The sequence below is a fragment of the Aplidium turbinatum genome, chromosome 4, assembly GCF_918807975.1.
Source record: "Aplidium turbinatum chromosome 4, kaAplTurb1.1, whole genome shotgun sequence".
Classification (NCBI taxonomy): domain Eukaryota; kingdom Metazoa; phylum Chordata; class Ascidiacea; order Aplousobranchia; family Polyclinidae; genus Aplidium; species Aplidium turbinatum.
The window spans coordinates 41,654,022-41,722,188 of NC_137475.1; the positions used below are offsets into that span (position 1 = coordinate 41,654,022).

Sequence of the window (68,167 nt, forward strand, 5' to 3'; positions counted from 1 at the left end):
CCAGCAGTCTTGAGTCAAATTTGAATCTTGTACGTTGTCTTGGCCTGTGTGTATATAGGAGGCTTTGAACTAACTATACCGACCCAGGCTCTATCACCGAGTAACGGAGAGAACTTTTTGTGTTGAAGTGATGGCGACCTTGAATTGTTCTATCCACTAGTTGCCGTTCAATGGAAAGCAGTTTTCATGACGTGTTACACAAGCGCACACCTTGATAACCGAACCAGTTTGATCTGGCAGTTTCTGTGTTTACAAATTTGAAAATTTAACTAACTTATCTATTGGGGAGGAAAGTATTTGAGGGTAGCATTACCGTACTGAGTGAGAAACCATGGGTGTAGGCTTCATTATATCTGTGATTTAATTTTAAGTTTATGATATAAGTATATCTACATTTTACACCATTACTTTGATAAGTTATTTTTGTACCCATACTTACCCCTGACTGATGAGTGGACAATTGACCACTGCAGGTTAACTCATACAGATTTTGCAAATTTTAGTGGAGACTATATTTGAAACTTTGGCTGATTTTTTAAGTGCGTGCTAAAAAATACCTTTTGGTCTGGAAATTTACAGAAAATCTGGCAACACTTCTGCAAAAAGCACCCTACTCAGTGACTCACAGAACCAAGATGGGTTGAGCTGCGCTTCCCAGTGCAATCTTGATTTTTTTTCTTGATACTACCACTCGGGACGAGGTCAAATCTTTACGATTGGCGACTTTACCAATCCTAACAGTTCATTTCCTAACACGTTGCATTTCATTGTTTCAATCATTGCCGCAGTGCAAGATTTCTTGTTTTTTACACCACAAGGTGAAAATTCTGTCTAATTATTTTGTATTTTGTCGAGTACAATCACGAGATAAAGCGTTGATAATACAGCAATATACAGCGTTCATTTTACAATATGCAACAATCAGATAAATATATTTACGTGGTTCAGGTCATAAAAAAGTAAATATGATGCGTATTACATTTGCGCAAAGATACCTTTGCTGGGAATCTAATTTATTATAAATACAACCTTTCGACAAGAGATGGTATCAAAGATTCAAAACTTACAACAATGACATGAGAATGCTTTCAAAAGCGATTATTAGTAAACAATATTCTGCATAATCACTATGTAGGCTATACACCATACAGTATATAACGTGATGGTATCGTGGTCCAGTAGAATGTGGGCAGAATTGATGTAAATGGAAAACAAACTTCAAAAAGAGATTGAAATCAAACGTTTTTTTAGATTTAAGTGTTCTCTTGCCATGTACTCAATCAAGATTGAGCTTCTTGTGTTTACTTGGTAACTTTACTTCGATGCTTGGGAACTTTACCTCGATACTTAGGAGCTTTACCTGGTTATCTGGGAACTTCTGAAACAAAAAATGCATAGGCTAAATGTAGGTTATAATTCATAATGGTTGTAATTCATAACCAGTTCATCTGTCTGAGAGTGAAAGCGAGAGAAAGAGAGAACAAATTTTTCCTTTATTTGTAAATAATTGATTGTAAGCATTTTCATCTTGAGACTGAGAAAGGCTTTTAAAAAACTTGATCCGGGCACCTTTGGATACTTATAAAAGCTTTTAACAACTGACACAGACCAAGTCAATCACAATCTCTTTGAAGTTGAAACGAAAAGCGAAACAGAAAAATATATTTTATCATATCGAGTAGGCATCACAAAGATGTGTTTGTTATTGAGTGAGCTTTTTTCTGCATTGTTATGAAGTAACTGTCCATCATAGGCAAAAGACCATCGTTTCCAAGTTTACATTAGTGGCATGGAGTTGCAGACATATTTTTTATAATGTTTGTTGTGAAGACTCATTAACTTTCAAGCATGCTAACCTCACGACACAAGATAACATCACCAGCCATACAATACCTGGGCATTCTCTTGGCGCACATATATTTGCCCCCAGTGCAGTCGCCAAACTTTCGCCTAGTCCTTCAAAACCTTGATTTAAGATGATAAGTTGGTCTTGAGAACCAGCGATTGCGTTAAGTTGGTCGATATCCAAAGCGTTATCCACAGCATTGATTCCAACTGCGTAAGTCTGTAAAAGCATCATGGCATATCAATGAAGACTTTTAATATCTCAGTTAAAATAAAGAAAATTAAATATCAAGAGATTTTAGACATCTAAATCAAGTTTTGCATATAAATTTGATAACCGCATGGTTTTTAAGGTGCCTAACAAAAATAATATGATATACTTTCTAAAATTGTAACTTGAAATGAATGTGGACCCTTCCGTAATAAACTTTATTGATTGCAGCGTTTGTTTTAGGAATTGTTGTAAACAAACTTCACTCGTTTCCCCTGGCGCTACTCTTGTTTGACAGCCACAGTTTTGAAATGAAAATATTGGCATGCTTCCTTGATCAAAATGAAACAACTATTATGATATGGCAGAACCACACTCTTTGTCGGCTAATCTTTGTTGGCTAATCTCACTACATAAATTGTAACTTTTATTGAAATACTGTTGTGCGTGTTAGCCTAACCAAATGTTTTGAAGGTTTAGACTGTAGAGAAAAAAAACTATTAATTTATTTTCTATTAAAAAAAATCATTAAAGAAAAATAACTATAATATCTTACAAGAACCCCTTTCTTTCTTAAAGCTTCAGATTCTGAGATCACACGTGGACCATCTTGAGCTCGTCCATCAGTGATGACAATAATAGTATTATTCGCATTTGGGCGGTCTCCGTTTGCTTCGTTGAACATAATAGTTCGGGCGTATCTTAGAGCATTACCGGTCCGAGTTCCTATAAAATAACATATGATAAAGCTTATGTAGAGGATAAAAACATAAAAAGATAAGATTTCCACCACACTAAGCTTTCGGCACTAACGAGAATATGGTGGCCAGCTACTTTCATTGGGTCATCTTTCCTTCAACAAACATTCCCAGTCAATTTATTGCACCTTGTGGATTGTAGTTACATGTGTATATCAACAACAAGCTTAACCCTTTGAAGGTTGGGGGGGGGGCTGTCAATTCAACTTTTTTGTATCAACAGTTGTATCTCTAAAACCACTGAGGCTGCGACTACGAGATTTCTTGACTTTTCCTAACTTTTATTCACCTCTATTGAGCTGAAATATTGAGCGAATAAAGGTTATAAATTGAGAGATATAAGGCATTTCTCAGCACATCCTCTGAAATATTTCATATTCTATTGTTCAAAATTTTCCCACCAGCTGGATAAAAGCAATTAATTTGGCCCATGTCTCGTTAATCAAATGATTTAAATTGAGATTATGTAAAAAAATTTAATCACAACATTGCAATGCATGTTTTTCATTACTCTATCAAAAAATACCAAATAATTCAAACGTCATAAGTCACATCAACGTTTCAACGTATATAAGCAGTTCTAAAATTTACATAGTTTTAATTTTCGGATATGCTCTGCGTGAATAGTTTTACAAAGTGAATCCCAAATTTTGAAACCGTGCCTTAAAAAATAACAGAGATATCACTCCTAAAGCATAAGAAGAATCGACAGCCCCCCCCCAAACTCAGCAAGACTCCATTAGCCCAACCGCCTAAGGGTTAAGCCGAGCATCAAAACAAGTTTGCATTATTGGAGAGCGAGAGCTTATTGGCTGCGGCATCCCGCCAAAGTACGATGATTATTTTCGTAGTTAATCACTGGAAAAAATATATATCAAAATAAAGTTTTGGATTTGTTGCATTTTTTTTTCAGTGAATCCAAGTTTTTTTTTCAAAAATGTTAAATATTCTTTTCGTCTTACACTTCATTATTTCCAGCGTGACATTTTGTCAACATGCATTCACAAGGTAATTAAATCTTTGTAAAAGCAATATATAATATAAGCCTTATTACTCAACGCAACAAACATTTTACCAGCCTCATTTTTAAATCATAAATCGATTTCGCTATCACAGCATCCTCAGTTGGATCATGTCAAGAGCAAAACTAATAATAAAATTTTTTAAAGGTTACAAGTTTACGTGTTGTGGAGTAGTATAATTATGTAGGTATTAAGGTTGATTCACGAAAAACAGAAAGGTTTTATTAATAACAATAAAGGTCTGAAGCAATAACATAACCAATGAATAAAGAAACAGTACACTACCTACACCGTTGTAGGGAATTCTCCCTACAGCATTTATCAAACTAGCCCTGTCATTTGTATATTTATTGAGAAATATTCTCGATTCCTCATCGATGCGGTTGTTGTAGCGAAACACACCGATGTTTGCAGCATCTGGGCGAATGTTTAAATTGCTGAAAAACAGAAAAAAAAGCGAAGATGAAAAGTTAAAGGCGATTGATTAGAAACTGAAGCTGCTTTACTTGCGATACAAACAACGCTAACATTACAATAGTGGTTATATGACGTTTTGGATAGTTTATCGGCTCGATAGCTTAGTGGTTAGTGTGTCCGCCTGCGGAAAGCATTGTTCGATGCTCTGTCGGGTCATACCAAAAACATTTTTAAAAGTGGTACTGAATCCCGTTTCTGCCTGGCACTTAACAAAAGAAATAGATCTTCCATAATAATGCTTTCGTCTGTATTTCTACACGGCTGCACCACCACTGTCTGCTTTGTACAGCGCTGAAGAGCAACGCGTAACTGCGATAGACATAGCGCTATGTCAAAACACACAGTCTTATTATTATTAGTGTTAACAGGTATATACAATTTAATACATTACTAACAATAAAGTAGAATAAATTAAGGATCTATGGTTGTCAACGAATGCAAATTAACTGAAAGACAGTAGACATTTTATCCAAAGGTAAGGCTACAACTTAATACAACTGTATAGATGTACTTAAATTTGGAATTGATGGAACAAAGTAGGAAGTTAAACACGCTTTCTCACCTGATGAAGGTAGCTGTGAACTGCAGCATTACATTCCAATTGGGTCGAGTAATAGAAGATGAGGAGTCAAGAACAATGACCAAATCCACCAGAGCATCAGGTGAACAGTTCTCTATGACAAAACAATTATAGATGTGAACCATATAGACACTGGTTGTGAATGATTGTTCTTAGTGTATCAGTAGTTTCTTTTGCAAGAAAACCATTAGCTTGTCTTTGCAAGCCAATATTTACATTTTTTTGTTTAAATACAATTACCATCCTGGTGGAGTGGTTGAAAGAAAAAAGTTGCATTAACAAAAATGCAGAAAGGTTTGATTTAAATGTTTGTGTAAATTGATACGATCTTTGACATCAAATTGATTCAATTGATATCCTATTTGAGGAGAGGTAGACTACACTTACCCAAGCAGCAAGGATTCGGATAACTCCATGTGGAGTCGCTCAAACATTCTGTTTCAGTTACATGGGGAGGGAAAAGGCTGTATTTTTCATTGCAAGAAAATTCACAGATCGCTCCTATTTTATTGCCATCAGGGCAAGAAACTTCTCCATTTTCAATGTCATCCAGTTGTACACAAGGTGGAGCTGAAGCATGAACACGTTAGAAAAATGTCCGAAATTGACAAAAAAAATCAATTTTTATTAATGTTTTGTGGAATTGTTACGGAAAATGTCACCAGATGACAAAAATATTTACAGTACAGTAGGCCATCAAGTATGAATAATTTACAACTACTAACTACCTCTGCAGATTGGAGGTCTTGGATCAAACATTGGTTCTTCTGGACCCTCACCAACGTTCCTGCAAATCGTTTTTTGTGGTCCATCTACAAGGTAACCTAAAAATACATTAAATCAGCTGCATGAATACACGCAAGTCAAAACCTATAGTGCTAAAGATTTATACACGGATTGGCTATATAGTAAATCAAAAGCAAACTTTTGTAAATGATGAAGGGTGGTGCTATGCAAAGTAGTTTCACTAGATTTTCCAAAGCTTGGTTACAAATAACCTCTTCAAAAATAACCTCAATATGGCCAAGTCTTTGGAGGGGCTCAATAATGTGGGTGATTCAAAAGACTGAAAATGCTGTAAAAACACAAGGTAATAAACGATACAAACTACAGTTAGGCCTTATATTCACTTCCTTTCTGTATTTTTGAACTTAAAATAAAATAGATCAAAACAAAATATAATAAACGATTGCTATCTCATACCTTCGTCACAAAAATATGTGCACTGAGATCCCAAAAGATATTCTCCTTCAAAGTTTGCATCTTCGCGACAGCTCACACCTCCATTCTCTGGCTCGCTTGGAGGCGGGCAAGTGGGTGTGACTTTACATAATTACAAATATTACCAATAGCAACATAAACTAAGCAGTATTATTGGTTTCCATTAGCTACTCGCTAGTCGAATGCTCTGTCCAAAAAGCAAGATGCTCTGCACAGGAAGTAGCCGAGTTCAACAATAGAGCTTGCGTGATACTCTGGGCAACGGCCGTGTGACATACGACGACAACGAAGAAGTTTGGCGTATATTTATATGATTTCTCGTACCATTTGTGTTAAAATATTAGAATTTAGTGGCATGGTTTTTTGTACAGCCAGAATTTCCCAGAAATGCTGTCTTTTGGCAAACACATAGGCTACAGTATGCCTACACGTATGAATAATTACTTGTGCAAATTGGCGGTTCTGGCTCAAAAAATGCTTCTCTGGTACCATCATCAGATTCTCTGCAAATCGTTCCAGCTGGTCCTTCTCTAATGTACCCTAAAGAAAACGTTAATTTAATAAATGTTTACAGATCAAAAACGTGAGTATTGTTCATATATAGTTAACGATAGGCTTTATTGTTACTCAAAAGCTTTGTGAATGATGAAAAATGCGGATTCAAACTTTTGTGAATGATGAAGGATGCAGCTATGCAAAGTATCTTCATCACATTTTCCATTGTTTGCAAATAACCACTCCAACGAGGAACTAATCTAGCCAAAATTCAGTGTAAACTGGTTCAGACCTTTGTTGGGTCTAGAACGTATGTTTTTTATGAAATTTTTACTATCTTCATCTTAAAATTACTAAGTTCCTCCTATTCACGAGACCACTACAATGAAATCCAAAATATTGCATATGACCTTCAGAAGATAACGAAACTGACGAAAATATACAATTTTAACTTGGAAATGTGTTTTTGTTTACATTTTGATATACAGTATAACTGGTAAATGAAGTGCTCTTCTCTTAGATTGCTGATACAAATTCAATGAAAATTCATGCTAACAAGCATTAGATTTATATCCTGAATAGCAACTGCATTAAACTAGCTTATTTGTACTGCAGCGCATTTATTGAAATAGCATCATCAAGCCAGATATCGATGTGTTGTAAGAAATAATCTTTAGTGAAGGTGGAGGCATGACCACCTAAAGATACGGCCTGATTTGTCACATTTTGCAGAAATTTCCAGGTTTTTCTAACTTTGGGCAAACGTTTAAATAAATTTTTCTAAAAATTAGATCTTTACGCTTTCTTTATTCTTTTCCCCAGATGACACAATAGGTTTTAACATTCTCACATGTTGAAAAACAAAGAAAATTCGATTTCGAAGATTTTAGTCAGACTGTTAATTTTCAATAACCAGTCTGATTTAGCGTTTTTCAACTTACTTTTTCTCATTTGCTACTGCTTCCCCAAGGCAACAAAAAAGTTTTATGTCATTAGGAAACCGCAAAAAGTAAAAACATCTAATAAAATGTCAGTCAAGCACTAGCAGTAGCTGTAATCAAAATCTGCAAAATGTGACAAATCAGGCCGCATCTCCAGGTGGCCATGGTGGAGGTATATATCTTATATATATCAATACGCGATTAAATCAAATATAATTATTACTATCTGAATCCTTAACAGCCTGTTTCACCTTTAACGGATCATCAGAAGGTCTTATTCAAATAGAATCTTATTTTTATTGTATAATCTTATTATAACTTATTCAATACGCGATTAGATGTAGAATAAGTTGTGATGAAAAAAAAAAATGTGATCAATTGAAATAAGTTCAATTAACCTGAGGTAGATCTATAGATTATTGTTACCAGGTGAACATTTATGACGATGTAATTTTTGTTTTCTTTTCCTACTTCATTTCCCTACTATTTAAATAAGCTAAATAGGATATTTTTAGATATTATATATTAAATACTCGTTATTTTTATATTAGAATATGATATTGTGTCACAATCAATATGCGTAGTTCGGGCGGCAAGTTACGTTTTTGTTCTAGATTAGGTGAATTATTTTATTGCGTGGTTCTGTTATTGTGTTTCGACGATCACTGACCGATGGTAACCTTTAGTTCCGTAATCTGTTGGTGTGAAATCGGCTTCGAAAAAGTTTCTGTGTGCGTGACATTCTGGAACCTTTTTTGACTTGTTGACTAGAAGAATGAATTCTTTTGATGCAATATTACCTAGTCTTTGAAAACTTCTGGTCCAAGAAAACCTGTCATAAACAGTCACCTAATTTGATTGTTTTTATTATCAGAGTTGTGTATTATGAGGATTAGAAGTTGTAATGAAAAGTGTATTGAAAACGATTGTAGAGTTCCAGTCGACATTGAATAGAGTGTAAAAGTGGAAATTATTGCCAATTGTAAAGTAGCTGTTGCAAGTAGCATTGTATACTTATTTTGAAATCGACGAAGACGTTTGCTGTGCAGAATTTGATTTCTTTATGTGCTGGAAGTGGTGAATCATTCGTCACTAACGTCAGTTTATGAACTTTTACCTATCTCACAAGTAGAACTATTTGACCATTTATTTGACTGTTTAATAGGGTGGAGTGAAAATAACTTTTTCGCGAAATTCAAAAACATAGCCATTCAAAATGAGTTCTTGTGATGTAATATAACCTTAGTTTCAAGAAGCTTCCGATCAAGCAAACCTGTTATAAATAGCCGGGTGGTTTGAATATGATCATTAGAGTTGTGTTTAGAGTTGTGCATTATGGAGATTAGAAGTTGTAACGAAAGTTTGTTGAAGGCGATTTTAGAGTTCTAGCCGGTATGGAATAGCTTGTGAAAGTGCAAGTTATTGCAAATTGTAAAGTAGCTGTTGCAAGTAGCAGTGCATATTTACTTTGAAATCGATGAAGACGTTTGCTGTTTAGAATTTAATTTGTTTACGTGCTGGATGTAGGCAACCATTTCTTTAGTTCTGTCTGTGGGGTTGTACAATGTAGGCCTACATGTCACAAGTCCTTCAAGGATTTCACCTATCATCTCACAAGTAGAACTATTCGACCAATTATCTGACTGTTTAACGTTTGATACCCAAATAAACAACGTCATCAATCTTTCGAAAGTCTCTTTACGTGTAAGAGATAGAAACAATAATGAGAACATAGTTTTCCTTTCTTTACTTTTTAACTTAAAATAAAATAGATGAAACACACATATAAGACAATTACACTTATCTCTTACCATTATTACAATAATATATGCACCGAGATTCCAAAGAATAACGTCCATCAGGGGATACTTCATCATCACAGAGTACAGCTCCATTCACAGGCTTGTTTGGAGGTGGGCAAGTAGGAGGAGCTTTTCATAAATACAAATATTACTATGGCACATATTAATATTACATATACAAATATGACTATGGCAGATAAATTTTTGACACTGTATGCCTTCCCAATCGTTTGAGTTTTATGGTATGGTTTTTTGTAACTTAAAGTAAATATTCCACCAAAATTGCTATCTGATCTAATAGCAAAGCAATAGGCTACAATAGGTCTGCACATATGAGTTCTTACGTGTACAGATTGGTGGTTCTGGGTCAAAAATTGATTGTCCAGTACCCTTAAAGTTTTCAGTGCAAGTGGTAACCTCAGGTCCATCTACCGCGTACCCTGGAATATACATTAGTCGGATAAATATACACAAGTCAAAAGGGAGAATATTTAAGATTTATTCAAAAATAGGCTTCATTGCTACTTGAAAACAATCCAATATAACAACAATATAACTTGATCTAAGCAATTGAAAAACTGCTTAACTTGTTGGCATTATTTTACTTTTGTTTGTTATAATACTGTATGAATTATTGTAATGTCACTCTTTTGCTTATGATTAAAAAAAATCTCTACCCAATTTATTATCTGAGATTGCGAGTGTATATTAAACAACAAATCTTACAAACAGACATTATATTTATATTTTAGATTGCAACTGCATGAAGGAGCTCTTTGCACTTCAACATATTTTTGAGCAAGAAGTTATCAAGTCAGACATCGTTTTGCTGTAAACGATTTGTCAAAGTGAAGCAGTGAAAGTGAATATATTGGCTACCCTATTTCTTACAAACACCAATATGATTAGGTGAAGAATAAATTGCGAAAGTTAATAAACAAGAAATTAAGCTATCGAAATTGCTATTAGTTGAATTTTTATGAGTTGAACTATTAGTAGACCTTTTACTTTTCCTCCCATTTCCATTGGCTCTTATAAGCTGAATACGATATTATGACATCAAAATCGACGTATAATAACCTGGCTTATTCAAAAGATTTCAATTACCGGTACTGTTAAAAGACAAAATATGAAACGAAGTACAGCTAGGCCTGTTATCTTGTCTTCAGCTTTCATCTTGACATAAAATAAAGGAAAAATATATATAAGAAACTATGCTTTAGTCATACCTTCGTTGCAAACATATATGCACTGAGATCCCACAGGATAACCTCCATTAGGGGATACTTCTTCACGACAGTCTACATCTCCATTCTCAGGTGTGTTTGGAGGAGGGCAAGTGGGAGCTGTTTTAAATAATTAAAAATATTTCCATTAACAACATAAACTGAACAGTAGTATTTGTTGTTATTGGCGGATATTTACATGAAATTTCATATTTTTAATATTATTTTATATTATTTATTATTATATTTATTATATTATATTTATATTATTATTTTATATTTTATCTAATATTATTGATATTATTTTAAAACCACTATAAGAGTTTAGAAGCAAGGTTCTTGCGTGGGAGAATTGATTGGAGAATGCTATCTGATGGCAAAAAAATATTGATTACATACTACAGTAGGCCTACACGTAGGAATAATTACCTGAGCAGATTGGCGGTTTTGGGCTGAAAATTGGCTCTCCCGCATTCTCACCAAAGTTCCCACAAATTGTTCTTTCTGGTCCCGTCAGAAGGTAGCCTAAAATACAAGCACGTCACACAAGTCAAACCGATGGTTTTTAAGATTTATGCAACGATGAGCTTCACTAAATAAAGTGACTTGCGTTCTTTTGGTGACTATATGCTACTAGATTACCTCCTGATGAAGAAGAACGCAAGTCACTTTATTTATCAAATGCCTGGTGAACACTTTCACAATGAGCTTTACTGTTACTCAAAAGCAAACTTTTATCAATGATGAACGATGCATCTATATGCAAACTACAGTAGCTTCACAATATTGCCCAATGTTTGATTACAAATAACCCCTACAAGAAGGAATCAATCTGACTAAAATCCCGTTTCAATTGAGCCGGTCTTTTTAATGGGTCTAGCAGGCAGGATGCCTACGAATGTTCACGTCTTTCTTCATCTAAAACAAGTTTCTCCTATTTTAAAGACCACTGTTATGAAATCAAAAATATGGTACATGAGCTTCATAATATTATAAAACAATATAGATTAATAAAATATTGTTCTGACACTCTGTGGTGTTTCGTTGGCACGATGATATACTGTACATGTACAATAGGTGAACGAAGTTGTCCTTTCCGAAGTTGTAAGTGCAAATAAAACAACATTTTTGCAAACAAGCATTAAATTTAAGTCCAGGATGGCAACTGCAAAGAGCTTATTTGTGCTTCAACACATATTTCAAACAATCATTATCAAGCTAGATATCGATTTACTGTAAAAGACCATCTTCAGTGAAGGTGGAGGTATCATAGAAATATCAATACGTGACTGGCTGTTGAAGAAACCGTGAAAGAACCTGAGATAGAACTACCGATTCTATTGTTGTGACATGGACTTTGGAAGAATTTATTTTTGCTTTCCTATTCTACGTCATTTTCATCAGCTTGAATAAGCTGAATATGATATTGGACAAATAAAACCTAACCACTAGAAATCTTTTTTTTCCTAGGCGATTAGGTGTCATGTGATTTTGCCTCTTCTCTTCCTTGCCGTTTCTTTATTATGCGTTTCTATTTTTAAATTTTGTGTATGTAGATCAATTCTGTAATATAAATTTATGAAGAACATCAGTCAGTTGGTTACTTGAAAGTAACATGAGTATGGCAGAAAACGTTTGTAATTTTTAGTTTATTTTCATGTTATTATGTTAAATGCCGTCTGGTTGTTAGGTTTTATTTGTCTATGGCTAAAAAATCAACTTTCTACCAAAACTGTATATAATATAGGTTCAATAAAATCGACAATTAAATAATCTGGCTGATTCAAAAGATTTCAATTGTTGTAAAATACACAATTATAATACCTATGCAAATTACAGCTAGGCCTATTCAATATTCATTCTCGTTTCTCTTAAACTTAAAATAAAATAAATGAAACAAAAAAGATAATACACGATAACTATCTTGTACCTTGATTGCAAAAATATGTGCACTGAGATCCCAAAAGATATTCTCCTTCAAAGTTTGCATCTTCGCGACAGCTCACACCTCCATTCTCTGGCTCGCTTGGAGGCGGGCAAGTGGGCGTGACTTTACATAATTACAAATATTACCATTAGCAACATAATCTAAGCATCGAAAGTTTTAGCCATTGGCGTATATTTATATGAGTCCTCATAATATTTTTGTTTAGTTTTGCAGTTTAGTAACATGGTTTCTTGTGCAGGGAAAGTTTCAGAGATAATTTCTAAAATTCCTACCTGTTAGCACATACATAGGCTACAGTAGGTCTACACGTATGAATAGTTACTTGTGCAAATTGGCGGTTCTGGTTGGAAAAATGCTTTTCCGGTACCATCCATAGATTCTCTGCAAATCGTTCCAGCTGGTCCTTCTCTAATGTATCCTAAAGGAAATGTTAATTTTATAAATACTTATAACACAAAAGTGTAAGTGTTTGACGTTTACTGAACAACAGATTTGTTGTTGCAAACTTTTGTGAATGATGAAGAATGCAGCTATGCAAAGTGTCTTCACAAGATTGCCCAATGTTTGATTAAATAAACGCTACAAGAAGGAATCAATTTGATTAAAATCTATTTTTAACTATGCCAGGCCTTTGGTGGGTGTGGAACGCATGTTTCATATAAAGTGTTTACTATTTTTATTCATTTGGAAATTACCAAGTTGCCTCTATTCACGAGACTACTGCTATGAAATCAAAAATTCACAAGACCTTCAGATGATAATGAAACAAAACTGCCTAAACATTATTTGTTTTTGATTTGTTTATTGTTAACACACAATTGGTGAATGATATTCTCTCCTCTGAAATTGTAAATGCAAATTGAACGTACTGTAAATTCATACAAACAAGCAATGCATTTATATTTTGGACATCTATAGCATTGCACTAGCTTACTTGTACTTTTACACATTTATTGAGGCGAATAATCAAGAGGTTTATACTTTATATCATACAATTATCAGCACACTCGGGTGTAAAGTAAATTGTAAAGTTCAGTAAACCTGAGATAGATCTATTCATTAATGTTATAAGTTGAACTTTTATGAGAATGTATTTGCTGCTTTCCTTCTCTACTTCATTTCCCTTCCATTTGAAGAAACTGAATATAATTTTGGTACAGCAAAACCGACACTTAATAATCCGACTGATTGAAAAGATTTAAATTGCTGTTAAACACAAAATCATGAGCAACACAGCCTAAGGCTCCTGTTTTCATTCTCTACTTCATTTTCCTTCCATTTGAATAAAGTGAATATTATTTTGCTACAGCAAAATCGTACAGCAAAATATACACTACAGCAAATGGTACAGCAAAATTAAATTGCTGTAAAACACAAAATTGTGAGCAACACAGCCTACGGCTTCTGTTTTCATTCTCTTCATTTTCCTACCATTTGAATAAAGTGAATATTATTTTGGTACAGCAAAATCTACAGTACAGCAAATGGTACAGCAAAGTTAAATTGCTGTAAAATACAAAACCATGAGCAACACAGCCTACTGCTAGGATTACACTCTTTTCTTCTATTTACTTTTAAACTTAAAACAAAATGGATGAAAGACAAATATAAGACAATTAGCCTACACTTATCTCTTACCGTCATTACAAAAATATACGCATCGAGATTCCAAAGAATAACGTCCATCAGGGGATACTTCATCATCACAGAGTACAGCTCCATTCACAGGCTTGTTTGGAGGTGGGCAAGTAGGAGGAGCTTCACATAATTACAAATATTATCATTAGCAACATCTACTGAAGCAACATTTGTTTCTATTGGCAGATATTTACAGTATATGACATCTCATCGTGTTTGTAGGGCATTGTAAAAGTTTAGTAGCATGATTTTTTGTGTCGGTGGAATTTCGGGAAGATGTTATCTGATGGCAAAAAGTATAGGTTATAGTAGGCCAATACGTATGAATAATTACGTGAGCAGGTTAGCGGTTCTGGGTCGAAAAATGCTTCTGTACCATCATCAGATTCTCTACAAACCGTTCCTGCTTCTCCTTCTGCAATATACCCTAAAGAAAACATTAATTTTATAAATATTTATGATCCAAAAGTGTGAATATTTGAGTCAAATGTCACGATGGGCTTGTTTGTTACTCAGATGCAAAATTTTGTGAATGATGAACGATGCAGCTATGCAAAGTAGCTTCATGAAATTACCCCAGGTTTGATTACAAATAACCACTGCAAGAATGAATTACTTTGGTTGAAATCCATTCTTAACCGGTAGGATCTGGAACACATGATTCACACGAAGTGTTTACTATTTTTAGTCATGTGGATTAGATTTTTAATCATGAAGTCGGCTGGATAGTCGAATGGGGAAAGCCCTGCAACGGCAATTGAAAGGGCCCCAGTTCGACACCGCTCAAGAGCATATCTGCTTGTGTCTTTGGCAGGACACTTAAAGGCATGCTTGAAGGTGGACACTAGGGTGGCTCGTTTTTGAACTTTTTTGTTTAATTGTCTCGGGGTAGTGGGGAAATGGTGCCAATGAGTGAGAAAACGCTCATGACAAAATTTGAGGTTCGTAAAAAATTGTCTTCAGCCTCCTCATGGGGCCCAAAAATCGAAAAATGGGGTCAAAAACGCATTTTTTTTCAAAAATATTTTTAGTTTGGGTAGATACAATATTGTTTAGATATATCTAATTAGCCTAAGAAAAAAAATTGGAGTCATTTGAACTATTCCTTCAGCTTCCTCACAGCTTCTGAAAATTTCCATTTTGCTGAAAATTTCGCATTTTTGTGGGTGGTTACATGATACATAATTGCGTTAGACATTTTGCCAGCTATAAAACGTCATTGCATTTCTCTTTATAGACCTGCCCTGAGCTGTTGCGTCATTTTTTAATGAAATTGGGTTAATTTGGTAGGAAAAAGTGACGTCTTTTATTTGAATTTACGTCACTGACGAAGTTTGTAGTTATGTAACCACAAATAAAAATGCGAAATTTTCAGCAAAATGAAAATTTTCAAAAGCTGTGAAGAAGCTGAAGGAATAGTTCAAATGACTTCAATTTTTTTTTTTAGGTTATTTAGATATATCTAAACAATAATGTAACTACCAAACTAAAAATATTTTTGAAAAAAAGTGCAATTCTGACCCCATTTTTCGATTTTTGGGCCCCATGAGGAGGCTGAAGACAATTTGTTACGAATCTCAAATTTTGTCATGATTGTTTTCTCACTCATTGGCACAATTTCCCCACTACCCCGAGAGAATTTTAAAAAAAAGTTCAAAAACGAGCCACCCTAGTGGACACGTAAATTGGCTTCCTTTCCTTTCCGTCCACTTAATTTACATCTTCCACCACCAGGCGTGAGCCTGGTTATGATAAACAAACAAAAACAGTCATTTAGAAATTACCAAATTCATGCTGTTCAGGAGACCGCTACTATGAAATCAGAAGTATTGCACACGACCTTCAAGAAGATAATGAAACCAAATGGACCAAAAACATCATTTTGATGTGTTTTGTTGTTGTTAACACGTTGATATATAATTTGTGACTAAAGTTATCTTTTCTGAGGTTGTGGATGAAGATTAAATGAAAATTGTTGCAAACAAGCATTTGATTTATTTTACACGCCCCGCTCAAGCTCAAGCGCCGCTGGTTCGACTCTCGAGTGTGCGCTTGAGCAACGCATTTCAAGACTGGTGTCCATTCAGCGGCACCTAGTGAATGGAATATTTCCCCGGCAATAACACTTCAACAATTGGAAAACTTCACTCTGACAATCTTGATAACCGGCCCTGCGTCAAGAGCCTCTATAAGTATGCGAAACTACCAGGAATAACCTATCAAGGATTTTTCAGTCCGAGGATAAAGATTCAAAACTAAAACCAAAACCATTATATCCTGAATAGTAACTGCATTGAACTAGCTTGTTTGTACTGTAGCTAATTTATTGAGGCGAATTATCAAGCCAGATACTGATATAGGCTTATTGTAAGAAAATTATTTTCAGTAAAGATGGAGGTTTATATCATACAAATATCAATACACTCGGTGTAGAGCAAATTGTAAAGTTGAATAAACTTGACAAAGAATTATCGATTATTGTTATGAGTTGAACTTTTATGACGATGTTTGTTTTTCGTTCCTTTTCTACTTCATTTCACTTCCATTTAAATAAGCTGAATACAATATTGTTACATCAAACTCGACATTTAATAATCTGACTGATTCAAAAGATTTGAATTGCTGTAAAAATACAAAATTATAACCAATACAACCTACAGCTAGGATTACAATCTTTATTTGGTTTACCTTTAAACCTAAAATAAAATAGATGAAGGAAAATATAATAAACTATAGTTATCTCTTACCTTCGTTGCAATAATATATACACTGAGCACCCACAGAATAACGTCCATTAAGGGGTGCGATTCCGGGGCAGATTACAACTCCGTTCACTGGTTCGTTTGGAAGAGCACAGGTGGGGGGAGCTTTACATAAGTACAAATATTACCATTAGCAATATAAACTAAGCAGCAATACTTGTGGTTATTTGCGTAGGTTAATATTACACGTTACACCTTCCTCAAGTAATTGTTAGATTTTCCTGGCACAAATTTTCGTGGCGTAAAGTAGACTTTCGGTTAAAATACTTTTTGTTGGCAAAAATATGTGCAGTAGGCCTACACGTATGAATGCTCACGTGTGCAGATTGGAGGTTGTGGCTGGAAAGATGCTTCACCGGTACCCTCAGTATCTGGCCTGCAAACCGTTGTTTCTGGTCCATCCAGAGTGTGCCCTAAAGAATAAATTAATTGCTTGAATATACACTAGCCAAAATCATTAGTGCTTAAGATTTATACAGTACAACGAAAGACTTTTGCAAAAAGTTGTTACATTTAAATCCTGGGTAGCAACTGCAATGAACTCATTTGTGCTTCAACAGATTTATCGAAAAGACATTATCTAGCCAGACATTGATGTGCAGTAAAAAATCGTATTTAGTAAAAGCATAGGTATCTTACAAATATCTATACGTGACTGGATGTAGAATAAATTATGATAGTTAAATGCGCCTAAGATAAAATTATCAATTACACTGGTCAACACAAGTTTTCGTGCATGGACTTTTTCAATGGATTTAGAATAATTTGGGGGCGTGGAGTCCAAATCTGATGTTAGTTTTTGCTCATCACATCACGTTTTTGAGATCTGAAAACTTTTTTATAGTTGATATTTTTTACCGATTCAAGTTATAAATTTTATGTTGCTTTTAAGCACCCATACATCGAATAGTGTTTGCAGTGAGAGGAAGCTATTCCCTTAAGAATGCCTTTCCAAAACTACTTTTGTGATTGCATCTTTTTCGGTCATTATTGACTGCAGTATGCAAACACTAAATAAATGAAATATATTTGACAAAGTACAATTGGAGGATTGTGCTCATCATTGGTAAGGCAGCACTGAAAAGCTGATTTTTTTTAGTTATGTGTCTTTCTGACAGAATTGAATTTGCAGATTTAAACTAAACATATGCAAGAAAAAGTAAAACTCTCACTTAAAAACGGTTTGTATAGTGCTGTAAAAACCAAAGCATATCTTGGTACAAACACACGCAGCCATGTTAAGATACCAAATATTTCCTTTTTGAAGCTGACCTCTTATGAACTGCATAAGGGACATCTATCATCGAACCCCAGCATTAATTCGCCATCATGTTGGAATTTCATCGACGTTCGCAACATTTTTCCATCACTTTGATGCCCTGATGGAAACGCTTGCCCTGCTTCTCATTTACGTCGCCAAGGTTCTCTGGAAACTCACTCAAGCAACTGCGCGAGTAATGAACTTTAATGCTCATGCCACTCCCAAGTTCGTGCAGGTTGGTGAGAAGCTCCTGAACCATCTCTATGTAATTGTCAGTTTTTTTTTATTCCAAGGAAGTTATAAACCACATCAGCAAATGCATTTCAAGGTCGAGCCTCGGTGGTGGCTATGGTAGTCACGAAGTGTTGGTCTTTAAGTAACGTTCTTATTTGAAGCCCATCAAATATCTCTGCTTTTTTCTTCTGATAGGTAAGGCCAAGAAATTTTCAGCATGTAGTCTAAACAGTCCACAGAACGATCAAGCGCTTTGACAGACTGCTTTATTAGTCCAAGTTTGATGTGCAATGGTGGTAGTAATCTTTTTCCAATCAACCAGAGGATTGTTTATGATATTCTAATCTTGAGATTTCATCTTATTTCTTAGTTGCCATTATTTTCTGTCCAATGTTCTTCGTTGGCTCTATTATCCCACTAGCATAAAAGGCAAGAATACTTAATGTGACCTCCTTGTTGTCACAATAGAAAATTCACCATTTTAAGCTCCACTGAGATCAACTAATAGTTATTGCAGTTTGTTAATCTTTCTAGCAAAACTTTGATGTTTGTATAATTCTCTTTCAGGAAGACAGAGTGTCCTATAGGCTAAGTATGGATCCAAAAATTTTCCCATAATGGAGAAAGACACATTTTAGGCTTCTTTTTAAGCTATGAATAACAAGTTTCCAGTCCCTTGAATGATATGCAGCATGCAGGTTAACCTATAGAAAAAAGAAGCCCCTCAACATCTGTGCAGTAAACAATTTGGCCGTCCGAGTGGAAGCACTCTCTCAATTTGGCCTCTCTGTCCCAATAAAATGAAGCGCTTGTACCGGTTTTGAGAAGATGCTTCTCCTCTAGCCTGGAAAGCTTTGAAGCTGCTTTTGTGCGTGATTGTGTGGTGTCAAACTCGTGAGTGAATGAGCAGTTTTTATGTGATTCGTCATTATAGAACATGCATAATTGCATATAGTAAAAAAACGTGATGTAATAGAGGAAATCTGAGCCCAGATTCAGTTTCAGCACTCCAAGAATTACCCTAAATCAGTTCTCAAAGTCCATGCAAGAAAAAAAAGTTTTTTGTGCTGTTAACCAGTGGTATTGTAATGAGTCGGACTTTTATGAAAACACATGTTTTTTTTTTTCTTTTCCTTCTTCATTCCCAGCCATTTAATGCGCTGAAATAGCCAATAGGCTTAAAATGATATTGTTACAACAAAGTTACATTTGATACTTTGGCTAATTCAAATAATTTGAAATGTTGTAAAAATACAAATTTATTACCAACACAACCTACAGATAGACCTACTCTCTTTCTTTCCCTTATGTTTAAAGTTCAAATAGTTGAAAGAAAAATATCATCGGTTATATTTCCTTTCACTTACCTTCGTTGCAGGTATATTCGCACACAGAACCCAAAGGATAACCTTCGTTAGCGGGTACTGAGTTGAGACAGCTCACTTCTCCATTCTCAGGCTGGTTTGGAGGCGCGCAGGTAGGTGGTGCTTCACATAATTACAAATATTACCATTAACAACATAAACCAAGCAGCGATATTTTTGCTTATGGCGAATATTTATATGATCACAAAATCTTTCTTCAAGCATTTGTCAGAGTTCAGTGGCATAGTTTCTTGAACTTTAAGCAAATATTTAGAGAACGTGTGTTCTGATAGCAAAACATATAGGCTATGGTAAGCCTACAAGTATGAATAATTACGTGTGCAGATCGGAGGTTCTGGTTCGAAAAATGCTTCTCTTTTACCATCAACAGATTCAGTGCAAGTCGTAGTGTCTGGTCCATCCAGAGTGTATGCTAAAGAATACATTAAATACATTACAATACATTAATATTCTAAGTGGAAAGCGATAATGCGGTATTTTAGACTTATTCAATGACAAAGGATGCGGCTGTGCAAAGTAGCTTCACAAGATTGCCCAATGTTTGGCAATGAATATCAGTGTAAGAAGGAATCAATTTGGCTAAAATTTATTCTTAACTAAGTCAGACGATTGATTGGACCGAAACGAGTGATTGGACCTATAATTTTTTTTCCATTTTTCTTCATCTAAAACATTACCGAGTTCCTATTATTCACGAGATCACTAGTATGAAATCAAAAACTACTTGATCTTCACAATTTAAAATGCCGCAAAAATAGCACAATTTTAAACAACACAACCTACTGCTAGGAATGCTCTCTTTTTTTATTTTTGAACTTATCATAAAATAAAATAAAATTAATCATCAGCTATAGTTCCATTCTCTTACCTCCAAAGCAGGAATATTCGCAAACAGACCCCAAAGGATAACCTTCATTCGGGAGTAGTTCATTAGCACAGATCACATCTCCATTTTCAGGCTTGTTTGGAGCTGGGCAAGTGGGAGGTACCTCACCACCTAATTAAAAATGTTCATCGTAAGCAGCATGAACGGGGTAGCAGCATTTGTACAAACAAATATAGAAACAGAAAAGGCGTGGAGATAGTTAGTAGAAAAAAAGACGAATGTAAACCTGCAAAAAGATTTACGTTTGGCTTAGCATGGCTTCAAGATGATTTGTGAGTGACATACAGATCTCGGTTACATACCTGGATAAATATAAAAGAGGTGAACTCCACCAGGAAAATAGGGTTATAGGCAAATTGTTCGTAAGCAATTGTTCGTAAAGCAATTGTTCGTAAGCAATTGTTCGAAAAACAATTGTTCGTAAACTGTTTTTCGTAAAATAAATCCCGTAAAACAATTTTTCGTAAAGCATTTCTTCGTATACATCAAATTTCAACTGCATGCACGAAAAAATTCTTTAGGAAGAGTTATTTACGAAGAATTAATTTTACGAACAATTGCTTTACGAACAATTGCTTACGAAGAATTGCTTGACGAACAATTGCTTACGAACAATTTGTCGGACACAGGAAAATAGTTTTTCGGCAGTCGTATGTAGTAAGGCTTGACAGCGATAGACACGTTTTGCGCTCATTAGACTAGGAAAATCAGTATCTCATCACTAATTCATGCTTACTGACAGCACAGATCTACAATCCCAAAGTCATGCCACAAAGTTATCGAACATTACTTGTGCCAGTCAATCGCTGTTTTATGTATAGTAAGTTGTAGTCAACCTTGTGCTGACACCAGGAAAATTGCTTCTTCTAAACAAAAAGCTCAGTGTTGTGCGTTAGATTAATATTGTTACCTACCTGGGCATTTTCTTGGCTCGCAAATATTTGAACCCAATGTACCAGCTAAAGATTCGCTCAGTTCTTGAAAACCTCTTTCGAGGATTATAAGTTGGTCTGGTGAACCGGCAATCGCGTTAAGTTGTGGGATGTCCAAAGCGTTATTTACTGCTTGAATTCCAATTGCATAAGTCTGAAAATTTGTAATAAAAATATATCATTTTTATAGTCTTCATAGTACTGTAATGTTGGATTTTCAAATGAACATTCCAAGCACAGTTCAATGACAAATCCGATACTTTAAACTTTTGTTTCTACCGGCCGAATTGAACAATATTTTATGTTGCAAAAACCATTAAATTGAAAAAGAAAATAAATCAAAAGTTCTTTTAAAGCCAAATCTACCCTCATTATGTTCATAAACAATAATTTGAAGAATTAGCATCAATCATCACCAATGAAACTATCTCTAAAATAGCTAAAAAAAAATCACTTACCAGGATTCCATCATCTCTTAAACCTTGAGACTGTTGGACTACAAGTCTTCCATCCTGAGCCCTTCCGTCGGTGATAACTAAAATCACATTTGAAGCCTTTGGGCGATCTCCGTTTTGGGCTCTAAACATAACATTCCTGGCGTATCGAAGAGCATTGCCAGTCTTGGTACCTATAATGTAACAATAGAGAAATAAAACAGAATAACCTTAGCGGGTTTAACATACATTTTTACACACAAAAATATAACATAAATAAAATGAACTCAAACGTTTTCGACACGTACGTGTAACGTGTAATGTAACATTAATGTAACAATAGCAGGTCTTTCCAAAGCATCTAGAAATTATACACTGGCTTTGCTTCATGTCATGTTAACCTGTCGCATCTGCTATTGCAGATTAATCTTTTTAGTTTTAAACTCATCATCAAAGCTTAACTTTAGTCTATTATTGTTACAAAACGTATCATAAAATTTTGGTGGGTTATCTTTTTGAAATTTCAACTGTTACAAATTCAAAAAATTTTTTATTGCATATTTTATTTGAATAAGCCTACATGCGTCTACATGCAAACGATCTTTTATTCTATCAGGTCGAAATCGTGGTTTAGCTTTGCAGGATTAATTTACTTGAATGAAAATGAATTTATTTCCAATACAATTTATCAAATAATCAATAATACATTACCTACACCGTTGTAGGGAATTTGTTCTACAGCATTTATCAAACCATCCCTGTCATTGGCATAATCTTTGAGAAAAATTCTCGAGTTCTCATCGACAACTTCATTGTAGCGGAACACACCGATGTTGGCAGCATCCGGACGAATATTTAACTTGCTGCAGAAAACATAAGAAGGTTGGAATGTAAATATGGAGCTGCAGAAATCATTTCGAGGTAATAATTTGTTTAATTCCGATGAAACTTAATTCGTAAGGAAACAAAACGAAAACTAAATAAATAATTTTACATCCATTATACATTGAAAAGACAAATATGGAAAAACGCTAAATAAAGTATTTTGATACCAAATAGTATACTGTACTGTAAAATTAATGCACAGCTAGAGCTTCCGATTTTGTGGCTTCATCACTTTTGTCTGACTTTGATGATATTCTGGTTTTCTACATAAACATAGCGGTGGGATGGCGCAACGGATAAGGCGCTCGCTTTCCAATCATGCAATCCTGCTTCGACTCCCGGCTTAAGCTGGTTGTTGAAAAACACCGCTCACCTCTACCAAGGGTGTAATAAATTGGGTGAGCGTAGTTGCTGAAGGAAAGGCGGCCGAGAGGAAGGAACTTGCCACCCTACTCGCGTTAGTGCAGAAGGCTTAGTATAATGATAACCTTATCTTCTCATCCCCCGATGCTTGGATCAAGTAAGGGACTCACCTTTACATAGACTAGTCACTATACAATTACAAAAATCATTTTTTGTTAAGATCAATTTGACGCCTGTAGACGTAGAATCAGTGTATAGAATAACTGTTCTGCTGACTGAGTATTGACGGGAAATCTTTACGACTATCTTTAGGTAGAATTACTCTTTGCTGAAGTAAGAAGTAAACAGTAGCCACATTGACCTGATGAAGGTGGTGGTGAACTGAATCATTACTTCCCAATTTGGTGTTGAAATTGAGGAGGAAGAGTCAAGAACAATAACCAAATCAATCAAAGCATCAGGAGAACAACTCTCTGCAAAAAAAATGGTTCAAGAGACGAGACTAAAACAAGGCAGCATCGCTTACAGTCTACTTATGAAAATCTCTTGAACTTTGTCAACACAGTTTCCAAGCAAACTTATTGTTGACACCTAATGGTTTAATTGGATTATTTTTGTGATTGCAAGCATGGCTGCATATTTGGAGTTGGAGATATTTTGGCTTGTTCAGAATCGGAGTTTCTCAATTATAAAACCACAGTCGAAGTCGGCCAATTTAAAACCGAGGAGTGAAGTCATAGTCTATATTTTTGCCCGACTCCACAGCCCTGGTTGTTAAAAGTGAAGTTCCCTTTGTAGAAACATACAACAAGATTTTATGTAACATTTTAGGTAAAAATAACAGAATACTAAACTGAAAAAAAAGAAATTTAATACAGAGGTAAGATGTTCTCACCAACACAGCAAGGATTTTCATTTGTCCATGTTTTGTTGGTTAAACATTCCGTTTCCGTTATATGAGGAGGATGAAGGCTGTATCCTTCATCACAGGCAAACTCGCAGATAGATCCAACGTATTCGCCTTTTGAACATGTAATTTTCCCATTCTCGATGTCGTCCAATGGCTCGCATGGTTCGGCTAAAACATCATTTATACTTTAGCCGAAGTAGAAATCAAATTAAAACTAACACATGTGAAAATCGTGTTATCAGATGCAGTTGTGTCGCTGTGTATTCGCACATACTCAGGGCTGTCGCATGCATCAGCCGAACTCCGCAGCCACCTAGCGGGCAGCCTTCATGAGGGCGCAGAACGTTCTTCTTTCTTGCAGTGCAACATATTTGAAGTTTTGCTTTTGTATAAAGATGATGTTGTATATGGAATATTGTCTAAAGAAGTGTAGGCCTATACTTGGACGAAACAAGACAAGGTGTGTTTTTCAACCATTGCAATAACGTGTGCACTCTCAAATTGCTATAGCGTATGACACTTAGATGAATATCTTCGAAAATGCAAGTTTGGTAGGCTCATCTGGACACAGTAGCGATGACAATGTGGTTCAGGGGTACTTTTGTACAACAGGCCCAGTATGATTTCAGAGGCCCATAACATTTCCAAAGGACCAAAAGCTTAAAGAAACTAACTTGTATTTTGGGATTTAATTATTTGTCGTAGAAGTGTTTTGACTTTGGCTCGAGGATCTCATTGTTCATGGCCATCATCATCGTCATCATCGTCATAATCATTTTCAACTTGTGAAAACCCATTGTTGAGCAAAGTTCTTCCTCTTTTCTTACCAATCCAGTCGATCGTGTGTTTTTATGTACCAGTTTGTTGTTCCACATTCTTTGTCAATCTCGTTTCACCATCTCATTTTTAGCTTTCCTCGTTTACGTTTGTTTTCCTAGGTTGTCCAATCTGTTAATTTGTTAGTCCATTGTTGTCCTGATGTCTTTCTATATCACCTGCCTATGACCATTTGCTACCGGCCTCAAATTATCTTCTCAGTGGCCCTGTCTGGACATAAGGTTTGCATTTGCAATCATCAAATTCAAATTTGTGGTGCGTTTGCTTATTGGTATGTTGTTATTTTTGAAGTAGACTTCGCAAGTAAAAAAGGTTGATGCTTATGGTAGCTACGATGAGGACTACTGAAAGAACAGGTCTGGCCAAGTGCCAAGGCATAATTCCGGCAAACTTTAAAAAAAGTAAAGCAACTAAAAAAAGTTTTTAGAAGAAAATTAAGTGTTTGTTTTATAAGGAAACATACTTCAGCTTTTCAAGTCCAACAATAAGATATTTATAAAATTATCTGGTGTCTTTCAAAAAGTATCTAGATACTTATCTAAAACGATCCTGGTCCAAACGTAGCCTAGGCTACTCATTGGACCACCCATATCAACGATAGTGGCTACGGTATCCATCTAGCCTGATTATGCTTCTGCGTTCAACATGGCACATTGGCAACAAAATTTGCAAGTAAAAAAGTAAGCTAAAATGAAATTTTGGCATAAGCTGAGCTGTAACCTATCTAGCATTGTGCAAATTTGGACGAGTAGTTTATTTGTAGTTTAAATCGACTGCAAAGTAATTTAATCAACAGGAATTTGAGTTCCAGAAAACGGAATAATTTATAACTTTTGCTGTTCACTTAGTGTACTAAAGAAACATGTTGAGCAATGTGGCACAGTAATGAAGCTTGTCGATGATACCAAAGGCCTTGCACCCACCAGCCCTGCACACAATTATATACTTCATTGCATTACTTCGTTGGATATTTGTGCGAGCTGGTTTCTATGACTTTTTACAGATGAAATTGTGCAAAATGACTAACGGGTGAACAATGGAAACTTATTTTCTTGGTCTTTATAAAAGATGTTTGAGTGTGTATTCGATAGAGAAAAAGTATTAGAATAGATGAATCAATAACAGAGCCAGCGTGGAAAAAGAGGAAAACAAGAAGGCTCAGCTGAATATGTGGATTGTTTTGCCAATCTCTTATGCCTTGAGTCTCTCAGGTATTAAAGAAAAAACTATATAAAGACAAACTTAACAAAAACAATCCAATGGAAAAGTAGAAATGCTTATCTCCTAACCATACAAAAGTAAAATGTGAAACAGATATTCGTATGGAACCGTTGCTACTTGATTCATGACAAACAAGTATTTTGCAATGAACCAATACACTGACAAGACATTTGCAGCAGAAAAAGCACCTTTGGTGAGTTAGGTAGGCTACTATATCCAGCCACAGATATTTTAGCAATGTGTTGCGTGTTCATGCTGCTAATGTTGCCAGAAATTATTTGTCTGCATAGCCGAGTGGTGAGAGCCCTGGTAAGGCATTCAAAAATGGATCTGGATGCAAAAATAAAAGTATAAAATGCTTTAGTGAATTCAGTTTATTCTAATGTTATTTAAAAACTTTTCGTAACCAGCTTTTCAATTGACGAAGAAAGCAATGGGTCTATCAGGTATTGAAGAAAGTTAAGCAATTAGTAACAATTATCGAACCAATACTCACGTATGCATTCAGGGGGCGACGGGTTGAAAGACGCAATAAAGCCACCTTCATCTCTGCTACATGTTGTGATGGTTGATCCACTTAGAGTAAATCCTGCGGAGATGATTAGGAACTTGTGTAATAAGTGTATGAGCAGCTGAAGATTGGTATTAAAAATGTGATAGGCTACATTTTATAAATAAGCTTATAAATTCATATAAGCCACATAAATGCAAACTGCGAAACTTTTATTTTACCTTACAAAAACAATAAACACGGTTTAAAGCTTTATTTTTTAGTTGAGAGTTTTTTAAGCAAATGCACTTGGACGATCCTAGAAAATGTGATATTAAACCTTTCAAAACAACTTTTAACACATTTTCCTGTTACACACAACAAAGCCAAATTTTCATAAAAAACTGTGTTTCAAATCTAACCTTCATTACAACCATAATCGCATGTTGAACCAATTATGAAATTGTCATCGAGATCACTGCCGCAAAGAACGTATCCATTGTTTGGATAATCAGGATCGCTACAAGTGGGCGGTGCAGTGGTTTCTTCCATATCTCTTGGCGTTGGTCTCACGGTAGTACCAACATCTATCGCAAAATGTAGTGTACATCAATGATATAAGTAGGAATGTCGCCAATGCTTATCTAAGTGTGGTGAACTTTTATCAAAGATGAAAAGTTTGTTTTGGTTAAGAAATAATTTTATATTGGCTGACATTTTCACTATTTTCATTATTATTAAACAAACTTCATCCGCCCCAACTCATTTGTTAAAGATAGTTTTCCGGCAGTCGTGTGTAGCAAGACTTGACAGCGACAGACACGTTTTCTGCTCATTACACTGGGAAAATCAGTACCGCACCACTAATTCATGCCTAGGGACAGCACACATCTACAATCCCTAAGTCATAACACAGAGTTGTCGAACTTTGTTTTTGCCAGTCAAACGCTGATCTATGTACAGTGAGTAGTCAACCTTGTCCTGACACCAGGAAGATCGCTTCTTCTAAACAAACGATCAGTGTTGTGTGTTGGATTAATACTATTACCTACCTGGGCATTTTTGTGGCTCGCAAATATTTGAACCCAATGTGCCAGCCAAAGATTCGCTCAGTTCTTGAAAACCTCTTTCGAGGATTATAAGTTGGTCTGGTGAACCGGCAATCGCGTTAAGTTGTGGGATGTCCAAAGCGTTATTTACTGCTTGAATTCCAATTGCATAAGTCTGAAAATTTGTAATAAAAATATATCATTCTTACAGTGTTCATAGTAATGCTGGATTTTCAAACAAACATTCCAAGCACTATTCAATGACAAATCCGATATTTCAAACTTATGTTTTTACTTGTCAGTCTGAACAATATTTTATATTAACAAAGCGATTAAATTGAAAACGAAAATAAATCCAAACTTCTTTTTAAACCAAATCTGCCCTCCTTATATTCATAAACAATAATTTGAAGAATTAGCATCTCTCATATAATTGATAAGAAATGATTACTTACCAGGATTCCATCATCTCTCAAAGCTTGAGATTGTTGAACCACAAGTCTGTCATCCTGAGCCCTTCCATCGGTGATAACTAAAATCACATTTGAAGCCTTTGGGCGATCTCCGTTTTGGGTTCTAAACATAACATTCCTGGCGTATCGAAGAGCATTGCCCGTCTTGGTACCTATAAAGGAAAAATAATAAGGCAATCAGAAGATTGCAGTCTTTTCAAAGCATCAAGAAATTCTACAATGGCTTTGTTTCATGTTATGTTAACCTATTGTACCTGCTATTGCAAAGTAATCTTTTTAGGTTTGAAATTATGAAAGCCTATCTTTAGTCTACTATTGTTACAAAAAGTATCAAAAAATTTTAGTCGGAATTATAGTTTTGAAATTTCAACTGTTACAAATTGATAATTTTTTTTATATTTTATATTCTATTTGAATACATCTACCTGCAGATGCTCTTTCATGGTATCAGGTCGAAATCGAATTTTAGTTTTGCAGGATTACTGTAATTTACCTGAGTGAAAATTAATTTATTTCCAATACAATTAATCAAGTAATCAATAATACATTACCTACACCGTTGTAGGGAATTTGTTCTACAGCATTTATCAAACCATCCCTGTCATTGGCATAATCTTTGAGAAATATTCTCGATTCCTCATCGACAACTTCATTGTAGCGGAACACACCGATGTTGGCAGCATCCGGACGAATATTTAACTTGCTACAAAAAAGCATAAAAAGGTTGGAACCGAAAAAGAAATATGGAACTGCAGAAATCATTCCAAGGTAACAATTTGTTTATTTCCGATGAAATTTAATTTGTAACGAAACAAAACAAAAATTAAATAAATAATTTAACATCCATTTTTCATTGAAAAAGAAATATGGAAAAACGCAAAATAAAGTATTTGATTACCAAATAGTCTACTGTACTGCAAAATTATTCCACAGAGGCGTTATCACTTTCGTATAATTTTCATGACATTTTGGTCTGCTACATAGATTAGTCAGTAGTCACTATCCAATTAGGAAAATCAGTTTTTCTTACGATCAATTTGACGTCTGTAGACGTAGAATCAGTGTATAGAATAACTGTTCTTCTGACTGAGTATTGATGGTACATCCTTGTGACCATTTTTAGGTAGAATTACTTTTTGCTGAAGTTTCGGAAAAACAAACTTAAACAACAGCCACATTAACCTGATGAAGTTTGTGGTGAACTGAATCATTACTTCCCAATTTGGTGTTGAAATTGAAGAAGAGGAGTCAAGAACAATAACCAAATCAATCAAAGCATCAGGAGAACAACTCTCTGCATAAAAAAATGGCTCAAGAGACAAGATTAAACAAGGCAGCATTGCTTACAGTCTACTTATGAAAATCTCTTGAACTTTGTCAACACAGCTGCCAAAGCAAGCTTATTGTTGCCTTGTAATGGTTTCATTGGATTATTTTTTGATTGCAAGCATGGCTGCATATTTGGTGTTGTGGGGGATTTTGGTGTGTCCAGATTCGGAGTTGCCCAGTTATAAAGCGAGGATTAGGAATCGTATAAATTTTTCCCGATTCCAAAGCTTTATCAGAGCTATGGAGTTGCAAGGACTTTACGTGTCCACAGTATGAGTAGGCCAATTATAAACCGAGAATTCGGAGTTATATATTTTTGCCCGACTTCACAGCCCTGGTTGTTAAAAGTGAAGTTCCCTTTGTAGAAACATACAACAAGATTTTATGTAACAGTTTATGTAGAAATAACAGAGTACCAAACCGAAAAAAAACACATTTAGTATAGAGGTAAAATGTTCTCACCAACACAGCAAGGATTTTCATTTGTCCATGTTTTGTTGGTTAAACATTCCGTTTCCGTTATATGAGGAGGATGAAGGCTGTATCCGTCATTACAGGCAAACTCGCATACAGATCCAACGTATTCGCCATTCGAACATGAAATTTTCCCATTCTCGATGTCGTCCAATGGCTCGCATGGTTCGGCTACAACATCATTTATACTTTAGCCGAAGTAGAAATCACATTTAAACTAACACATGTAAAAATCGTGTTATTAAATGCAGTTGTGTAGCTGTGTATTGGCACATATTCATGGCCGTCGCATGCATTAGGGTAGGCAAACTAGCAGCCACCAAGGGCGCAGAACGTTCTTCTTTCTTGCAGTGCAACTTATTTTTCTTGGTATAAAGATGATGTTGAATATCGAATATTGTCTCACGAAGTGTAGATCTATACTTTAATGAAACAAGACAAGGTATGTTTTTCAACCATTGAAATAACCTGTAGGCTACAAATTTTGTACACTTTAGCCAGAATAATTGCTAATGTACTATAGTGTATACAACGCTTGGATGAATATCTTCGAAAATGCAAGTTTGATGGGCTCATCTGGACACAGTAGCGATGACAAGGGGGTTCAGGTGGTACTAAAGCCGATGAAGCTGCCCGCTGAAGACCAATCCATCAGTACGGCTGCCTGGACGGACGACCAATGGACCTCGGAGTGGAAAAAGAACTCATAAACTCATCAAAGTTTCATCTCCGATACCGACCTCCATCCAACCGGAATTATTTTGCTAAAGAAGGCTCAATCGCCTGCGTACTGGCGTCGGACTATTTCGCTCCAACATGCACAAATGGGAATGGCTCCATCCACGATCTGTGAGTTTGGCAAGAAGGACCAAACCGCAGACCACACCATCTGCAACTGCACCATTTACCATGCGCCAAATGGTGTGAATGGTCTGCGTAAACTAGATGGCGAACCTATTTAGTGGCTGCTTGAAACCTTCCCCAACATCTAGACCGAGGGTGTGAGAACGAAGAAAGCAATAAGTCTATCAGGTATTGAGGAATGTTAAGCAATTTTTAACAATTATCGAAGCAATACTCACGTATGCATTCAGGGGGCGAAGGGTTGAAAGACGCAGTAATGCCACCTTCATCTCTGCTACATGTTGTGATGGTTGATCCACTTAGAGTAAATCCTGCGGAAATGATTAGGAACTTGTGTAAATACGTGTATGAGCGCTGTCCTGATAGGTGTTAAAAATATGATAGGCTACATCATAACCTTCTTATATACACCAGCTTATGCACTTCTGTGACGCTTGAAAATGTGATATTAAACCTGCTTCTTGTCAAAACAACTTTAAAACACAATTTCATGCTACAACAATACCAATTTTGTTTCTTTTCTTAAAAAACATTGTTTTTCAATTTCTAACCTTCATTACAACCATAATCGCATGTTGAACCAATCAGAAACGCGACACCAAGCTCATTGCCGCAAGAAACGTATCCATTGTTTGGAGAGTCAGGATAGCTACAAGTGGGCGGTGCAGTGGTTTCTTCAATATCTCGTGGGGTTGGTCGCATGGTAGTACCAACATCTATTCCAAAATGTGATGTACATCAATGATGTAAATATTAAAGAATATCGCCAATGCTTGTCTGGGCGTGGTGAGAAATTGGCGTGGTGAAAATTGACTGTTGGTTGTAGCCTACGAAGTACGTTGTACGGTTGTACAGTACGGAAGTTAAGAAATCATCTTTTAGCCCATTGGATGACGTTGTCACTATCATTATAATTTTATTGTCTTCATTTTAATGTTGGTAACTAGATATGAACAATACCAGGTATGGATTGTGATCCATAGGCCTACATGAACTACCCTCTTCCAAATTTTAATATCATAATAATTCTATTGCTTTTAGAAATATGCTAAGTAGCCGCTACAAAAGGCCAATTGCCAATAAAACTTATTTTTAAACTATTAGAAACTTTTTTCTAACCACAAACCTTGTGCTGTTTGAAGACAAACTTGAATAGTCAGATATAGCATATAAAACGTGCAGCATTTTGCAATATGCTACTTGTACGTATAACTACGAGAAAGTATTGCATTTTATTTTGCCTTTATGTGGTTAATTATTATTTTACCACTACAATGCAGTTTGCATTAAAGTGAAAAAGTTCTCACCTAAGCAGAGAGAGTCTCTGTTGCAGAAATCTTCACCTGAGCAGCAGCACCAACATTCAGAATGGATGGGATCACCTGGGCGGCATTGGGGCCCGTTGGTGTTCTGTCAAAACGTTTCAGCATTCAAAATAAAATCAGGTGATTTTTTGTAACGTATCAGAACAACAAATGAAAAAATTAATTCAGTTTGATCAAAATATTATGGTTTAATTTATTTTAAGCTGGTTTTAGCGCAACAAATGAAATGAGAGGCAATATGGCTGCTTGCTGAAACTACACTTCATTTCTAAAGGAGCGTTCAAGTTCAAATGAAAACAAAAAAGCAAAATAAGGAAATTTCTGTGGAAACACGTCATAAATACTTTATCAAAACTTGAACTCAACTTGATGTTTTTCTACCATTAAGCTCTTACCCCCTTCAAATTGTTTCGGCAAGCTTCTGGTTGCTTACATTGTTTGAAATACAAGGTTTCTCCGTTGCGTGTCCTTACCAAGTTTTCGCAAGACAGCTGCAAATATGTTATTTGTTTGCATTAAAAAATTTAAGTTACTGGTACTACTACTTAAAAATTGAAACAAATGAAGCAACTCCTAACCCAGGGGTGTCCGAAGTTTGGCCCGCGGGCAACTACGGTTCCCGGTGCGTTTTATACGACCACGCCTATTGTTGGACAGTGTGCTATTTTTAGCCTGCAGACAAAAACAATAATGATTCAAGTAGCACCTTTTTTGAACTAACATTAGTAGCTACAGGCCTACAGCACTTGCTCGCAGACTTAAGGAAAACCCGACGAGAAAAAAGTTAGAACCATCAATCATCATTGTGTTGCAGGCTAATCGTCATAAGTCCAGCATTGTTGTATTGGATGCAGGCGGTAGCCCTGACGAAACCACAAGAGGAGAAAATATGTGGCAGAAATGAAAATGTTGCAATGGTCCCTATGGATTGACAAAGCAGGACAAAGTAAGAAATGAAATCATCAGAGAACGAACGCTGAAGAGCTGAAAGATCAACTGAGGCTGAATTTCGAAACATTTATGGGCTTTATGTTGTCTGTTCTAATCTTATATTATTTTTAACTCCGCCGGATCGATGAGCGTTTTACAAAACTAGTATGACAAAGTTTTTTGAAAATTGTAAATGGTAATGACAGATCACAACACTAGAGTAACGCATTACATTTAACGGCGTGGAACAATAATTACTTCACAAAGACTTTTTCAAATAGTTTGAAAAAATATCTTTGCATTGTTGTAAACTAAGGATTCTCAATAGAGCAAAAATGGTAAAAACCTTTTCTGTAGACCAAAAATGAATTTGACTTACAGCATTTGGTGGGCAAGTTCTTAACCCTCCGTTGAACCCGGCATTGCACTCTTCATTGCTGGGCGCATTGGCGCATTCGAAGCAAACAAGAGCTGTACAATATAACACAATGTTAATTTGAACATATCAATATTAATACAAACATTCATTTAGATTTTATTATATTTAACCGCCATCTCCGCTTAAAGCAGATTGCACATCGACATGGGTTATCTGTTTCCATGAGTCACGGTTTTTAGCTAGGTCGCCCAGAGTCGTCAAATTGAGTTCAGATCATGCCTGCAGGTTGTCATGTCATCTCCTTGGTGGTCTTCCTTTTTCTCTCTTTCCTTAGATTTTAAAGCACATAAAATCTCTCACTTTAGACTGAAAAACCTTCTTTTCGATACTTTCTTGGTGATGGCAAAATTTGTGTTGTCTTGCTACAATCGATATTTTGAAAGATTTTATTTCTTCTCATGTTTTCTAGTGCAAAGTGTTGTAAAACAAAAATTATAAAAATGTTATAAATAGGGTACGGTAAGCAAACCTGCTCTTATACACTTAATAACAATTCACATTTCTCTACAATTTTTTTTACTTCAATCTGTAATGACCAAATTTTAGAACTGGCAACAAAAAAAGATAACCGATCCCAACATGCAGTTGAACATTGCGGTTTATATGCCAACAAAATCAAACCTCAATCGAAATACCCTAGGATTTATTTAGTGTACAGGAAGTTGGTTAAATACCTTCTGTTGTCACCACGAAGAAGACGATCAAGGTTACATATAACACTACCTTCATTTTGTAGTTTCTTCTGTTTATGTGTGAAAAGCTTTGCTTACCCAATTGAAACAAAACTTAAAGTGATCAAATGTATGTCACGGCCCTCAATTTAAGCCATGAAATTTATCCAGGAAGTTTATATTTACGATTTTGTGTAAAATATCGGTCCTTGCAAGACATCACGAATAGGATGTCTGCAAGAAGTCGTAGTTACCGCAAAACACACATCTTATTCACCGCAATTTAATTCAAAACATTTTAACTACCGGGTTTGTTTATTAAACATACTTTATCGTCGATTGAGATATCACTTCCGCCGCATTCTTTGTCCAAGCGCCACCAACCATGCTCCTTCCTGCGCGAGATAATCGTGCCACCAATTTGTTGCATCACACATCAAAATCTCGGTTTGAATGTATTCCCTATTGTGTCAAGCCTGCTGCACGTCGCATTTCAAAGTAAATAAATAATTCTAATAGATAATGCAAAGGAATTTATTCTCACACGAGTCAGTTCAATCATAAATAGCTAAAACTCGATTTCGATCAGCTAGCAGCTAGATCATCTTCAGTTAAGCTTTCTAAGAATGTATTTTCTATTCTTTGAAATATCATCTTCAGTTAAGCTTTCAATGAAAAGAAAGTCTATTCTTAGAAAGCTTAACTGAAGATGATCTAGCTGCTAGCTGATCGAAATCGACTTTTAGGTATTTACTGCATGATTGAACTGACTCGTGTAAGAATAAATTCCTTTGCATTACAAAGACATGTAACAGAGTCGCTCATATCAAGCATTGTTGTGGGTTTGACACTTGTCAGAAGATTTTATTTTTTATTTTTTTTATTGTATTAGATATCTGTCAAGGGTTGTTACTGGAGGCACTATATCGCTGCTTTAAATGAGCGGAAAACTAAAGGTGCTAGACCTCGAGTTCATTTTGTTTAAAAACTGAAAACTGTGTTTGTCACCAATAAACAAAACTCTGGTTAGTTACGTTGTCAGCCTACTAAGGTCAACACCCGACAGTAGCCTAATCTAGTTTTAGGCTAATTCAATCAGTTCTACTGGATTTATGAAAGAACCAAGACAAAAGCTGTAGTTGCACAAGCATTAAGAAATTTCTATCCAAGCAGGTCTCGTTTTCATATTGTTGTTCAATCACGCATTTTCGGCCACATCACTGCCAAATCATCACAACATTGCAATAACAAAATACAATATATACAACCAATTGAAAAAATTCATGACAGTAAGTATTGAGACATTAAAAAAATATATATCCTACACAATGGTTGAATTTAGACCAAAAACGCCGCGATTGTGTGCGTGACTGGTTGTGCATGCATTGAGCCAGCGTCGTGCTCATAATACGATTAACGACCTCTGATGAAAAATTGGGTTGCAAGAGCTATCGCCTTAGCGGTAGAACCGCTGGTAAACCTAATGAAAATTTATATAGAAAATGCTACCGCCTTACCGATGGGATCGTTGGTAAGCGCAAGTTAACTAACCGCTTTAGTTGGTAAGCGCAAGTTAACTAAATGCTGAGTACGGTTCAGCTCTAGCACGACTCACGCCGCAGAAAAGAATAGCTTTCATAGCAACATTTTAAGACGTACAGCCAAAAGTTTAAGTAATCACGAAAGTTCTTACACCGGGAAATCTGAGATTTGTATCAGGTACATTTCTACACCGGATGCCATAAATTGAGGCGTGCAGAAATGCACGTAACAAAAGAGTTTCTTAACTCCGGAAACGATACTCTTTTACGGTTTTGCGATCTCGTCGCTGAACAAAAAGCTGGTATCGTAAACAACTTTCAGTTTGAGGGCTTACAGAACTTGTTTGGGGTCGTTATATCACTTGCCAAAGCAACAGTTACTGTACATAAGAAATGATAGCTATGCTATTAAGTCTTACCTCTTAAAAACTTTTCTCTTGGTTAGTTTTTTAATTTTTATCCCAAATGCTCCTTAGGGTTAGGATTAGATATGCTTATATGTAAAAACCACAATTTAGGCTATAGTAATTTAGGTTATAACCTAAATTGTGTTTTTTTATTATTTAAACAAAATAATGTAACAAGCCATCCATTGCAAGTTTTAATTTGGGGATTTTTTTTCTAAGCGCAATTGAATATTTCTTTTTGTGAGGTAGGCTACCGGTATGCAAAGTTTTTGAAGAATTATGAAAGTTATACTACAAGAGAAAAAGTTGCGAAGCACTGTTCTAAAGTTTACCCTTTCATACAGTAGTGTATCCTTCACAAATGTGCATACCTAACCAGCTAACAAAATTGGCCTATTTTGTATTCATTTAACGGATACAGAAGTTGAATCAATGCAAAAAGAGCTATTGGTGTAAAGCCTGACAGCTCCGGAGCCAGACCTCTATTATAGCGGGTCTGCAATTGAATTGAACTATTCCAATGTAAAAATATGAATCCGGTAAGATGTGACTTGCACATTATACGGAAATACGCCGATACTTCGAAAAAGTTTTCGAAATTTCACTGAAAGACAGTGCAACACAAAATGAGATTGCTGAAAAGAAGGCTGCGTTGAAAATCAATCAATCAATCAATCATTTTATTTTTCGTCATTAACGCGTTCGGGACGAAAAAGATACTAACTACAAAAATCAATATAGAGCTACCAGCACGTTAACGAACGGGAAAAGGTGGCAAAACTTTGAAAGGTTTAAAACGTGCCTGAATGAAAAATTATGTAGTAGGCTATAAATCAGTAGTTAGCACGGCCACAAAACCCAAAATGTAAATACATGCTATTGAAGTTTTTCTCATTGACTTAATTTTAAACAGAACCTATCAACTCCAACTTTCACAAAAATCGTTTCTTATTTGATGAATTTGATCCAATACAAATTCTACGTCTTACAAAAAAAAGAAAAAAAACAAAAACAATATTGAGCGACAATATAGGCTACCTAAAAAAATACACTTAAAATTTTTTAAAAATTTGTAGAGGCAAGCCCTCCAGGCCTCTTATAATACTTTTTTCTGACCTCATCATTTACATCAGGGGTTCCCAACCTGAGAGCCATGGCCCCCTAGTGGGCCATGAGCCTTTATCAAGGAGGCCATGGAAAAATTTGAAAAATAGTCATTTTTTTAATTTATCATCTCTAAGTCCACTCCAACACTATATAACAAAAAAAAAATTAAATTTGAATAAAAATACTAGTACATATTAATAAAAATACTGCAAAAACAAGCTTACCCATCACATTAACTGCATATGTAATAACTAGGCTTTTTCGCTCAACCATGCACCAATGGGAAATGGCCTCTTCCCCAGGGATGGAGGAACCATTTTAAAAGTAGGTGGGCCCAGAGGCGCAGCAGTCAAAGTCAACCCAACTTCTGGGAGGCGAAGCCCCCCAGACCCTCCATAACATTGTTGCATTCCTAATATTTGAAATCGTTTACACCAGGAGTCGGCAACCTACGGCCCGCCAAGAAAATTCATCCGGCCCGCCGCTCCTTTACAAATTAGGATGTGGCCAGCAGGCCAGTGGTTTATTACAGTATAATCGAATGGAAGAACAAGTACTTTTCATTAATCATTTTAGTAGGCCCACGTCTTTGATTTGCAACGTTTCTGTTTGTATAAACAAAGAACTCAACATAAAGCGCCATTATGATACAAAACATAGCCTATTATTTTTTCCAAGTTAATGGGTCAAACAAGGAAGGGCAAAGTTAATCTACTCAACATTAGCTTTAAAACAGCAAATTTCTCTGTTACAAATGAAAGGAAATCCAATGAATCAAAAAATTCTTTTGCTAGCTACAAGGTAGCACAATCAAAAGAAAAAGACAAGAAATCGTATAGTGATGGAGAATTTGGAAAAAGGTGTAAGATGGATGTTATTGAAAACACATGTCCAGAAAAAAAAAAAAACTACTTTTCAGATAGGCCTAGGCCTAAGTCTTTCAACAAGAACCGTAACTCGACGAAAAGAAGAGATATCAGAGAACGTAACATGTAAAAGTTATTGTATATCTACTGTTCTTCGCAATGGCAATAGATGAAAGCACAGACACGACAGATAAGCCTACAGCTGAGCTGGCAGTATTAATTTGTGCGTGCAGTATACAGAGATTTTGATGTTTAAGAATTTGTACAGCTGATTCCCGTCAAGGATATTACTAGCCAATATTCTGAAGGCATTAGGCTACGTCAACGCCTTGAAATCATGCCTCTGAATCTATAAAAACTGGTATTAACCAACACCAGGGCAACCACACCCACACGTGCTGCACATCAATAATGGACTCAACAGAAAAGTTTGAAGATTGGATTTCATCATTGAGCTATCAAAGATAATCAAACTAACTGTGTAGCCCAGGGGTCACCAACCTTTTTTGCATGCGGGCCACTTTGGCACTAAGGAGAGCTGTGGCGGGCTGCACTAATAAAATTTTAGGTAGGTTGACTCTTCTGCTAGAAAAGAACGCATTTCGTACCCAGTATCCAGCGTTACATGTTGTTCATATTTATGTTAGAATACTGCAGCAACAAAATTAATCGAACAACGCTACTGCCAAGCCAAGCTCCTTTTACAGCACTTTTGACTTCTTTAACAATGCCAAATAAACGAGGCCACTTGTTTTGCGCACGTATAGCGAGGCGAGCGGTTTCATCAGAATATTCATCGCCAAGCAAAAGTGGTGTTGTCACTTCGCTTCACAAAAGATATCTTACAATTAACAATTTCAGTAAACAAGGAAATGTTTGACACATCGCAATACAGGCAACAATAGTGACCTGCAAACATATCAGTGAAAAATAGGCTCCAATAACAGGGAAAAAGACACCATAGGCACTATGAAACAAACGCTTGTGGAAATCACCGAAAAAAATCGTAATTCTATCGTAATTCATGAACAGTCTTCCCTCTGAATAAGCAATGAATTGGTTTTTCATCCTTTTTGTGAGAGTCTATAAACCGTCTTTCTTTTATTATAGACAACTGTCACTTGCGATGCTTATCAGCGTGGCAAGAATTTGTTGATTAACAACATTTTGCAGTACTTGCTTCGGCAGTACATATATCAAAATTGGAACGATACAGAGAAGATCAGCATGGTTCCTGCGCAAGGATGACACGCAAAATCGTGAAGTGTTCCATATTTCTTTTTTAAAAAAAACGTTTTGCAGTACTAAGCTAAATATTTTCATAATACAATCAGAAAAAGACTTTAAATTTATATAGGCCTATAATATTTTGCCAATTTTTATAAATGGAGTTGGCACACCGACTCATTTTGCCAACAAAAACTTGTATAAAGAGAACACTGCTCGTGAAACACAATAACGGTGAAACGCACACGAGTGTTTACATGACATTTGCAAACTTAAAATAAGCAACCCTATGCTCTCAGACAATTTCGAAAACAGACGTTTTAATCAACCACTGGGACAGTGTGGCTGGACATCGCATTGGAATAACTTTAAGCAAACCCCACCTAGAACTATAATCTGATTGGTCGGTCGGTGGAATCTTATGCAAAGCGAAAATGTGCCTCCCAGAAAGTATTTTTTGCCTTCGTGCTCTTTAACTCCTCAAGAAAAGTATTTTTGGTTATACTTGTACGCTGATACCTTCCGCGGGCCGCAGCGATACAGCGTGGCGGGCCGCCAGTTGGTGACCCCTGGGCCTGGTGTAGCCTATCAAATGAGTGAAGACCTTTTTTTGAAACTCCCTCTCTGGTTTGCCGTTTTCGCTACCTTTTCAAAGAACTTTGGCTTTCAAAAGTGGGTGGGCCAAGCCCACCCAGAAAATAAAGTAGGTGGGCCCAGGCCCACGAGGCCCACGTGGTTTCTCCATCTCTGCTCTTCCCCCTCCTGTGAATGTTGGATGATGAAACCAAAGACTGGCTGCTCTCTAGTAGCCTTCCAGTGTAGTCCGGGAACATCGTGAATCTGGAGTGGTGAAAGGATAGACCCTTGGCCCCAGAGGTTCACACAACAACGACGAATGTATTATCATGTTTATTGTGTGTTGTATTTATATCATTTGATCATTCTAACTACCGGTTACTGTATCAGCAAGTTTTTTAATTAAAATGACGTTTCTTAATTTTTTCAAAAGATTAAAAAAATAGGGGGGCCATTGATTTTTCAAAATTTTTAAAGGAGGCCACGGTGCAAAAAAGGTTGGGAATCCCTGATTTACATTGCCTATTTTTTCTTAGAATGCTTATTTGGTTAAACTCTGGTACCTCTTTCAAATTATATTTTAGATCTGTTACTGCCAACAGTCTGTTAAACTAACGTCTATACATTTTAATCAAAGTGGCTATTTTTATAAGATAGTTGCCATGATTACGATCAAAAACATTATTTCGTGACAGGTGTTGCCAAAGTTAGGATTAAAGTTGTGGTTGGAGTAAGGATAAGGGTTAAGGTTTTATTTCTGCCCAGGACTTCAAAATTTCCCCAACCACAAAGTTTTTATCTGCGTCGGCATCAATTTTTTTGATTAGAGTAAGATTTATTATCTGGCAACACTTGCATGAGAAAAATAGCCGCAGCTAATTTAATGCGGACAATCCAAGTCCAACTGCGTAAACAACCTACACAGTATGATGAAAACAATGCAGTTCTAAACATGTTGCACACGTAACAAGCTTGCAAACTTGAATGAAAACCTTTTTATCAAAAATATTTGATTTTACTTGTTGATACTAACCTACGACTTAGGACGAGGTAAAATCTTTACGATTGGCAACTTTTTAAACCTTCACAACTTCAAAAACTTGGATTTTAGTATTTCAAACTCTGCTGCAGTGCAAGACTCCGCGTTTATTAGACCACAAGGTGAAAGTTCTGCTTAATTATGTATTTTGTCAACGACAATCATAAGACACAGCGTCGATGATACAGCAATATACAGCGCTCATTGTAAAATCATTCTGGTCTGAACAAATAAACATGATGCGTATTAAACGCGTGCAAAGATACATTTGTTGGGAATTTAACTTATTATGAATACAACCTACGGATAGCTAAGTAAAGGAATGGTATTGAAGCGTAAATTTACAATAATGAAATGAGAATGCTTTCGAATGTGATTATAAGTATAATATTTTGCATAATCAATAATATGTATACATGAACTGATGATATCATGGTCAGTGGTAGATGAGCTGCTTAGTTGAATGGAAAACAAAATCCAAGAAGTGATTGAAATCAAAAGTCCTCTGGTTAAGTGTCTTCTTGCCATGTATTCATCTATGAATAAGCTCTTAGTATTCGCGTGGGCACTGTACCTCTTTACTTAGGAACTCCTGGAATAAAGAAAATGCAAAATTATAAAATTCATGATGGCTACTAAGTCACCTATCAGAGAGTGAAAGCGAAAAAGAACTTCGGTATGTAGATGATTGATTGTGAAAATCTTAATCTTTGAACTGAGAAAGTCTTATCAAAAAGTTGATCCTGGCAACACCTGACACAGACTATAAGTCAAGTACCGTACAATCTTATTGAAATTTTAGATATAAATCAACTTAAAGAATAATATATTTTCATCATAGAGATTAAGCATAACAAAGATGTATTTGTTATTCAGTGAGCTGCTTCCTGCATTGTTAAAAAAAAAAAAAAACTGTCTATAGCATCGGCAAAGATCATCATGCTTCCAAGTTCATATTAGTGGCATGGAGTTGCAGTCTTGCAGTTGCAGATATACTTTTTTACAGTGTTTGTTGTGAAGACTTATCAGCATTGAAGCTTATGAGTCTTCACAATTTCATTAAGTCTTCGCAAATCTCAGCACACAAGATAACATCACTATGTATATATTACAATACCTGGGCATTCTCTAGACGCACAAGTGGTTTCGCTCAGTGAAGCCGCTAAACTTTGGCTTAGTTCTTGAAAACCTCGATCAAGAATCCTGAGGTGGTCTAGAGAACCAGCAATTGCCATAAGTTGTTCAATATCTAATTTGTTGCCAGCTGCCTGGATTCCAATTGCGTAAGTCTATGAAAACATTATGACATCAAAATCAAAGTTTCTACATCTAAATTAAAAAAAAAATGCTTTTTCAGCCAAAGTTTTCAAATGGAAATGTTAGCATACCTTTTTGATCAAAATCAAAGAACAAAAATTACATGGCGCAACCACACGTTCTGTCGGATAATATTGTGACTTTAACACATTTGTCGGCTCAGTTATATTGCAGAAAATAGTTGACATTATTCGACGGAGGATAATAATAATAAATAATAATAATAACAACATTTATATAGCGCCACATCCACAGTCAAACTATGCTCCTGGGCGCTGTACATGACAATGGTGATAATTAATACAGTAATTTCAGTCATAATGTTCATTGAAGTAAAAGATAACTTTGAAGGATAAATTAATATTAATATTATAATATTAATATTAATTATTATTAATATTAATATTAATAATAATAATAATATATATTAATATAAAATATTAACTTTGAAGGATAACTTATATCAAAACATTTAAATAAACAGCATTAACGTGAGGTAAACATCTCTTACAAGGACGTTTGCATCTCTTAAAAATGCAGATTGTTCGATTACAAATTTAGTATTTGGATCTCGTCCATCAGTGACCACAATAAGAGTATTATGCGCATTTGGGCGGTCTCCTTGGTTTATGTTAAACATAGTTCTTCTGGCGTATCTTAGAGCAGCACCAGTCTTAGTTCCTGATTCTGTAAAGTAACATAATTATGGTAAAGCTCCTCTACTCCGTTACTGAGCCTTAGAGGGTAAGGAGCTAAGATTCTTATTAAACTAAAATTTTGGCACTAAGAAGAATAGGGCTGCCAGGCTTTTTCTTTCGGCTACCTTTTTTTCACCACCATGCCCAGTAAATTTATTACACCTTGGGTAGCGGTTCGACGTGTTTTGCAACAATCATTTGAAGCCGGGCGTCGAACCACATTTGCGTTATTACAAAACAAGAGCTTATACACTGCGCCATCCCACTAAAAGAACATAACTAGTTTATATTGGCCACAGGAAAAAAGAAAACATATCAAAATAAAGGTTTAGTTTTGTTGCATTTTTTTATTATAAGCCAACGACTGAAAAAAGCACTAACATGGTGATGATACTATCACCACAAAAGAGATTCCAAGGCTATTTCCAAAATTGTTTTACACCCCGTTTGACTTCAAAGCTTTACAATTATGCCACGCGATGGTCCTTTTTATCTTAAATTTAAATAATTCCAGCGTGACATTTTGTCGACATACATTAACGGGATAATTAAAACTTCATGGAAGCAATGAAGATAGTTTGCATTTTCTGAAGCAGCAGATATAACCAACGAATTAAGAAACAGTTCATTACCTACGCTATAGGTCATTCTCTGTACAGCATTTATCAACCCAGCCTTATCATTTCTATATTTATTGAGAAATATTCTCGTCTTAAAATCGACGCGTCTGTTGTAGCGAAACACACCAACGTTTGCAGCATCTGAACGAATGTTTAGGTTTCTGAAAACAAAAAAAAGCTAAGATGAAAAGTTGACGAAAGCGGTTAGAACAGCGCTAAAGTAACAGTGTTGGCCTAGTGATTGTACAGCGTTTTTGTTTAGTTAGTTAGTTGGTTGGTTTTGCATCTTTGTCCTCGGACTGACAAAGCCTTGATAGGTTATTCTTGGTAGTTTCGCATACTTGTAGAGGCTTTGGACGCATGGCCGGTTACCAAGATTGGCAGAGTGAAGTTTTCCGATTGTTGAAGTGTTGTTGCCGTTGCTGTTAGTATCAATACATATGTACGATTTACTAAGATATGATTAGATATGTACCAATAATAAAGTATACTATATAGTTTTTAGCTGATTCAAATTCCAAAGTAAGTGAAGTAGACATTTTACTCAAAGGCTTCAAATTGATGCAACTGTTTAGATGTAGTTAAATGAAATTACTGTAACAAGTTAAAAAATTGCACACACTGCACTTACCTAATAAAGGCGGTTGTGAACTTCAGCATTACATCCCAATTAGGTGAACTAATAGAAGATGAAGAGTCAAGAACGATGACGTAATCAATGAGAGCATCAGGTGAACAATTCTCTATGACAATAATCATAGATGTGAACCATATTGACACTTGTTGGCAATGATTGATTGTTCAAAGCGTATCAATAGTTTCTTTTGCAATAAAACCTCTAACTTGTCTTAGCAAGACCATATTTACAAATTTTCTGTACATATGCAATTAACATTCTCATGTTGTTGAAAGAAAACTTTTGCATTACCAAAAATGTAAAAATAAATTAATCTAAATTATTTCTTGCTTATATCGGCTTTGGCATCAATTTGATTGAATTGAAATCCTATTTGAGAGGTAGACTATACTTACCCAAGCAGCAAGGATTCGGATTGCTCCATGTTGAGTTGTTTAAACATTCTGTTTCAGTTATATAGTAAGGGCTGAGACTGTAACCTTTATTGCAAGAAAATTCACAGATCGCTTCTCTTTTAGTGCCATCAGGGCAAGAAACTTCTCCATTTTCAATGTCATCCAGTTGTACGCAAGGTGGAGCTGAAGCACAAACACGTTAGAAAAGCATCCGACATGTCGAATAAACATTAAAAGTTCTCGAGATTGTTCCGGGAGCATGGTACCTAATGAAGAACAAAGTGGTACCTGACGAAGAACAAAATGTTACCTGACGTCAACAATATGTACAGTACAGTAGGTCTACAAGAATGAATAATTACCTTTGCAGATGGGCGGTTCTGGATCGAAAATAGCTTTTCCACTACCTTCAAAAGTTTCAGTACAAATCGTATAGTCAGGTCCATCTATCATGTACCCTGCAGAATACATAAGTTGCATACTATTTGAATAAGACCTTCTGATGATCCGTTAGGTGAAACAATTTGTAAAGGCTTCAGATAGTAATAACTATATTTGATTTAAGTTGCATACTTATGCACAAATTAAAAACGATATTATCGAATATTTTTTCAACGATGGACTTCATTGTTTCTTAATATTTGGAATATTCATTTGATTCTACCAGATCTATCTTGTTTGCTCCTTGTTTTAAGTAGGGGCTTAATGCGGTCCTACCATCCTCACCACACAGCCAAAACAAGGAAAACCAACTTGAATTATTTATTTATTGAAATCGTAAGATGCGAAATTATAACTTCTATCCAGTGGCTGCTTTGATGAAGAAAATATATTTTATTTGGTAGTCGAAGACCTCGGACTACAGCCTACACGTCACCGCACATAAATCTAAATTAAGAAAATGGCATAACGTAAAACCGTTGTGGCAGCATCTTATTCTAATGAATTCTAAAAATAATGTTTTAGTTTTATTTGTTTTTGCTCTACAACAGCTAAGATCTTTTAGCTACATGGCGCATTTTTAATGTTATATCAGGTTTAAGATGTCATCACATTATTGCCCGACTTATTCTCACTGCTTCATGCATGAAAGAACACAATCAATATTTTTCAAAGTCTTCGGTTTAACTCGACCTGGAATCAATCTCAGATCTACCTGCACCAGAGTCTAAAGCGAAACAACATGGACAAATTGGACATGCTGCAGAAGCAGGGCCGTAGCCAGACCGCAGAGCAAGGGGGGTCCAACTTTTTTTTAGGGGGGGGGACGAAAATATTGAATTATTTAATTGTAGCTGTTGCTCGAGAATGTTGGGATTTTGCCAGGGGGGGCGAACATTTTTTCAGGGCGGCGAGGCCCCCTCTGGCCCCCGGATGGCTACGGGCCTGTGCAGAAGCGCTGATTACAAGGCATTACGACTGCCGTCAGCAGGCAGGCCACGTCATCGAAAACAGACGAAATGCAAAAACAACAGTAACACAATTAAAATCCTACATCGAGCCGTAGGAACACTCAAAAGCAAACTTTTGTAAATCATGAATGATGGTGCTATACAAAGTAGCTTCACAAGATTTTCCAATGTTTGCTTAAAAATAACCACTGCAAGAAGTAATCCATCTGGCTGAAATATCCAGTCTCAGATAGACCAGATCTTTAATGGGTCATAAACGCATGATTCTTATGAAGTGTTTATCATTTTTTTTAATTTCAAACTATCAAGTTCCTATTGTTCACTAGCCTACTATGCCTAGTTCACGTGACCACTAGCCTACTGTGAAATCAAAAATATTAAACATTTGCCTTCATAAGATAATGAAAGAATACGGCCAAACATTATTTTGACTTTTTTGTGTTACGTATGTTGACACGTTGATACACAAGAGGTGGATGAAGTTCTCTTCTGGGGTTGGAGTCTGGAGATGCACATTAAACAACAATTCTCACAACCACACGCTAGATTTAAATCTTGGATAGCAACTTGCATGGAATGAGTTCATTTGTACTTCAACGCATAATTCGAGTAAGAATTTAATCAGTCGTTGATGTGCTGTAACCTGTATGAGCATTGTTTTCAGCGAAAGTGAAGATTTATTGTATTTGTTCCAATGATCAATACGATTGGGTGGGGAATAGATTATGAAAAATTTACAGTAATTAACCTGAGATAGTTAGCCTACTATCGATTAATTTTTATGAGTTGGAATGTTATGAGAATATAATTTTGCTTTCCTTTTCTACTTCATTTCCCTCGCATTTTCATTTGCTTGAATAAGCTGAATATGATATTGGTAACAGACATCAAAAGCGACATTTAATAATAATCTGGTTGATCCAAAATATTTAATACAGAATCATAAACAAAACAATTACAGTTAGGACTCGTCTTTTTTCTTGCTTTAACCCTTTAACTTAAAATGAAATAAATAAAAGTAACATAGTGTAAACTATGCCTATCTCGTACCTTTGTTACAATAATATATGCACTGAGATTCCAACGAATAACGTCCATCAGGGGATACTCTATCACCACAGAGTACATCTCCATTCACAGGCTTGTTTGGAGGCGCGCAAGTAGGTGGAGCTTCACATAATTACAAATATTAAGCATAAACCAAGCAGCGATATTTGTTGCTATTGGCGGATATTCACATGACTCCTCATATTGTTTTAGGAAGTTGTGAGAGTTTATTAACACGATTTCTTGGTCCTTAAAGTAAGTTTTTTGGAAAGTGATACCTGTTGGCAAAAACATAGGCTACAGTGGACCTACACGTACGAATAATTACCTGAGCATATTGGAGGTTGTGGGTCGAAAAATGCTTCTCCGGAACCCTCAACAGATTCAGTGCAAGTCGCGTAGTCTGGTCCATTTGCAATGTACCCTGTAGAATAATAACTATATTTGATTAAATTGCATCAATATACACAAGTCAAAAGGGATACTGTTTAATATTTATTATAGGAATATTTAATCAAAAGCGATGGTGTTTATATCATAACAAAATATCAATTTGAGATTGGATGTAGAATGTAAAGTTTAGTGAACCTGAAATAGAACTATCCATTACACCGTCTTGCAAAATTGACAATATACCGTACTTGAACAAGCTGCCACATAAATTATTTACTTTGTGTATTATAACGGATAAAGATAGCATAACTAAAAATTTGATAGAGAAAAAACTTGACCTGATTGAAAAAATCTGTTAGCATTTTAGAATTCGATGTAAAAAGTTGATTGAGAAACAATTAACACGACTTAAATCCTTTCGAAATTAATTGTGCTATTGTTTTGAGTTGAAATTGATGAGAATACAGTATAGATTTAGTTTCATTTTCAACTTTGTATCCCTGCTACTTAAATGAACCTGCATATGCTGAATATGATAATGATATCGCGAAATCGACGTGTAATAATCTGGATGATTCAAAAGATTTGAATTGCTGGGAAAGCACAGAATTATGACTAACAAACATAAAGCTATGTGATGTGTAGCGGCGCGTTGCTTATTGACATGCCCGCTCATACACAGTCGTCGGCAGGACGACAACACCTCTGGGCACGAACTGCTTGTATGAAGTAACAGCTAGAATGCGATTAGGCATTCCTAAAAATTCAATGCTTTCAATTCCCTAGCGAGGCACGAGCGTGCTATAGGCCTACAGTGTTGTACAAATTGAAGGAATTCTAGCATTTTGAGGCAAAGCAAGAGCGTGTTACGTCAGAAAAAGCTCTCGGGCGCCACCCTATGCATGCTCTATTTTCTAGTCTTTACCTTTAAGCTTAAATTAAAATAGAAGGAATAAATTGTAAACTATACCTATCACGTACCTTCGTTGCAAACATATATACACTGAGATCCCAACGAATAACGTCCATCAGGGAATACTTCCTCACCGCAGAATACATCTCCGTTCACAGGCTTGTTTGGAGGTGGGCAAGTAGGAGGCGCTTCACATAATTACAAATATTACCATTCCAGACAGCAAAATCCGTCATTTTACATTGATTTAACGTCTACAAACGTTGAATCAATGTAAAAGTGACAAGTTTTTCTGTCTGGACATTAGCAACATAAAACAAGTACTGTAGCAATATTTGTTGCCCATGGCGAATATTTATAAGACACATACTATTTTGTAGGCAATTGTTAGAGATTCTTGATGTATAGTCTCTTTTGACTATTAAGTAGCCATTTAATAATAATAATAATAACAATATTTATATAGCGCCACATCCACAGTCAAACTATGCTCCTGGGCGCTGTACATGACAATGGTGATAATTAATTCGGTACTTTCAGTCATAATGTTCATTGAAATAGAACGTTTACGAGCGAGCTTTCAATTCATTTAAATTTTCAGCTTCTTTTACACAAATAGGCAATTCCAGCAACTGGCACCAACAACTGGGAAGGTGCGATTTCCATGTTGTGTCTTACATGAAGGGTTGCACAAGAGCAATTGATGTTGAGAACGCAAAGTCCTGGCAGGTTTATAATGAACAAGCAAATTTCTGGAAAACGCTATCCAAGGTCAACAATATGTACAGTAGGCCTAAACGTACGATTAATTACCTGAGCAAATTGGAGGTTGTGGCTCGAAAGATGCTTCTCCGGAGCCTTCGACAGATTCAGTACAAGTCGTGTAGTCTGGTCCATCTATAATGTACCCTGAAGAATACAATAATTCTTTACATATTTACGAACAAACGTGTGAGCTTTTCAAGAGATTTTTCACCATGGGCTTGTTTGTTATTTAAAATCAAATCTTTGTAAATAAAGAAGGATACAAAGATGCAAAGTAGCTTAACAAAAATGCCAAATGTTTGACTACAAATAACCACTGAAAGAAAGAATACTGGGCAAGACTTTAGGGAGATCTGGAACGCCTGATTCCTATGAAATTCTCACAACCAAATGCTAGATTTAAATCTTGCATAGCAACTTGCACGGAATGAGTTCATTTGTACTTCAACGCATAATTCGAGTAAGAATTTAATCAGTCGTTGATGTGCTGTAACCTGTATGAGCATTGTTTTCATCGGAAGTGAAGATTTATTGCATTTGTTCCAATGATCAATACGATTGGGTGGGGAATAGATTATGAAAAATTTGTAGTAATTAACCTGAGATAGTTAGCCTACTATCGATTTATTAGTATGAGTTGGAATGTTATGAGAATATAGTTTTGCTTTCCTTTTCTACTTCATTTCCCTCGCATTTTCATTTGCTTGAATAAGCTGAATATGATATTAGTAACAGACATCAAAAGCGACATTTAATAATAATCTGGTTGATTCAAAATATTTAATACAGAATCATAAACAAAACAACTACAGTTAGGACTGGTCTTTTTTCTTGCTTTAACCCTTTAACTTAAAATGAAATAAATAAAAGTAGCATAGTGTAAACTATGCCATTCTCGTACCTTTGTTGCAATAATATATGCACCGAGATCCCAACGAATAACGTCCATCAGGGAATACTTCATCACCACAGAGTACATCTCCATTCTCAGGCTTGTTTGGAGGTGGGCAAGTAGGTGGAGCTTCACATAATTACAAATATTATCATTCCAGACAGCAAAATCCGTCATTTTACATTGATTTAACGTCTACAAATGTTGAATCAATGTAAAAGTGATGAGCTTTGCTGTCTGGACATTAGCAACATAAAACAAGTAGCAATATTTGTTGCCCATGGCGAATATTTATATGACACATACTATTTTGTAGGCAATTGTAAGAGAATCTTGACGTATAGCCTAGTCTCTTTTGACTATTAAGTAGCCATTTAATAATAATAATTATTATAACAATATTTATATAGCGCCACATCCACAGTCAAACTATGCTCCTGGGCGCTGTACATGACAATGGTTATAATTAATTCGGTACTTTCAGTCATAATGTTCATTGAAATAGAACGTTTACGAGCGAGCTTTGAATTCATTTAAATTTTCAGCTTCTTTTACACAAATAGGCAATTCCAGCAACTGGCACCAACAACTGGGAAGGTGCGATTTCCATGTTGTGTCTTACATGAAGGGTTGCACAAGAGCAATTGATGTTGAGAACGCAAAGTCCTGGCAGGTTTATAATGAACAAGCAAATTTCTGGAAAACGCTATCCAAGGTCAACAATATGTACAGTAGGCCTAAACGTACGATTAATTACCTGAGCAGATTGGAGGTTGTGGCTCGAAAGATGCTTCTCCGGAACCCTCGACAGATTCAGTACAAGTCGTGTAGTCTGGTCCATCTATAATGTACCCTGAAGAATACAATAAACCTTTACATATTTACGAACAAACGTGTGAGCTTTTCAAGAGATTTTTCACCATGGGCTTGTTTGTTATTTAAAATCAAATCTTTGTAAATAAAGAAGGATACAAGGATGCAAAGTAACTTAAGAAAACTGCTAAATGTTTGACTACAAATAACCTTTGAAAGAAAGAATACTGGGCAAGACTTTAGGGAGATCTGGAACGCCTGATTCCTATGAAATTTTTAAGACATATTTTTAGTCTAAAAATTACCAAATACTCATGTATGAGTCCACTGCAATGAACTTAAAAATATAATATATGACCTTCAGAAAAAAATAAAAATAAAAACGGATTAAAAAATATTATGTTTACATTTATGTGTTTTTAGTTAACACATTGATGTATAACTGGTGAATGAATTTTTTTTTCTTTGAGGTTGTTTTTTTTTCATATCTTTACCCTGCATTGCGGGAAAGCGGATTTGAGCGCTATGCATCGGTGTACGCCTTCCGACGTACACCTGACCCACGCTGCAGCCGACGGCAATGTCTGTTTCCGGTTGTCTACTCTACTTATGACTTAAATTTGGTACTACCCATTACTCGAAATCGATCACTGGGTAGAGGCAATTATCGTAAAGTTTCTTGCCCAGAGAAACAACAGCAAGTGCGGGTGGCTGAAATCAAACATGCAGGCTCTCGACTGCGAGCCCAACGCGCTAACCACTCGGCAACTGCTGCCGCTGGTTGTGGATGCAAATTAAACAAAAAATATATAAAAAAAAAACGTTTGCGTAGGATCCTAGAGAAAATTAACGCTCATTTGCATTTCACCACATTTATTGGTCCATTATTATCAAACAAAATATCGCTCTGCTGTAAGAGATCATCTTCAGTAAAGATGGATATATTTATCTTATAACTGTCAACACTATTGGGTGTAGAATATATTGTGAAAGTTGAATTAGAAAACAAATCAACAGTTTGTTTTTAAAGTCTAAACCTTAAAATTGTTTGGCTAAGCAAACACTCACAATAGTATTTTAATAAAAAATTATAATTTATGTTACGGAACCGCGGTTTTCGTCTATCTATTAAGACTCTTAAACACAACTGAATCGAAATGAAAAAATTGTAATTTCTGTACAAAATTCTGTATTTGGCCTATCCACTGATTTTACCATAACTATGAAGAAAAGAAAAAAATATGGAGACATTTATTGACTTTTTATCTATTTAAACTGTAATGTTTGGGTTATTTTGGGCCAGTTGTACTTTTATCAATTCTTATTGTAATTTTTTTGTTTCGATACGGTTGTGCTGAAGAGTCCTAATGGACGAAAACCGCGGTTCGGCAACATAAATTATAAATTTTTATTTAAATATTATTGTTAGTGTTGGCATAGCCAAATGATTTGAAGGTAGGAAAAAAAATGTTGATTTGTTTGCTTAGTAATTGCTTGGATTGACTGTATTATTATCTGTATTAGATCGCCCATTTGAGGAAGTGTCCTAGTATCCGATCGCCTTTTCCAGTTAGCTTTTTCCACTTTTCATAATGAGTTATTGATTAATTATTTAACCGGCTCGTTAGCTTAGTGGTTAGTGCGCTCGCCTCAGAATCGGTAGGCATGGGGTCGAGCAATTCAATCTGAGCAATTCAATGGATTCGAGTAATAATGTACTCAGTTGCGTCTCTATACGGCTGCATTGATACTATGTCTGCTTTGTAAAGCGTTTCTATACGGCTGCATTGATACTATGTCTGCTTTGTAAAGCGCTGAGGAGCAACGCATTTTGCGGTGGATACAGCTCTATATAAAAACAACATTATTATTACTATGCAAAGGAATTTGAATTTGGGTTTGACACCTGTCAGAAGATACTTCATTTCTTGATTATTATTACTATTATTATTATTGTTAGATATTTTCTATTTCCTTGCCATTCAAAAAACCTGAATAAGCTGAACATGTGACGGATACAGCTAAATCTGCATTTAAGTAATCTGTTTGGTTCCAACAATATAAATTGATGTAAAAATAAAGAATTATGACCAACACCAGATGTGGGAAGTAACGCGCTACTTTTGTAGCGCCGCTACTGGCACCGCTACTTTTTTGGTAATTGTGCCAATAGCAGTGCTGCATTTTTGTTAAAGCAGCGGCTGCAGTAGCTGCGCTACATTTTTTCATATGTAGCAAGTTCTTGAACTTTCAAAGTACCGATTTAAAACGTCTATACATTAACTAAAACAACCCCATTTGCCATTCCTTCTAGTGCTGCAGTGGAAAGACTTTTCTCTGTTGAAAACAATGTAAGTTACTAAAGCGGGCAGAACTCATCAAGTTACCTTTTGAAAAGTTCGTGGTTTTGAAGGATGCGTAACAATAAATTTAATCTAGAAAGTATTTTAATAACGACTTTGAAATAGCAGAGTAAACGAATGATATCATTTGTTTTCAAGGTAGCTTTAACGTTAAAAGTGATGCGTCGGTTTAAAAGAAAAGTAGCGCGCCCGACTTTATCCGAGTAGTGGCGGCGGGTAGCGTGCTACTTTATCGATCGGGAGCGGGTAGCAGTAACGCGCGCTAATTTTAAAGTAATGGATGCCCACCTCTCACCAACACAAGTTACAGCTTGGCCTGTTCTTTTTACTTATCTTTATCTTTAAACTTAAAATAAAATACATGAAAGAAAAATATATGAAATGATACTTATCTCGTACCTTTGTTGCAATAATATATGCACTGAGATCCCAAAGAATAACGTCCATCAGGGGATACTTCCTCACCACAGTCTACATCTCCATTCTCAGGCTTGTTTGGAGGAAGGCACGTAGGAGCTGTTTAAAAGAATTAGAAATATTTCAATTATCAGCATAAAGTCTTGAAACCTAAAGTTTTCCACGGATTTTTTTCTGACCTCCAAGGAAAAAACTGTTTGTCTCAATAGCTTACAATTTTTTTGTTCCATGGCATTTAGTTAATCTGTACACCTGTGGAAGACTAGTTAGTCTGATGGATATTGACTAGCTTAACTTTGCATCCATAGATGCACATTTGACTTGTTTTATAATTAGGCTACAAGTAGACATTTCGAGAAAATGCTATCTAATGGCAAGTATATGTACACTGTACAGTATAGCTACACGAATAGATAATTACGTGTGCATATTGGCGGTGGTGGGTCGAAAGATGCCTTTCTAGTAACCCCAACCCCAGTAGTTTCTCTGCAAGTCGTAGTGTCTGGTCCATTTAGAGTGTACCCTAAAGAAAACATCAATTCTTCAAATATACATAGGTGTAAAGGTTTAGGATTTAAAACTTACTCAACCACTGGTTTTCTTGTTCCTCAATAGCAGAAAACTTTTCAAGAAAACGAGCAAACAAGAATGCAGCTACGCAAAGTAGCTTCACAAGATTTTTCTCAGAATTACATTTTTATATCCTGAAATGCAACTGCATAATGGGATGAGCTCATTTGTACTTCAACACATTTATCGAACAAGCATTAGACATTATCAAGCTAGATATCAATGCGCAGTATAAGAGACCATCTTTTGTGAATGTGGAGATATTTATCATACAACATAAAGCAGTATATTGGAAGTTTAAATCATATATCTATCAAAGTTTATTGAACCTGAGATAGAACAATCGATTATCGTTATGAGTTGAATTTTTATGATAATATATTTGTGCTTTTCCTTTTCTATTTCTTTTTTCTTCCATTAAAATGAGCTTAAATAAGCTTAATATGATATTGGTATCACAAAATCAGCATTAATTTGGCTAACCGAAAAGGTTTCAATTGCTGCAAAAAATTATGATCAAAAATTATGACGCAAAAATTATAAATTATGACGCAAAAATTATGATCAACACAAACTAGAATACCCTCTTTTCTTGTATTTGCTTTTAAACTTAAAATAAAAAAAATGAAAGAAAAATATCATCACTTGTATTTTCTTTTTCTTACCTCCTTTGCAGGAATATTCGCACACAGATCCCAAGGGATAACCTTCGTTAGGGGGTACTGAGTTGAGACAGTTCACTTCTCCGTTAACTGGCTTGTTTGGAGGCGGACAAACGGGAGGTGCTTCAATAATTACAAATATTACAATTAGCAACATGAACTAAACAGCCATTTTTGTTGCTTGTGGCGGATATTCATATGACTCTCTCATCCTAATTTCTATAATTTCACATAAGAAATAGTTTTTGTCAATGGATAATAAATTGTATCAAGAATTGACATCGATAGACACGCGTTTCGCCGGTTGAGCTGAGCTCATCAGTATCACAACATCAACTGATGGCACTGAGTTTTCGACCACTACTTTTGCCATTCAACCGCTGTTCTACAGAAAGTGGTCAGTCTTGTGCTGACCCCAGGAAGATCGTTTTTAAACAGGAACAATAATGTTGTCCATTGTATTCAAACCGTTACGTACAAGGAAAGTATCTTGGTTCGCAAATGGCTGATTGGCGGATAATATAAAAGTAAATTTTGAATTGGATAAATTGGGAGAAACCATTAAAAGCTGTATGGACCAACACCAGCGCCAGCGTGGAGAGTATTGAAAACACAAAGAGTAACCTCAGCTGAATATCTCGTTTGGTTTGCCAGTTTCAAATGATTTAGGTTTATCAAATAAAGAAAGAATAAAAAAACAAATTTAACTAAAATGATTCAATGGAAAAGCATAAAAACTTATTTCCAAACCATACAAAAGGAAAAATTAAAACACATATTCGTCTTAGACCATTGCTACCTGGTTCATGCTAAACAATACAATGAACCAATTCACTGATAATTTACACCAGAGAAAGCACCTATGGAGACTTATGTGCTATTTCTAGCTACAGATATTTTGGCAATACTTTTCGTGTTTTCGTGTTGGTGGTACAAATGCTGCCGGAAAATCATTCGGCTCCATGAGCGAGAAGTAAATGCCAGGGTACGACGCTCTAAAAGGCGCCTGAATGCGATAAAAAAGTACAAAATGCGTTAGTGAATTTATTTTATTCTAATGTGACGTAAACACTTTTCGTAGTGAGCTCTAACTGACGAACAAGGCATTGGGTCTGTCAGCTATTGAAGAAATTGTAGCGATTTGTAATTTCGAAGCAATACTCACGTATGCATTCAGGGGGCGACCGGTTAAACGACGCAGTATTGACACCTTCATCTCTGCTACATGTTGTGCTGGTTGATCCACTTAGAGTAAATCCTGCAGAAAGAGATAATTAAGATCTTGTGAATTAATTATGGGATTTTATTGGATTATTATTATGGATTCTATTTGAATAAGGCACTAATGATGCTCTACACTAGTAGAATAAATATGCCATAAATAGGGCTCTGCTGATTCTCCATCCATTTTTAATAAAAAATACTGAACTCTGAACCGATACTTGATGGAGAGTCGCTGACCTGCTGCTTCATAGTCAGGAGATTCCCAATCCTTAATGGAACTCAATAAATGTAATTAATTATTGTATGAGAAGCTGCCGTGATTGGTTTAAAAAAATATATATATAACGTTTCATGTACGTACCAGCTTACACATTCATATAATCCAGATGAACGCAAATTGTGAACGTTTTATTTTACCATTACAAACAACAATAAGCAAGGTTTGTTATTCTAGTTTTTAATTTTAATTAAGCAAACGCGCTTGTGTGACGCTTGAAAATGTGATACAAAACTGGTTTCTTTTTAAAAAACCTTTTAATACATTTTCCTATTACAACAACAGCAACTTCGCGTTTTTTTTTTTTTTCTAAAATGTGTTTATAAACTCTAACCTGAGACACAACCATAATCGCACGTTGAACCAATCCTGAAAGTGTCATCTAGCTCGCGGACGCCACCACAACGTGTGTATCCATTTATCGGTCTTTCAGGTTCGATACAAGTGGGCGCTGTAGTGTCGCTCTCATTGGTTCCTTTTCCTATTTATTTACTATTGGTAAGTATAGACACGGATGATATCAGGCATGGATTTTAACCGGTAGGCCTGCATGACTTACCCTCTCACACACTTTAATATCGTAATAATTCTGTGGCTCTTGAAAATATGTAAAGTAGCCCAATGTATAGTGTTGCAAGTCTGAACATGAAGATAAGAGACTAAAGACGTAGCCTACAACTTTGTTCTCGCATTACAAAAGGTCAATTGTCAACCAGATCTATTTTTAAAATTTATTGCAAACTTGCTTCCAACCACAAACTTTGCATTGCTTTAAGACCAACTTAAATAGTCCGATGCAGCATATAAAACGTGGAATACTTTTCAATATGTTACTTGTAAGTGTATCTACGGTATAGAAAAGACGACTTCAGCGATCAGAAACTTATTCCCCAATAACAGAAACGTTGCAGTAAGTATCCGAGCGCGCAAGACAGCAAACCGTTTAGACGTCATAACCTTATATCAATTGTCTTAAAATTCATCACCTTATATCATCAACTTATGTCTATAAACCAGTGTCATCTTTTTTTATAACGCTCCAGTCTCATCAAACCCAAGCATTCAAAAATGAACAAAGGAAAGGAATAAAATGTCTAATGTACATGGTTTAACAGCAATTAAGTAACTTCAATCATCACTATATCTCTATGTATTAATCAATCAATTGTTTCGAATTATCTTACGCTGCCTTCGCCTTGTAACGCTGTTCTTGCCCGCTCGGATCAACTTCGCTCTGCTTTCAACGCATTGATCAACACGATCCCCTGATCAACTCGATGCAGCCTCAAAATTTCCACCCCAATTTTCTACTTTTTCCTGGTAATGTAGCCTATCAGTGCCTCTAGTTTCAATCGCTAGCCTCCCCGACCCAGCTGGGCAAACCTGCGTCAACGTCTGGCCAGTGCACGTCCGTGCTCGCCGAATCAAAGCTTACTCTTCTCCAGTGAGTATGTATTACAATCCCACTTATATTTTTTGTTTCTATTGATTAATCGAGCCTCTGCTCCACATTTTTATTTGAATTTTGTTTGCCACGAGAACCAAATTATCCTTAAATAGTTGACTCTCTTCCTCGTGGTAGACCCCAATTTTATCCGCTCTGCCTACTGGCAGACCGGGTATAAGAGTCAAGTACCTGCGCCGAGGTCGCGTGAGGGAGACGTGGGCGCCGCCCGGCGGTCAATTACTGCCGGTTCCAGCGTCCACACGCGACGGGTCGCCCGGCCCGTCGCAGGCCATCTTTCTGGGCAATGCAGAAAGAGCCTGTTTCCCTGGCCCGCTCCGCCATTCTAAATTTGCGGACGGGTCATGTAACGTTTTCGATCCACACTCTCCCTCCACAGGTACCTCGACTCCTCAGCCTGGCCCCCGCGACCTAAGCTGGTGGACTTACCCCTCCGGGTGCATCGTCACCCCTAAATCACGCCGCTCCCCGCCGCCGCGGGGTGTGGCAGGCGGGTTTTCTAAAGTCTTCGACCTGGCTATGTTTGTTTGTGCTCTCTCGCCGTGTCAATTATTTGTACCCGTGCGCTGTTGATGCAAATAAAACAGTTTAACACATTTTGTTTTTTCCTTTGTGTAGGTAATTATTATTTTACCACTATAATGTACTTTGCATCAAAATGGAAAAGTTCTCACCTAAGCAGAGTGGGCCTCTGTTGCAGTAATCTTCTCCTGAACAGCAGCACCAACATTCAGAATGGATGGGGTCGTTTGGGCGGCATTGGGGCCCGTTGACGTTCTGTCATGAAAACTTTCAGAAATTTGAAACTTTTTAACAATTGTCTTGGAATATACTGTTTTATTCTAAAATCAGGCTAAAGTTAATCAGAAAAAATCCAATTACCCCTCCCCCGACTAGCAGTAGGAATGCTGAGAGAAACTAAAAATTTTGTTTTCTAAGAAACATTTAAGTTTAATTAAGTTTGAAACGAAAAAAAAATTAAATGAGAAACTTTGGTGGAAACACAATTTCATCATGTTATAAACAATTTTATCCAAAGTTTGAACTCAATTTTATGCTATTTTTACGATAAAACTCTTACCCCCTTCAAGTTGTTTCTGCAAGCTTGTGGTTGCTTACATTCTTTGAAGTACCTGGTTTCTCCATTCAGTGTCCTCACCAAGTTTTCACAAGACAGCTGCAAATATGTTTTTGCATTTCAAAATTTAAGTTACTGATATTTAGAACTTGAAACATATTAATAAACTCTATAACCTTTGTGTTTGTTTAAACATTAAAATTAAACATTTCTAGACTTTATGTTTTCAATTTTAATCTGATGATACTTTTTAACTCAGCAGGATTAATGTGTATATCCCCAAATTACAGTAGTATCGCCAAGTTGTTTTATGATTGCAAATGTTAAATGACAGGTCACAATATTACAGTAATCTATTATAGTTAAACCCTTGATATTGACAATTATTTCACAAAGTTTTATTCAATTATTCTTAAAATATGTCTTCCCATTTTTGAAAACCAACGCTTTTCAACGGGAACAAAAATGGTGAGATCTTTTCTGAAAACCAACAAGGCTTTTACTTACAGCATTTGATGGGCAGTTTTTTAACCCTCCGTTCAATCCAGCATTGCATTGATCATTGCTGAGAGCATTTGAACATTCGTAGCATATAAGAGCTGCACAATATAACACAATGTTAATTTGAACATCTACAGTACTCTTACTGCAAGTATTTATTCAAATTTTGCAAAGTAGATATTAACAACCTGATTAGCCTGATGCTGCGAGCATGGGCGCCGGAAGCGGGGGGCATGGAGGCGGATGCCCGCCATATCTTATCTTAAAAATTAAAAAAATTGGCCTCTCAGCAACAAAAGTGCCCTTTTTTCATAATCTTGCACCCCATTCAAAAACCGTTCCGGTGCCCCTGGCTGCGAGTTCGCTGTGGTAATAGCAAATTGCACTAGCTTTGGGAACACAATTCCCTGGTCATGTGCTAAGAAAAGGGAACTCATAGCACATGACTAAGGAATTGTTTTCCGAAAGCTAGTGAAATTTGCTATTACCACAACAAAACCTCAGTATAAGGCTCAAACAGGTCGTTAATATCTACATAGTGAAGTAAGCAACGATCATGCTACTAAAAGCGAAACTCAACCTATTGCATTAACGCAAATGGCGGTTTACATTTTAAAGAACAAAGGAAGCATCAGTGTAGACTGAAAAAAATTCTTGTCGTTATTTTTTTGGTGATGACCAAATTGATGTCTTCTTACCCCATTCCATATTTCAAAAGATTTGATTTGCTTTATTATATTCGATTTCAACGTGTTGTGAACAAAACAGATGAAAACGTTACATATGTGACAAATAAATTTTCTCTTTCATGCAGTAAAACCATTTCACATATCTCTACAATTTTTTTTATACTGTAATCCGCAAAGGCTAATTTTCAGAACTGTAAAAAAAAAAGATAACCGTTTCCAACATGCAGTTTGCAGTTGAAAATTAAAGATATACCAATAACATCAAACCTCATTTGAAATATTCTAATAGAATTTAGTATAGGCCTACAGTAAATAGGTTAAATACCTTCAGTTGTCATGAAGAAAAGGGCGACCAAGGATACATATAAAACTACCTTCATTTTGTAGTTTCTTATGATTAGGTGTAAGAGACCTGTTTAATCAGTTAAAAAATTTTGTGATCAAATGCATTTCACGGCCCTCTATATAAGCCATAAAATTTATCCAGGATGTTTGTGTTTACGATTTTCTAAAAAATTTTGCTCCTTCCATAGAATCACGAATAGGATGTTTGCAAGAAGCTATAGTTTCCACAAAATTGAAATATTATTTACGAAGAATTAATTCAAAACATTTTCACCACAGTTTTTTTTTCAATTTGTTTTGTCATCAATCGAAAAATGATTTCCGCCGTATTTTTTATTTAAACCATAACAAGGGTCCTTCCTGCGAGGGAAAATCGTGCCACCAATTCGTTGCATCATGCATCAAAACCTATATTATTTTGATTGTGTTGCCTTTTAAATTTTCAAACCAAATACACTGCAGTTTTAAACTACAATAATCTAAAACAGATAACTGCTACAAGGGTTCTTGCTGGAGGTTCTGTAATGACTAAGTACGCTGGTCTTTGGGTTCATTTCAGGTAACTACGTTTGTCACCAATCAACTGTCTGATTAAACACGCGGTTTGCCCACCTGGGCCGACAGCAACCTAGTTTTATTTTAAAGAACTCCTCTAGATTGCTACACTGGTCTAAACATTTAAAAATTTATGCACCAGCCAAGCTAGGTTTCGTTTTTACATTTTTGTTCCATCATACATTTTAGCCACATCACCACTAACATACATTCGAACTACCAACATCGATACGGACAAAGACAAAGACTGATATACAAATGCGAACCAAAAAAGTAATATACATTGCAAATCACCAATTCAAAGCAGCCATGATAAATATACTGTAATCAATATTGAAATATTAAAAATAATATATCCTGCACAATAGGGTTTAATGCGGGTTTAAGGAGTTTAAATGGGGTATTAATGGGGTTTAAACCCAACAACGCGTGCGTCGACTACAACCCTTGCGTGCATCGCTGGTTGTGCATGCGCTGAGCCAGTGCCGTGCTATCAGGTGATTAGACAATCAACCTCTGATGAAATTTTTGATTGAAAAAACTACCGCAGACTGCAGTCATTGTGACTCTTCTATCACTCACCAGAGAGTTGAGTTTTGCTTTGAATTTTGTTTGGTGATTACAGAAGAAACAGATAAATGGCAGGCGTGAAAGTCAAACCGACGTCATCGGACTGATTAGTTCCCTAACCCTAACTCTCAAACCGCTTGGCCGCGCTACCGAAAGGCGAAACGTTCACTTAACCCTAGGACTACCGGATAATCGTTATACCTTGAATGACCACACCGGTCAATTGATATAGATAGATAAAGATAGCTCAATTTGAAAATGTACCCGAGACAAATCATTCCGTTTGTAATTGGGTAACAGAGTTCGCCTAATGATAGAGCTGACACCAAATGAGTTTGGTTATTCGATAGTAGTATCCGAAAAAAGTTAACAAAACCTTAATCACCAAAACTACTGGAACATGATATTTAGAAAGACCACATCGGTCAATTGAGCGGCAGATAAGCTGATAAGGAAAACGCTACTTGCATATGTTTCCAAAACAAATTATTTGATTGCGATGGAAAACCATTCTTATGCCAGAGCTTTTGTCAAATAAGTTTGATTATTCGATATCTACTGTACGACAATTTTATCCAATATTTCCACTTACCGGTTAATTGACCGGTGTGGTAGTTCTGCGTATATCTACGATTTTTTTATTACACAGAGCAGGTAGTACCTAACTCGAGGATTAGCCGTAACATGAACCGAAGCTTGGTTTCGATTGGGACAAATTGATTGAAACTTTGTCGTAACGATGGAGGTTGTCCTTAGTAATTCTGAAGTTTTTTTTCTGCAGATTGGATTACGGTTGTAATATTCAATAACATGAAACATGAAACCAAGCTTGGTTTCCATTGGGACAAATTGATTGAAACTTTGTCGTAACGGATGGAGGTTGTCCTTAGTAATTCTGAAGTTTTTTTTCTGCAGATTGGATTACGGTTATAATATTTAATATTTTTTCAGGAATTCAGGTTTAGAGGGTTTTTTTGCAGATTAAATTACAGTTGTAATATTTAATATCTTTTCAGGAAGTACAGGTTTAGAGATTTTTTTTGGCAGATTAAATTACAGTTGTAATATTTAATATATTTTCAGAATTATCGATTCTTTACTGTTTGCATGTTTTTTCAGACCTTCTGATGATCCTTTAGGTGAAACAATTTGTAAAGGCTTCAGATAGTAATAACTATATTTGATTTAATTCGCTATGCTTTGCCTTTTTGCTTGGCATTGAGAACTTTTTGTAGTATTAATAGTTTTCATTGTTTTATTATACAATTATATATATAACAACTACATTTATAACAACTACAATATACATACAACCAAAAACTTAGGTCTTCTTCTCTCGTGTTGTCGCTAATATCATCCGTCGGTTAGCCACTGCCTGGTATCATCGTCAATTGAGATTAGGCTTTCCAAACAATGAGATGGTCCGTACAGCAAGCAAACTTTGATTATTATGTGGGCTGCAGTCTGCATTTCACCACACTCACAGGCAGCACTCGCTGCCAAGCCCGAACGCAAGATGTCTGCACCATATCGTTCAACAACAGTGGGCAAGAGATCACGCCTTGATGAGGTAAGTTTATAAAGATCATGACTCAACTGGTTTTTAGACGGAGATCCAAATATTTGACTAAGTGGAGATTTGCTGCTTAGCTATTGTTCACACTATTTGCCTCATGCCAACACTGTTTATTTAGTTGTCCACTCGAGGCTGCCAGAAGGTCGCATGCAGTGCGTACAATGGCTTTCTTAATTTTAACCGCTGCTTTCGAGGTTTTTCAGTGTGGTTGCATGTAGCAGATGGCCGGGCTTTGCGGCTTAGGAAAAGGACACCACGTTGCCGCCATAGTGCAACTGGCTCAATGTCTGCAAGGATCGGCAAACATGCAACCACACAGGAAAAAACTTCAAAGCAGCGAAAAAACTCCAATTCAGTTGGTTGGAAGCAATCAGTGACAACAACAATCAAAGGCAAAACACGAAAATTCTTTCATCGGGGATTTTGAGATCTGTATATCGATACAGTTCTACACCGGATACTTAAAATTGCCACGTACAGAAATGCACGTGGCAAAAGAGTTTCATAACTCGGGAAACGATATTCTCTTACGATTTTAGGATCTCCCTGCTGAACAAATAGCGGATATCGTAAACAACTTTCAGTTTGAAGATCTACAGAAATTGTTTGGGGTCGCTTTGTCACTTACCGAAGCAACAGTAGTTACATAAGAAATGGTAATTAGGCTATTAAGTTTCTATCTCCTTTCGTTGATAGAAACGGTAGTTGCTAATCGACCATTTCAATCACATGTATTTTTGTAAAGTCTTCAGATAATAATAACTATATTTGATGTATTTCAAATAATGTGAAGCATCTCAACATTCTGTAACTATTTTTCTGCCGTAAATAGACTGATGCGTTAAACGATTAGCTCAAGCAGATGGAAAGGAAAGAAAGCCAACGAATGTGCCCACTTCAGGTGTGTCACTAAGTTTCAAACACAGAGCCATGTGCTTCTAAACTAGAAGTTCTTAATTGGGGATTACGTATCACTGGGGTGCGCGACCTGTTCCCAAGGAGTTTGTGGATGCTGAATCGTTAGAATTTGTTATCAAATAAAATTAGAAACTATGCTTTTTTAGTGGGCTTTTACACAATATTCTGAATTTTAAGCGACGATTATGTTTCAGTTGTTCTAAAAGAAGGTGCGAGATCTGGTTTTTGTGTCTGCCTAGCCTGCTTTACACAATTTTATAACTCAGTTCAGATTTAACTTGCTTTCCATAGCACTTGTTTTTGCGCGGCGGACAAAGACTTCTCGACAGCGAGATACAAGTCATTATAGCTATATACTATAAGCTATATATACTATATATACTATATAGCTATGTAGCTATATAGCGAAATATAGCTATATATATACTATACTAATAGCATTATAGCTATATACAAGGCTATATACTATAGCACGTTATGGGCTTCCAATACAGATTATGTTAATGCACAGACACTCATACGCGCCGACTTCCGGGAGGGCCGGGGGCGGCGCCCCCCGTAAATTTATGACTGAGGGGCAACAAAAATGGCTATTACAAGTGGTGTTTCAAAGATAAAATACTTCGCGAAAAAGATTTAGATAATTCAAACGGTCTTAAAGAAGACCAAAAGCGAAAAACAGCCTAAGTTGCTCTTGCCCGCAAAACAGCAGCTGATCGCATGGCTTTCTCTGGAACGTGAATTACTACTGAGATACGCACGGCACGCACGCTCACTGTCTCACAGTCACACACTGCTTATCTTTTCGCGCGTGAGGAGCAACTTGAAAGTCAAAACGCGTGGTAGCGAAAAAGCGAATGCGAGGTGATTCTCATTTCACGAGTTATCCAAACGTCCGTTAGATATTTTGTGACTTCAAACATGAAATCGATTTTAGCAAACTTTATCGAGTTTAAACTACGACACAACGAACAATTACGTGATTACAGCTTAAAGAAAAAATGCATTTTTCAAAACTGTCATCCGTGTTTTGCTTCTATAAGCACTGTATTGACGTATATATTGTGAAAATATATAGGCTACATCTCATGCACTCATCAATAATACGCTAGTGCCGTAGATGTGGCACATGTTCTGTCAGAGCTAAAGCTAAACGTAGTCTACTTGAAAAGAAAAAAAACAACTTCATCCCATCTGCAGCATTGACTCTCTTAGGCAAGCTAGAAGAAGTAGGCGAAGTAAACGCAAACTTATTTTACAAAGAAGCAAGAGATTTTTACGATAGTTGCATATCGTATCTGGATCTTTATGATGGTTCTTATAAAGATGTGCTTCCTCATCTTTGGATCGACCTAAACAAAGAAATATCCTGGGTGCGAGTGTGTGAGTCTGCAGAAAAGATCAACATGATGTTTGGGAAGCAGGCGATCAACAGCGACTCTCTTTTCGATGAACAAGTACTAGTGAAACGGCGTATGTCTGAACGTTGTAAGGAAGAGAGCTGGCAAAATGCGTCAGTAGTATAATATGTAAGATACAAGTTGTAAATGTATTAACCCTAAGTGGTAACGCCACAAGCACATTTGATTTTATATAGTTATGAATATGGATGGTCTTGTAAATGTATTAACCCAAAGTGGTGACGCACATTTGAATTTATGTGAGGAAGGTCAATCGCAAAGTGCAAAGTCCGAATTACGTGAAGCGATATAATTGTGTAACCGGGTTCGCTTTTCTCACGATAGGATACTGATAAAAAGGCATTATGAAATAATGAATTGAAAAATGAATCTTTCCTAGCAAAAACATAAGATGCAATCAACAGACATACGTCATCCAAGCATCAAAAAGTGGTAACGCTAAGTGGTGACGCTATATCAAATGTAGTGACGCTAAATGGTGACGGTTAACTCCCCACTAATTTTCTAAATTATAAAACAAAAATGGGTTATCACGAGCATAAAAGAATGCATAGGCTACATAAGATTCACTTACATACCCTACACAGAATTACATTGCTAAACCTGATTGTAACCATTTTTTTTTTGCAAACCTTCATTACATCATTTTTTTAAACGCTTTACCAGGGAAACAACCTACAGTATGTTTGCGGTTATTTAACGTTACATGATACCTTTGTGTCATCGCTTTTGTTTCATGATGCTGCGCATTGAATGTATTAATTGCGAAATGGTTTTAATTTCGTAGGCTTTCATAATTACCTTGCTTTAATTTCTTTCATTACAATTACACTACATACATTACATAAAGAGCTTGTAAATGATGTGATTTTAACTATTTTTTATCTTCGCTTCGAAGTACTGCCATAATTGTTATTACAATACAATGCCTAAACAGTACACCTAAAGCATATACTTGAAGATCATAAAGGTTTATTAACGTTATTTGTATAATGTTTCTTGCTCAACCAACATAAAAATATCAATCTCACAAAATAACTAATGTAGTGTTGTTGATTTAAATTGTAGATTTTTTGGTTCTAGGCATATAGAACATCACGATTTGAAATACCAACGCAAAATATATCAAAATCATGAACACAGTTATATTGCCAACATTAACAGACGGAGCAGAAACATAGTCATTCACAAAACAACAAACAAGAAATCTGGCCGCGGCGCAAAGGAACATGGAAAGAATAATATTAAACATAAATAGAAAAGACAAGATTAGAAATGAAGTCATCAGAAACAAAACTTGTATTAAAGATGTTATAGAAACAACAACAAACCTAAAGTGGCAACCACAGAATGGACACGAAGATATGCAAGAAGAACTAGAGGGAGACCAAAAAGAAGATGGCGAGATGCCATAGAAGAAAAGATTGGCATCACCTGGATGAGAACAGCAAAAGACAGAATGGTGTGGAAACATATGTGGAGGCCATCTGCCAGCAGTGGCATGACCGGCTGATGTTGATGATATATCAACGCATGTTTGTTCTTCTTACCGTACAACACGTAGTGCGGGCCGATCGCGTTGAAGTTAGCAAACTGTCTGTATGCGTATGGACTTAAAAATTATAGATCGGTTAATATGTAGGATTTAATTAAGATGATTTCATAAAAGTTTTGTTAACTTTTTATCGGTTTGGTTGTAGCCATGTTTTTTCGTAAAGCTGTTTGCTTGCAGGAATAGAGTTTTCACTGTTGATTCTGATGGATAGGTCTATTGGTTCGATTCCAGAGCTTTCCAAATGCTGGGTTTTGTTCATGCTGAATGTGTTATTTTGGTAAATCAATGAGGTTTCACTATTTTTTGGCTTGTATGGGTTAGTTAATTTCGTTATACTTTAATTCTTTTATTCAGTGGTTTGCTTTTAGTTTAATGTGAAGTAATTAGTCAAAGGGGTGCTTAGTCGCTTATTAGTTAGTTATATGTATTATAATCTATGACTGGTCCAAAAGCTTAATAAATAATGCATTAAAAACAGAGAGAGACTGTTCACCAGGCATTTGGTAACAAAATTAGTTTGCGTTCTTCTGGTGACTATATACTAGGTTACCTCGTGATGTTAAAGATGATAACTAGCTTTTGTATTTCCGACGTTTCGTCAGTCAGCACGACTGACTTTATCAAGGTGGCTAAAACAGGTTAACACAACCTGTTCAGCAACGATGGCACAACACAAAAACATACTGATAAAATGAGTAAAGTAAAGCAGCAAGAATCAGAATTAAAACACGCAACGATACCTAGAGGTTAAACTAAATGCAGTGAATGCCTAAAACCAGTAGGCTACTATCCATCAGCGTAAATTTATCTATCTATTGGGCCACTGTCAAGAAACGTTGAAAAGACATCAGACAAGACAGAAAACAATGGGATTAGCAATAACAATGGTAGAGAAGACGCACTGAGAATGGAAAAGGTGCCACCATTCCAACGCCACCATTCTTAAAACTGAAAAGGATTATACAAAAAGATTGTTCACAGAAAAATGGTACATAAAC

At 36.0% G+C, this 68,167-nt stretch overlaps 2 protein-coding genes and 1 non-coding gene across 3 annotated transcripts; 1 reads left to right on the top strand and 2 right to left on the bottom strand.

The window, feature by feature from the left end:
* Positions 1–831: 831 nt before the first annotated feature.
* On the bottom strand, positions 832–29,505 carry LOC145768843 (sushi, von Willebrand factor type A, EGF and pentraxin domain-containing protein 1-like). Its single transcript, XM_082580449.1, has 33 exons — positions 29,469–29,505; positions 28,838–28,989; positions 28,269–28,438; positions 27,817–27,988; positions 27,187–27,351; positions 26,771–26,863; positions 24,202–24,384; positions 23,668–23,779; positions 22,770–22,921; positions 22,083–22,252; positions 21,607–21,778; positions 20,675–20,803; positions 20,123–20,218; positions 19,789–19,908; positions 17,244–17,339; positions 16,912–17,031; positions 14,499–14,591; positions 14,165–14,284; positions 12,849–12,944; positions 12,509–12,628; positions 11,008–11,103; positions 10,582–10,698; positions 9,697–9,792; positions 9,362–9,481; positions 6,559–6,654; positions 6,097–6,216; positions 5,622–5,717; positions 5,281–5,463; positions 4,876–4,987; positions 4,122–4,273; positions 2,613–2,782; positions 1,894–2,065; positions 832–1,378 (listed from the first exon to the last, which is right to left on the bottom strand). The coding sequence occupies exons 1-33, from the start codon at positions 29,495–29,497 to the stop codon at positions 1,365–1,367; spliced, it is 4,104 nt and encodes a 1,367-aa protein (XP_082436575.1). The 5' UTR covers positions 29,498–29,505; the 3' UTR covers positions 832–1,364.
* A 9,906-nt stretch (positions 29,506–39,411) lies between these two features.
* LOC145769748 (U6 spliceosomal RNA) lies at positions 39,412–39,518 on the top strand. The gene has a single exon (XR_014289068.1). It is a non-coding gene; the product is annotated as a U6 spliceosomal RNA (small nuclear RNA).
* Positions 39,519–41,210: 1,692 nt separating this feature from the next.
* Positions 41,211–60,655, bottom strand: LOC145769292 (P-selectin-like). Its single transcript, XM_082580881.1, has 22 exons — positions 60,555–60,655; positions 59,547–59,638; positions 59,043–59,138; positions 58,636–58,738; positions 56,831–56,977; positions 56,161–56,253; positions 54,999–55,118; positions 54,185–54,286; positions 53,746–53,862; positions 50,928–51,023; positions 50,180–50,299; positions 49,327–49,422; positions 48,582–48,701; positions 47,536–47,631; positions 47,211–47,330; positions 45,111–45,206; positions 44,749–44,931; positions 44,348–44,459; positions 43,729–43,877; positions 42,910–43,085; positions 42,199–42,370; positions 41,211–41,673 (listed from the first exon to the last, which is right to left on the bottom strand). The coding sequence occupies exons 1-22, from the start codon at positions 60,607–60,609 to the stop codon at positions 41,660–41,662; spliced, it is 2,475 nt and encodes an 824-aa protein (XP_082437007.1). The 5' UTR covers positions 60,610–60,655; the 3' UTR covers positions 41,211–41,659.
* Between the last annotated feature and the right edge of the window lie 7,512 nt (positions 60,656–68,167).

Coding starts and splice junctions, on each gene's coding strand:
- LOC145768843 (XM_082580449.1), bottom strand. CDS start 29,497: ATGATTCAGTTCACCACAAACTTCATCAG. Junction 28,439..28,837: donor AATTCCCTACAACGGTGTAG/GTAATGTATTAT, acceptor TTTCCTTTATAG/GTACCAAGACGGGCAATGCT. Junction 23,780..24,201: donor TGAAAATCCTTGCTGTGTTG/GTGAGAACATCT, acceptor TTTTTTTTGCAG/AGAGTTGTTCTCCTGATGCT.
- LOC145769292 (XM_082580881.1), bottom strand. CDS start 60,609: ATGAAGGTAGTTTTATATGTATCCTTGGTCGCCCTTTTCTTCATGACA. Junction 53,863..54,184: donor ACCACCGCCAATATGCACAC/GTAATTATCTAT, acceptor TCTTTTAAACAG/CTCCTACGTGCCTTCCTCCA. Junction 42,371..42,909: donor TAAGAGATGCAAACGTCCTT/GTAAGAGATGTT, acceptor ATGTTTTCATAG/ACTTACGCAATTGGAATCCA.